We start from the raw sequence: 72,089 nt of genomic DNA, 5'->3' as shown, positions 1-72,089 counted from the left end.
TGAAATGGTTTAAAATGAGGTCTCGATTTGAATCTGAATGTTCCATATAGATATGTAAGCAGAAAGCTCGTCTGTTATTTTTAGATTGCGCAATATCGCAAATAACCAATATATTATAAAATGAAGAAACTACAGTGATATTAGAATGGCTGATGACTTAGTTTTAGGATAGTTATTTGCCGAAGTCGAGTTAACGCAATATTACTACAAAGCAAAAACGTTCAAACTAATAGGAATGTTTCACATTATATGATATGCTAATCAATGCAAGTCGTTGATATTCTAAGGAAACATAGAACACAGAAAATCCTATGACATGTTCAAAGTATTAGCAATTATAGAAAAGTCAAAAAAGACTCATAATTCAATGGTCTACTAAATCTTTCTTGACAGAGAATAGATAGGCTAATAATTTTAACTGTCGGTAGAATGAGTATTTGAGTTCTCGATATTTCTTAATAACACGTTCTGTAAATCTCCAATATAGGTTTGTGAAGATTGTTAAATTTCATCGGAATCATGAACCAATTAAGTTAGACAACCATTGAAATCCTGGAGTCTCGTACTAGGACGAAACAGCAGTCTAGAGCTTCCAGTTTTTCTGTGATAGTCTTACTTTCATTGGTTCATGACTTCACTGAAATTCAACACTGTCCACAAACGTATACCGACAACCATCATGTACTCACTAGTGACTAGCTTCGAGAGGGAATCTCCGGACTACTAGTTAGAAGTGGTGACCAGTGGAGATAAACCATGTGGGGTGTGAGGTAGTTATTCACCGAAGACAATGGAAGATGGTCGCACACTATCATGGAATGACTGAATTTAGACTTGTACACCGTTGGATAAAAGGTCAGTAGGTCAGGAGCCAAGCGTTCACACACGAGACCGAAGATCCTGGGTTTGATTCCCGCTTGTGGGGTCGTGGGTGGGCACTGCTGAGGCGTCTCACGCTGAGACAAAACGGGTGTTCAGTGCTTCCAGGTTTTCAATGGTTGTCTAACTTTGATCGATTCATGATTTCAATGATGTTCTGCAAAACTAATTACGTCAATTACAATGAGACGCCAACATCAACTCTTAATTCAGTAACCTTTGGACGTTTTTGAGCTTTAGATTATTTGGCAAAACTGCTGAATATATATTGCTGAGCATAAAGTTGGAGCGTTTTATTCCGTCGACCATTTCTGAAAGAAAATAAATTTTATAAACAATGTGATAAATTACTATTTTACTCTACTTCTGAAATACGATATCGATTCATAACCCGCTTACTTGTCAGCATGAATTTGTAGTGGCTTAGCTTCGTTAATCGATCGCCTCGATAACCGTTATTATATATATCCTAACGGTATTTGAAATCAGGAGCGGCAACTACAGTTTATTAGCGGATAGCACAGATAACATAGATACAAACATATCGAGCGAATTTGAAGCAGATAGGCGAATGTGTGTATGCGAGCGAGTAAAGAGGAAAATTTATGGTCAAATCAAGGTGCAGCTAGGCGATGCAAAGGCTAATAATAGGATTCGAGTACATATATACATGGGAAAAAGAATGACTCACCGAGTGTTATTTAAGAGATTAATATTTATGTTAGAGATATGTGCGTAGGCTGTCACATGTGATCGTGATAGTACAAAGAAATAGACAAATTGTTACTCTTCAAATAACATTGTCTGCTGAATAAATTAATAAAAGGGCTTAACAAAACAAACCATAATCGGAATTGATTGTAGGAGAGTTGCTATAATTTTGTTGCGAGCTTGCTTCACAGTGTTTAATATATGTGCAAAATTTAGCTCTTCCATTCATTTAGTGAACTATTGCTGTATATAAGAGCATAAGATTCACTGATTTCAAGCTTCAACTTTATTTGCTTTTTCCGTGCGGCAGTTTGAGGTGCGCTACAGTGCCACCCTTATAGAAGATATAGGCCGTCACATTTAGATGATTAAAATGAAGTCCTCGGTGAAAATTACGCTCCTATATCCAGTGCTGACACACTAAATGAATGTAAGAATCTTCGAGAATTCTGGATTATGGACTTCTATTTAAAATTAAAAAAGAACGGTTATCCTTACACTATAGGACTCTTCTCGTATATAATTAATTGAATTATTAATAACCACGGTAGATTGTGGGTGCACTATAAGAATGAACATCAGCACATCGAAAAGAATAAGCAGTAGGATACTGAAATAAAGATTCAGTTACAGTGTTAGCATTGTCCGAGATTTCTTTATGTGGTTATTGATTATTTTTCATGAATGAAAACATTGGTCGATGCGAATTTGACGTAGTACATAAATAAACAGGAAATATCAAATAAGTAGATACACAAATAAATCACATGAAAAGTGCGCATGACTTTATTTTGTGTAAGGATATTGGTGGTTATGATTTCGGTAGTTACGTAATTAATTGAAGTGATAACAAATGCAAAATCTAGGTCCGGAATTTCCAATTGGTCGTTCGCAACGATCAGATAAAAAAAACTGCGATACAATCATTTGTATTAGTGGCCATATTACAAAATTTGACCAATGGAACCAAATTAACATTGAAGACTAGTAGGCTACCTGATGCTAACAACTAAGACGTTTTAGTTGTTTTTCATACATGGTAGTTTGTATACCGTTAGGTTGAATAACCATAAGCTTAATTGTTGCTTAGAAATGTGATGTAAGAACATTTATAGTACTTATGATTTCGTGCACTAGAACTAAGCATGTGAAGCTAAGTGAAATGGATTCCCTTTATTTCAATAATGAATTATCTATTCTAATTAAGGTATATATCTACTTCATAGACTAAATGAGAGAATTAAGTATACAATAAATGTAACAGCTAAATGCAAGAGTTAACCCTCAGGATATAAAAAGAACTAAGCTTTCTTCAGTTTACCTCTCCAATGATGAATACACTCGTAGGAAACACGTTTCTGAATAGCCTACAACTTTCAAAGTTAACACTGATAATAATTGCTCCTCACTATTTTATTTTCAGTTCAATAGAAAAATATCCAAATACGTAAGAGATGTGGTATTTAATTTACAATTTGTTTCCTACTTCCTATCTATCTAATAATGAATAACCTTTTACACATTGATTTTTTGTAAGTTGAAAATATTTCCTAAAAGTAATGTTAAAAAACAAGGTACGCTACATCATAAAATATATTTAATATATCAAAGTGAAATGACAGTACTTAATAGGCAAAAAAACTTGTAAGGTATGTACGCTTTCGATTTGATTGTGTACTTAGCAAATAAAATGAATGTGTTTGAAAAGAGAAAATCACAATACAAACTAAGTAACACTGTGTTGGCTTCAGATTAAATGTTGTGATTATTTCGTTTTTTCTTAATAGACCTCACAATGGAAACTATGAACAGACAAATCCTTGCCGATAAAATATTTGGAAAGTTCATACGAATACGAAAAGTTTGATCACCCTGACTACTAATCGATGACTTCTTATTTGTGATTAACCAATAGTTTTCTTACCAAAAAGTTGATTATATTATTATTATATTATTGAATATGCTAACCTGATTAACTCCGCACACTGTGTACATATTATAACAAACAAACTCATTGGTTATTCATACGCGTTATTCCTATAAGCCGCCATCAGTCAAGTTTAATTGTGTTGAGTGAGGCAGTTACCCACTGCAGACAATGAAAGATAATGCTCAATATCATGGATTGGTTGAAATTAAACATTAACATCGCTGGATACCGGCTCACTGGTCTAAGGTCAGGCGTTCACACGAGACTGAAGGCCGTGGGTCCGATTCTCGCACGTGGAGTCTTGGATGAGCACTGCTGAGTCCCATAAGAGAACGAAAGGACCGTTCAGTGCTTCCAAGTGGTCTACCATGGACCGTTTTCGGACTGCAGTGAAAATATAAAGAAGTAACATTCGAGGTATCGGAAAGTCATTTCAAGATGGTCTCAGTATCACTGAACTTATTAAATATATATGTGATCGATTTATTTCAACATAAATCGTATTACTTAACCACTTTGTCTTATATCATTTTGGTCGGGATTTCAGAGCATTACTTTGTCAAAACAAATCTAGTTAACCACTAGTCTAGTAATTAAGTTTAATCAGAAAACTGAATAATGTTGACGTTTACCCACTGTTTTATAGAGTCTTGTAATTTATTTGAAATAATCATTGGAAGATGCACCAATTTAATGTATAGTATACATTGAGTACTGTATTTAGCCATTGTGTGAGAAAGTACGTTTACAAATATGACAGAAAATGTCACGAGAAAAGCTTATGCTGGTGATAGAAAACAAATATTATTTGGTTGTAAATATGTCGCGATATCCAGAAAATCCTCATATAATTAAATGAGAAACGATTGACTTTTATAAATCGATGTCTAGCGGCAGCATATGGAACAGATGCATTGCAAGTACTTGATTTCTGAAATACACAACGCATAGAATTCTACTAATCACAATTAAGTGGTAATTTCTTATTTGGACTGTGCAAAAAACATATAAGATGTTACTGATTATATTCAATCATAACTGATATTTGTCTTGTAGTGCTTTCGTTTCTGAAACCAATTGTTGTTGAGATGTTTACGATGCTTTAATAATAAGATATAAATAATGAATACGATTATCAAGTGAAATAATACATTCATTTACCTAACAACAGTACAAATAATTCATCAAGATAACTCTCATCACCGTAATATTAAATATAAATACAATACTACAGAAAAATCCTCAGAAAATACAACAGTGTTGTTCAAGAATCATCAATCCATTCAGTATCTAAATAATATCGACTTGTAACATGAACACAAACATCAATAAAATTTCAACCAGGAAGTTAACAAATTAGCAATAGTTAGTTTAAAGTTATTAAAACTTTTAGACGTTATTATATTTAGAAATAGTAGTGATAATTTTTCAGATGACCTAAGTAATATTTCAAGTGTATGCATTTGGAAATGAACCATTCTGGTGATTTATATAGGTATATAGATAAACATATGAATATAATGCAAACAACTGAGTATTATATCCGTTTGTAATGAAGAATAACGAAGAGTAATAATTACATTTCGATGCTGAAACACAAGTATGATATCATTCGACGATTCACTTTGATCTGAATAGTTCAGTACAGACAGGCATGTAAAGCTTTTATTTTAGACATTTTTGGATGGTGATTATTTTTCAGTTTCTTATTCAAAAACATCAATTTTCTCAATGGAAGGTTAGATAATAGTGAGTTATGTATTAAGAGATTTAGACAAGACAATACTTCAAGTTTTCTGATTAAAATGAAACTTTAATTTGTTCACTAGTTTGTCAAGGTTTATTTCATTTCATGGAGAAAGTTGAAATCTGTTTAGCTGAAACACTAAACAATAACAAAACTAAAGATTTACGTATTCACGTGTTGAGCAGCCGAAGCAAAATATTTATGGGAAATATACAAACAATGACAGTGTCAACTTTAGAAAGTTTAGGAAAAATTATTTAGAACTAACTAAATAGGTACAATACACCGAGAAATACCATCACGGACTGAGAACATAAGGCACAAAATAGTAGTGTTTTATTGAAAAAAAACTATGTCAAGTACGTGGTTACATCAATCTTTAGAATTTTGAAGAAATAAAGTCCAGAAACTGGTAGAAATATCATAAATGCCAAGAAATATAGCTCCACCAACAGATAGTAATGTGATTCGAGGTATTAAACCTGAGAAAAGCCTGGAGCGAAAGTAAACCAATACAATCATTGAAAATAATTAAATGGGCAATTTTATATTCAAAACAGAAAATAAGCATAATCTTATAGATTGTTCTATTTGGAAAGAGATAAAACTAAAGTGATAGTTCACTAAATGTTGTTTATTTATTAGTGTCGGTTGTTTGAATCTTCCCATTTATGTTTAGGACTGCAATTGATCGGTCTCTTTTTGCATATGTGCATCCTGTGCGGATTTCTTTGATATTACCATTAATTCACAAGCACAGGATATACATATACCAGAAGAGATTGATCGATTGCAGTCCTAAACATCAATGGGAAGATTCAAACAATCAATACAAATGAATTAAACTTAACCGTATTACATAAACTAGTAGTTATCTGAACCCATTAGCTAAGCGGATGACGTTTGAAGCGAATGGTACTGGATTCTAGGCCTGGAGTAAACTAAAACTCAAGGATGCAGGCACACTCAGCTGAAGTGTCTCAAATAATGCGAAGCGCGCGTCCTAAATTCCACTGCTAGCCACCGTCCATCTTTCCCGATGGTGCAGTTCATTTACTTTTTGAAGTTTACTTTGACAGCCAGTGATAACGTAGAAGACAAAAATGATGAGTTAAAACAATTACCTGTCGTAAAATGTAACCTATTATTAACAAATACTAGTTATAAGGTGAGATATCAGTTTGTAATGCCAGAATGGATTGGACTGTTTATTTTGTGATATCGCTTTTAAAACAATCTGGCCACTTCTTAGGACTAAATAACACTGTAGTTTATATGAATGATGACCAATTTGTTTATATTAGTTACAACTGAGTTTTATATACATCAACAGTATTAACCAAGCACTTGATATTTCTGTACATGCTGTGTAAATCATTGATAAGCAGTAGTATATTTGTACAGGTAGAGATCAACCACATTAATCACCCTTTAGTTAGATGAAGGGTGAATACAGATAAATTATACAATACTTATTCATTAGCTGAATACAGGATGTATACTCAAGGATTTGATCACACATAACAAACTATTGAAAAGACGACATAAATTAGTAGGAAGATATTTTCTCATGAATGGATAAATCGAAATGATTTAAACATTTGAACCATCACTTTCAACCAGTTGCACAGTTATCATATTTTTTGATAATGAATTCTAGTAATCAACTTGTCAGTAGCTTAGATTCAAGTTCAAACTTGGTTATAGCGAGAAATAATTTGTTTCCCAGCTTGCAATATCTTTTTATATACTTAAGTCTAAAAAAGTGTGCACCTGAATATACTGAATACATATTTCGATAGCATTTAAACTAATCGTTATTTCTTAAACGTTTATTCTCATTACCTTAAAATTTATCGTTAGGATTTAGAAAAGAAAAACCTACAATCATTTCAATGTTATCCCACATAATGAGAGAGGGGTTATCAGAGTATCCCGGTTATGAGGAGGAGGGAAGTGATAAACATTTTATAACTATTCTTGGGACGTTACCGAAAACACTTTTTATTTACTCTGAAGAAGTGGCTTGCATCAAGTCACGAAACGGCAGAAATACAATTTTTCTAATCATTGGGATATAACAAATATATATTTATTATTTTGAAAACTATTTTTTAACTCAAAAGCCTTGTTCAGCAGAGTTACGTTATTCGTGGATAGGAGTGAATTAGCGCAAATGATCAACCACTTTTAAATCAAAGGCAGTATAATTTTGATACATATTTTTGATGAAATAAGCGGAAACCGACTGCTGGATGGTTGTTATTAGTAGCGAAAATTCTAAAAAAGATTCGACAAAGTAAATAATAAAATATATTGTGTAAGAAACAGTAACGCGATTTAACTCGAATCTGGAAGTGTTTATCTTGTTTTTACATGACTACAACTATTAAATATGGCAACACTAGAAAATTAATGTGAAAACTCCAAGGTACTGAGTTGAAATTTTCGTGCTCAAAAAGCAGCGGAATAATAAATAGCTATCAGGACACCTTTTATCTAACTTAATCATCTAGAGCGTTCTCTAAGATATGTTAAATACTTTTAATTTAAAAGAAACTACATTTTCCAAAGTAATCCCGCGAAAATCACACAGGAGTTTGTTTTTGTTATGGATGCTGAGGAAAAATATACCAATAATTATCGTGTTAAGTCTATGGTGGTTTGTTTGTTTGGTATATAAATAGAATATGTCTGAAATATAATGATTCATAACTCAGAGGCTGTGACTTGTGTTCTTGACTCAACTGGCTAGGACAGACAGCGAAGCAGGGCCAATCAGGGCACTAGGTCGTCCACTTACGTGTTTTACATGTCCACTGTAATCGGTCGATAAATACGCTGCTTATCAAAAACCTGTAGTCCCACACGTTACAACAGTTTTTTTCGGAAATGATCTTAATGTGACTAGACAATGTGTAATCTTTTGACTTCGGGAAGGAGGTTAAAGATGGTGATTTGGAAGCTAACTTACTACTGATGAAGATAAATACATAATGTACATCAGCATTATCTACCCTATTTAATTATAATTATACAGTAATATTGTGAATTACATACTTTCCTAAAAGATCAATATACGCTTACTACAAAACAAGTATGTCCGAATGTCAGATACATGGGCAGCGGTTAGCTAGGTAGTTAGCCAAAACATACATATACACACAGCTTGTGAATTACAGGGCACATAAAAGAAATACAGTCACGAAACACTTTTTTAAAGGAAATTTAATTATTGTGTTGTCATTTGCTTTTTGGAGACGTCATGAAAACAGATCTCTACAAATCTGGAGTATATATATGGCATGGAATTTCATATAAAGAACACGAAGAAATTAGAAGACAGGTTCAAATGAAAAGAAAATAGACAACCTACCCATGAATTCCACTCTCTTGAAATATTGTTCGCATGGCGTAAATTATATGACCAGATGCAAAATTAGAATTGGGCTAAAATTAATAATAAAAAGGAGAGTAAAACTATGGTAGTAGTTGAATTGTCACATTATTTGCATTATGCTTAAAAATAATCCAATTCAACTATAAAATACTAAGTATCTTGATAACGCCAATTAAAAGTTCAAACCTAACCTACTAAAGAGTAATCCATTGAAGAGTGAAATAGATGCAATGGTTACAGTTCATAACAATCATTACATAGCTATTTTGTTGGTAAATGCGTTTAACTCCAAAAATACTGATCGTGTAAGGGATAGCTGGCCTTTGAGTAATATATGTTAGTAATAATCCAATCTATGATTATTAAATGATTAGATGTTTCATATTAAATTTCTGTGGCATAAAACTAGCACTAAACATTGAGATCAAGAGATGAGTGCTATGTTTGAAGAGATTAGGATATCACGAAAAACCGGAGAACGGAACGAAAGTCAGCAACACAATAACAAGAGAAGTTAAGCTATTTCACTGTACTCGCACCCTGCTAACCAGAGAGGAAAGACCAGATTAAGCAGACGGAAATACATATTCCACAAGCAGTCGGAAGCACGAAAGAATAAGCACACAACTCATGAATGTATATGCGGCACAAAAATGTTCTTAGGAAACGTCACAAAATAGCGTACTAAAAGAGAAAACAAACCAATGATATTTAAGGTTTTTCCAAGTGGGAAATACAAACTTGGGGTAAAAATGGGCGCTTTTGACGCAAAAATGAGAAATTTTAATTTCCAAAATGAAATCACAAGAACGAAACGTTAACCAAGTGATTTCTGGGGATTTAGCGTTCCCAACAATGACTAGAATATATTCTGCACACTGAAAGAAGCTTATTCCAATGAAGTTGTCCACCTATAGATTATCAAGTTGTATAAAGTACTAAAAATCAGATAATTCATCTATTAATTCGCGTTATTTTATTTTAAATGTTGTTCATTAGAGAGAACTAAAATGAATACACATGAAAACATACACAATTAAAACGCATTTGTATAAACATAGAACATAAAAAGATGATAAAGGATAATACAACTGACCTCAGCCAACATTATTCGAGTTTTGGCCACATCTAAAGGTGTGGTTACAGCGCCAGCTATTGAGCCAGCTAAGCATCCACACATAGCTGACTGCCAAGCCTTTAACTGGAACGCTGTTGGGTCTGTAATGTCATCGGTTCCAACTGCATTTCTGTTCCATTCCATAGTCATATACTAAAAACAATGAGTTAGGAAGAATAATTTGAGTAATTAATAAGGAATATATATATCGGAAGCTAAGCCACTTTGACCGAACACGAATAAAAGTCAAGAGAAAAAAGCGTCAAAAAAGAGAACCACATTGTTGTAAGCAAAAGCATACAATATCTGGGCGTTTAAAATTTACATAAAATTACATTCAGTTCGCTTATTCTACAATAGGTTTTCTTCATAATGTATGTCTCCAAACGAGTTTCTGAGTAGTTGCAAAACCAGAAAATCGACAACTCATACACACTAGAACATTAGTAATAAACCTTATAGATCTAGTTATTTGCCGTCATTTGCTCTACTGGTAATTCACTTGATATGAGAAGTCCGCAAGGATACAAATTCGCATTTATACGTCCAGCCTAAAAATTATTTCTTTAAAGAGGTTAATAATTTATTAGTTATAAATTTTCATGCATTTAACTATTAACAGCAATCCCAGTTATATGGTAAAATAGTGTACAATCCTGTCGTACAAGCACTTCTTCATAGAAATCGGGATATACCAGCTGTGATGAGAAGTTTAGTAAACTATTATTTCAAGACCTATTTTGCTTGTTTATGATTCAAACATTGGATGTAACTACAAGCAGATTGTTGATGCGCGAAGGAAAATCACTTCTCTTGTGCTCAATAATTACTTAATAAAGACTTTATGTGGAATCAAGTTTCCCATACACTAGCTCCAACTCACTTATTCTATTTTAATAAACAATCCACAGACGAATACAGTTTAGCATAAAGAAGAAAAGTAATCAGATAAATGTATATTCAATACAAAGACCACATATATAAGGTTGATTACTAGCTCGATTTTTGTTGTAACTTCGGAACGTAAAGATTTATAACTACTAACATGAAGATGAAAGAAATTTCAATACTTTAGCGAGTAGTCTATTGTGGGAGACATTTAGATACAAAGGGTGTGCTAAATTAACATATCAGGAAACCGTTTGACCGCTAACCTCCTCAAAACGCATGTAAACAAAGTAGTTAATGAATTCAAGTTCAATTCCTATTGTTCAATTACATATGATCCTAGATTGGTGCGGGAACGTCAAGTACTACGAGACCGTAATGTGGACATAAAAAACCCTCAGTGCCATAATTAACTGTTTATATACATGGCTATCGGTTTATGAATCGTGGTATTGTGGTGTACGCTACTTATGTCAGCAAACATAAGTAGTATGTAACACCAATCAGAAGTGAAATGCATGGTGGTAGAAAGCTAAGAAGATCGAATTGAAGAAAACAGAAAGCGAAATAAGGAATTGTGAATTGGAAAGATCATACAGAATGTAAAGAACAATTGATGGGATATTTGCAAATGAAGTATTTTGTGTATGCTACTTATATTTTACCAAGATACTCCGTAATTTTGTATCAATATACATTCGTTGTCTCCACCTATGTTCTCGTCCACACCTATTACGTAAGAGATAACGATACCAGTAACCTTCCAGAACTACGGTGAACAAACAACTGTTTAAATTCACGAATCGATTGCTGGTAGTGGAGTTAATAAAGTCATAACAATGTATTCGATGAGACTGTTATGAAAAACACTTATAATTACTAGGATGAACAAAGTGGTCCTCTGTAAAGACATACTTACCCTTAATTTTTCCCATATGGGATATTGAATGAGTGAAAATGGGATTTCTCGTGATAATGTGCTGACATATCCTCTGTAAAATCCACGAATGCCCTGGGAAATATTAAAAATGTTATATAAAATCACTTCAATATTTAGTTGAAATCCAATGAAAAACGATTAACTCGTTTGCAATGGAGGCTAAACATGAAAAAAACAATGTTAAGTCTAAATGTAGTCCTTTAAAGAGACGTCCAAAATTTATACGCAAACACTGCCTCAGTTTCGCGAAAAATTCATTTTTCTTTACAAACTACCGTAAAAGCACACATAGATTCAGTGTTTGAACGCTGATATGTGTAATAATGGTACCTTAAATATTTTGCGATAAGAGATAAGATAATGTAGTGTTTAATGCCACTGGATGACTAGGTCAAGTGCTCACTTGATTAGCTCAAAGTAATGGTCCATTAATAAACGATCTTACAAAAAAATATAAAAATCTATAACTCAGGATCTAAAAAAGCTTGTATTCTCTGTTGAGTATTATTGAAACATACGTTCGAGAACCAACATTTTATGGAGCTATAAATCAAATGAGGAACTACAACAGAATCAGCTGAGATCAGTTTTGGTGAGAACTGTAAACATACAAACGAACAATTGAAAGGTTCAAGAACATAGAAGTAGGTGTACGAAGACCACTACTTGACAATTTTCATCTACCAAATAAAGGTCAAGGAATTTACTTAAATCCAAACAAGAAAATTTACCAACTGGCCTAACTCATGTTGGTCTATGAAACACGGATGTCAACGCAGTCTATTATTTCTATATTTGTTAAGTAATGATTGTTATCTATTTTATAGCAGATTGGTTTCCATAATCTTCGGTGGAATAACCAATTCATCCACAGTGTACAGCTTTAAATATACCGGCTCGGCTGTCTGTAAGTTAAGCGTTCTCAAAATTGTAGATGAGGACTTCTGAAGAGTCTCACAATAAGAGGAAACGGTCGTCTAGTGCTTCCAGGTTTCCAATGGTGGTCTAACTTATATCGGTTCATGATTTCAATAGAACCTTAAATATAATCTAGCAAATACAGTGTTTCTTGTACAAGCTGAATTTGTTTTAAGTTTATGAAGTGATTTTAGATGATAAGTCAATAAAAAGCAGAATGAACAAAAACAACTTAGTCCATGGTCAGAAAGTTGAGTACAACAAATACCGGATACAATTGGGTAGAAAAACATAGGTAATAAGCATGTAACTAATTTTAATAATACGAACTACGAGTAGGTTGAAGTAACCAAAATATCCAATAACTAACCTCATTACGCAAAGTCTGTAGAAACACAGTTGAAACACCATGAGCAGGCTGATTTTGCGTTCTCTGTTTTACCACTTCACAGGGTACTCTTATAATACAAGCAACCTAGATACTGAAAATTAAAATCAAAATCTTACAATTTCTGCAATACAAGCAGATAGAACTGAATGACTTATCGGATGCATACCGAGATCCCTACATACATCTTTAACTGCCTCATAAGTTAAGAAAAATACTGCAGCTACATAAAGTTTATATAAAGTTATTCAAAGTCCAAGCTACCTGCAGGAGCAGAACCTATAGCAACTGCTGGGAAACCGGCAAAAAGACGGAGGGAACCAGGAGTCCTTTGAACATTGTTATGATAACTTTGCAAACGAGTTTTGATTGTATCGATTGGAAAAAGTGCAAGATCAACAGAAAGTCCAGCAGTTGAGCCTGCCTAAATAAGATAAGACGAAATACAAAAGCTCACCAACAAGGAAATAAGATGTGCATGATTATTGTTTGTACTCATGCTCAATTAAGGATGATAAGTTACAATCCGTTTTCATACAAGATAACTCTAAAAAGTAAATAAAAAGGTCGACATCATCATAAAATGTGAATAATTATGGGATTTAATTACACTCTTGTTAGATGACGGATGTCCTTTGGTTTCGAATCATGATTAATTTGTCGAAACTCGAGTCTGAACCGAAACGTTAAGATATTACTAGTTTAAATATGACTAACAATGATTAGGAAGTCCTGTTTATTTTACGCAAAGCGATTCCAAATTGATCCTTCTTGTTCATTGTCTCATTACAGTTATGAATTCGACCATGTTTACTGAGATGGACACATTATTTTGCATATAATGGTCACAAAACATGAGAACATGTTTGATTTTTCTAAATAAAACCCTCCAGATACTTAACATCATAAAAGACCTACAAATGTCCTGATACGGAAGAGGATGAAGAGAGTATGCTCTCTCTAGGTTCGTAAAGTTTGTTGTACATGCATTTACTCGAGGGCCCTATGGGATTTTTGTTTTTGCTGGCGTCGGGATCGCATTAGGCGCCAGAGCACAGGCAACATTAATCGAATGGACAAGACTGACCTCTAGGGTTAGCTGTTGAAGAAAGATGTGCTGAAGAAGTTTATTAACATCTCTAAGGACCTATGTACAAACACATCAGAGTGACGGCAAACAGACACTTCTTTCCAGTACCCCCAAATGCCCTGGTACGGCCGAGAGTAAGGAAAGTTCGCTCTTCCTCTTGAAATGCTCTCACATGGCCACGCGTATATAGCCTCTGCCAGAGAAGTTCTATTCACTGACTTCTCGTGGCGAGGGTGTTGTTTACGAAATTGAGAGGACGAAAAGCGAATGTCCGGCGCTTTAACCGGGTTGGTGGACACGGAGAGTCCACCTAAGGGAGTTGGAAAACCCTGATTTCAAACCAATGGTGCACATGGGCTCTAGTACCCTGAGGGAACAAATGGAGTAAGAACCAACCGTTGGTCACTGGCTACCATAAGACTACATCTCCTTACGATGCTCCACTGCCTTGTGGGTTAGACCTTTAGGTCGAAGGCTCCAGGTGTGGCCTCTTAAAAATACCACCTGCTTGGGTCTGGGCACCCGAGCAGTATCACATCCCTCACACATATCAAATGAGATTTTCGTGGCGCATATGTATCTGGTGCCCCATTATACCAGTACTTATGTGTCCAAACAAATAATAAATAAATAAGGGAAAAAAGGAAGTCCTAAGAACATGGCGTATCGGGACTTGGAAGTAGGCATCAAAAGAATGAATAACAATTGTGAACTGGAAAGGAGAGAAAGAGTTGGGTGGAGAGTGCTGTTCGACGGTCTATGCTCCTCTGAGAGGGATAGTAGGTGTAAGTAAGCCGTGATAAGAAAGAGAACTGTACAGGACTGGTATCTGTTGGTCATTCACAAATCTCTGATCAGGGCCCTAAAGATCGTGAAACATTGGCATAATAAGTTGTCAGACATGGCTTAGAAAAAAGCCAGCGATGCTTCTACTGCAATCACGTTTACCTTATTTATATAAGTGGGGGGAACTACTTCAACTGATAGAACCCTTTGGGGTTCTTTTTTTTGTCGAATGAGCCGATTCTCTCACTTCCTTTAATCCCATTCACTTATTATTATTAGTATTATTATCCACGTATTTATTTCAATTTATTGTACTCAAATTTCACTTTCTTATTGTGTGACACATATGTTTCAGTGCCCTTTTGTATCAATATTTGTCTTTAAATAAATAAAAGAAATTATAAGGGACGAAACGCAAATAAGTCCCGCGAATTCGTATCTTACAACTGGGTTAGATGGTTTTCATATACCTCTGCTATCAAATCCGCCTCGACCATTTATATTCTTTGAAGACAGATTTTTTCCTCACCTTATTACAGTCTAATATTCTACTGAAAAAAAGTTTATTTAGCTACGACTAAGTGACTTAGTAACCTCATAATGAATAATCTATTTTTGAGGTTTTTTTGTTCTGATCGCATTTTGTGATTAATTCCTTAATTCGTGCGACTGCATACTCATAAGTTTGTTTAAGGACATCAGATATTTTTAGATTATTCGAAATGACATCACAAAGGAGTTAGTTCGGTTGCTTAACGTATCGCCCACTAGCAAAGTTTGCGGGCACTTGAAGGTCAAACTCTAGTAAGATGATTGGTGCGTCACACCGACAGTTCGTGAAGTTTTGCAGAAACGGTCAAATCAGAACACTTTTAGATTTGAATTCAGTTCAGCCACACTACGTCTGATAACGTCCGTCCTTCAAGTAACGAAGACGATGCCGTCGCGATGATGAACGAATCTTCAATGATATTATGCTATCACGAGGATTTACAAGTTGGGACAATTTTGAGACCTGTTTGCAAGAAGTACATAAGTTAGTATGAATTCTGTGGTTGGTAATTATTTTTGTACTATACACATACTAAGTACGTTATGTCAGAATGTAAAAAGAACAATGATGACTTAACTCTAAGGTATTTTTTCGTGAGATATGTCTGTACATATGGACGTAAACGCATTTCATCAGAATCGGGTGCTTGTGTTCATGATGTAGATGATGAAAGTGATCTTCATTGTTTCGAAGAGCATACAACTTCTTACTCACCATCACAACCTAAACAAAGAAGATGACGTCGGTATCTACGTATTTCTTATTCCGAATGAATTTATCCTTCAGGTCGAAATATTGCCACTGTCAATCCGGATTTTGGGTCCGTGCAGTAAATGGTGAGCTGAAAGTAACACCTGTTAAGGCCGTGCACAACCATCCTTGCACAGAAGTATATATTCCAGTAGATCCTTCAAGACGACGGCTGACGTCAGGTGAACGCTTATATTTAAGAACGTTCCTATTGAGTAATACGCCAACTCGTAGCTTACGGCATCTGGTTTCTTGGAAGTTCCATAAACAGCTTACCAAGCAAACACTGATGTTAAAGTATTCAGTGAACATGGGAACATATCTATGATGTACTTCAGCAGCAGGGAGCAAATAGCTATTTACCACGCATTCCCAGAGGTAGTATGTATGACTCGACTCACCAAACCAAGAAAGTTGGGTAAGTAACGAATAGTAATAAATTTACCTTAAAGGTTTCCACTGTTTCAGCCAGTGGCTACTGATAGTCTTGGACAAGAGCACACTGTTTTGTATGCTCTTTGCAGGCAAGAGCAACGCGATGTCGTAAGACTATTCAAATGCTGTAAAGACAATATGCAGTACTTGTGATACACGCACTTTCGTTACGGATTCGGCAGCGAACGAAATTTCAGCGATACAGTCTATGCACAGTCATGTCAACATAGTACTTTGTTCATCTCATGTCTTGGGAGCATTTTTCAGGGGTGTATGTGTTAGCTGTAGAAATTGTTTTCTGTAGTTCCGTAACCCTGATGTACGCAAATGCTTGGAACACATTATTAAGACTAGACGGTCTGACATGTGAGCTTTGCTTTTCATAACGCATTATATTCAGTTTTTCTCAGAAGAACGAACATCTAAGAACCCATTTTCCACGGGCGTATGATTATATAAGAGATTACTAGATTGCCCGGAAGTCAATGTGGATTTGCTGTTACAAGCGGCATGTTTTAAGCCTGGGCAATCACACAAACAACCGCGTCGAAAATGCCCATAAACACCTAGAAGAACCTAAGAAATATAGTTGAATGTATCACTCATTCCAGGTTCCAATACCCTTTCGAACTCATAAATGAGTTCACATCTTTTGCAGCTGAAATTGTAGTCATAAATTATAAACATGTTAGGACGAGACACGAATTTATAGAAGGAGAATACATCTGGTGCCACGACGAGGGTATGATGTATGTTGTTGATACTTCACGTGCATGAATTGCTTGTGAGAGTTGCAATGACTACATGTTGCCCTGTGGTCACATTTTGTATGCATATTCTAAAGATCTAATTCGTGGAGGTAAACGTGTGTTCCTTTGTCTCTATAAGCACGGTAGACATATTTCGACATAGCAGTCAGTGGACAAGGAAATAAATAATAGGCATAGTTCTTCGTGCGTTGGACAGCATGTCAATCTCTATATGAAGTGATGATCTGCTAGATAAGTTCACTATCAACTACCACTCAATCCATGCTCTCAGTGGACCTTTGGTCAGTAAACTCATCCATTCATGCCTCGAAGCATCGAAAGACATATGCACACAAGTGATTAGTTCAGTCGGTGCTAATGATGAACCTACATCGTCAGAATCTATCGTTCTCACTGATCATAGCTATGTCTCTTGATAACAAGAAGTTCTAACATTGTAATCTTTTTATTTTGACATAAATTCATTTATATGGCCACTAACTTGTTCTTATAGCGTTACGGCAGAGAGAGTGTACTGTGCAGTCTTAAGTGGTTGTGAGACATAGGGATGTTGGTTCGCGTTCTTTTGTGACAATTACCAGGTTGCTGCACACGCGATTAGTCATACAGACCGTTTACCAAATACTGCAAACTTGAACATGGTGTACTATATTACCAGGTGGAATTCCGGTCTGTCACGATAGATAAGCATTGTCGTAATTAAGTGATGCGTCATAAATGAAAACGTTTATTAATTTTTAAAACTAACACAAGTGATCCATTAGTAAATAACTTTCAATTCTTAAGTATTGCTCGTGCGTTTTGGTTAAGTACATCAGATTGGTGTTGAACTTTCACTCAGAGTTTTACGAAAAAAGTCTGTATTACAAATGCAGTATCAGAACAGCCAAACAGCTCATAGTAGACAAACGAATGTCCCATGTCATGGCCATTATCCAAACTAAGCGTACCAACTGTATAACAATGTTTACTGAATTGAAAAGTTCCATCTAGGTCTGTGAACACTAGCGAAGCCAGCTGGAAATAAGATAGACAGGAAATAATTATTTCAGTATAAATGTTTAACAGAAACTAATATAAAAACAGAAACTAGTATTCAATTACACACAGAAAGTGCATTTAGCACACCTTCTTTGGATCGCCACCCACGCTTACTTACTTTATTTCTTGCTTTGCTTAGAAAAACCTGACTCGCAACATATATGGCTTGTGTTATTTGGTTCTCTGGATAGGTTGCACTCCGAAAACTTAGACAACCAACACATATATAGACTGCTATGTGAACTTACGTTGAATCGTCCTGTGCAATTTGTAATTACTGGTGCCTATTTTATTTTAGTCCGGTATCAGCACGTAAGCTAGACACGCCTTGGTTGGTTTTCGAAGACTATCACATAAGATCTCAGACAATATTTTCACCTGAGACCAAGATATTTTCATTAATTAATCGTACATTTCAATACCTTCTCGTAACCTCTTTATAATAGTACTTAGTCCTGCTATCAGCTACCTTTACAAGAATAGCGGAAGCCTAAACATTGGAATTCTGTACAGAAGGTAGTAAATATATGTTAGCTTAGTCTCTGGTAGTCTTCACACAATTGTACCTCTTCCACACGATCTTGGTTTACTTCCTGCAATACAATGATTTGATGGCTTAAATATCTAACTGTAGAGGGTGATACTAACATCTTGGTATATGCTATAATCATCTATGGCATATACATAGCCTTTACGACCCTCAGGACAGCTAATATTTTCACTATTACCTACGTCCATCATAAAAGTAGAACGAAACAGTGGAAATGAGCCAAAATTGCAATGGAGAAGAGAAAAACGATAAATCTTATCATGGTATCGTTACTTGTTGCTCAGTTTTGGTAGCCTTGACAATACAATTTTTATGACGATATATGCTTAGATCATGTTGTTTCATACGAAAAATAAATTATTTATCTACTTTCAGTGTATAGTTAAGTGGAAATAATTGCTAGTCTGCGATGCAAATACGGAAAAACTATTATAACATCAGCTGATTAATCAATTTTCAAGGACTTCACGATATCATGTATCGCAAAATGGACTAACTCCTTTTCACTTAATTTTAAAAACGGAAAACAAAATTTCAAATCTATTCATAATTAATTTCGATTTTTGTCTGTGCACAAAGCAGAAGTGAAAAAAGTGTCGCGATACCCCTGAAGCGTTGCCCAAGGTTTCAAATAGCGCCTTTCAAGTTCATGCGAGTAATTTATTTATCTATTTTGCTACGTATGAGTTTTGCATTGTAGATGATGTTAGCTTATGGTGGAAATGCTGAGCGTAATATCTTGTACTGATCCCCAACCCTAAGTCTTAATCTAAAATTGTGCTACTTGTTCCTAATCCGGTTGGCGGCGAAGCCTTGGAAGTCGGTTTGGCAGAAATAGAGGATCGTCTGAACAGTTTGTTTCCAGGGTTTATAATACTTAATAACATTATTTCTGAACACTAGCTCAATACAGGAAATGAAACGATACGTGTCCAAAAATTAATAGCACATCTAAATGTTCAGTTTATGTGAGATGTTTTGCGTTTTTCGTTCATCTAATGTGTGAGACCTGAAAATAAAAACATAATTTCCACTGCACATTTTGTTTAATGTCCCAACTTCGTCGTGTTGTTTTGTTTTTCATCTGCAACTTGATAGTCGATGACGAATGGTAAAAAAATCAAACACGAGAGCGAGTGTTTTTGGGTACATATTTAAGTAACTGAATTAATTGCAATGTATAGGAGTAATGGAGAAGGATTAGGTGTAATACGAATGAATGGATACAACCACACTTAAGTAAAATAATTATTGAAATGATGCCAGAATGCGACTTTGTAATAGAATTTCATTTATGTCAACACAGGCACTAGAATTTACAGTAATTGTTATGGAGAACTTGCTACAGAATAACAAACAATCTCAGTACATTGAAGTTTCAGTTCCACATTGTGTCGGAATGATATCAAACTGCCTAGACAGTGTGTCAAGGTGTGTATCAGAAAAATAAATCCCCAAAAACAAGTGTTGCTATGAGCCTTCGACATTAAAGTTGTCCTCGTTGGTTTTACTGGAAGAATTCTACCTGAGGGCACTCGGTCACACATCAGTATAAGTGTTACGCATCCACGGCAACAACTAGCCCGCTTATTCCTGACTTCTGGTTTGACTGCGTTTGGGATCCTTTTACATAAAATATTTATGGAAGAGGGCGTTTTGAAGAACTGTCAAACACCAACAATTAGCATATCTAGGCGTTAGTGCTATCATGTCTTTATGACCATGTATCCTCGATCACATGTGACATCCTACACACGTATATTATTTGCTTAAATTGCGCGATGAATCATTCATTTTCAAAAATATATATATACTTCAGTCCTGTTGATTCATTCGACTCTGAATTCGTCTCTGTGTTCTCCCTTTTGCATTAGTATTTCTGCTCGAATCCGTTTGGCGTGCTTGCGGCTACATGATCTTTGTGTTGCCTTCTGAAATTCGCATTTAAACATTCTGTTACATATCGTGATATCGTTCTCGCGTTTCCAGATTTTTTCGCATATTGATAAATTTTATGTTTATTTTTAGATCAAAACTCGTGTTCAAACTGTGTGAGATTAGTACTATAACACCTCCATAATTCGAGTCACCTCATTTAGGCCTGATCTTGTTATGCAGAGTGACACACAGGTGCCCGATTCCTCAAAGTAGTGAAGGAATTAATGCGCATTTTTGCTTGATAAATTACTTTCAGTATACTAATTAGTGATGTTTTCGAACCCTACCACATCAAAAAGGTCATTTTAAAATGTGGATCAAAACAATTTGGACCAACTATTCCACGATATCGAATTGCAAAGTGACTCGGTGAAAGGAATTCGGTTACGTATGCAGGAGGCCATTGATCAGCGAACTATAGACAAGGGCCACTTTGGACAACTTAGTTTGCCTAAGTTGCCCCAATAAATGAAGGCGGTTCCCGTTTGATTTCAAATAAACTCCCAAGACTAGCGGGCTGGATCTGAAGACCGGATTCTGGAGATAACCAGAACCCTTAGAGTAAATTGCATGTAAGCCTCCAGGGTAATTAGTCATCAAAATAATGTTAACTTGGGCATTATGAATGTAGCTGATTTATCTCTACAGCTGTAGTACTCACTGTTAGCTTGTCACATATTGCACCACATAAACCCATCGTAAGCATCTGTACTTATAAGCAATACCAATCTACTTCACCGTACTGATGAGAATATGAAAAAAAGTAATCGGAGATTATTGAATACTTTTTTTGAAAAAATGGTAACTTTAAAAGTACATTCGATTGCACGCTATCACGAAGTATGTTCATATAAATGGGCTTCTATAACTGTCGTCTGAGTATCTGTATAATTAAGGTAGATAAACACTTTACTGGTAACACCAACTATCCGTACAAGTATGTTTTCCTGGAGTCGGTAGATTCTCAGCGTTGTTACTAGGATAGACCACAAGAAGGCGTAGTGCCTACTTTGTGTGCGGACACCATGAGTACATATAATCTACAATTGCTGGAATCATGTTTTGCTCGAACGTTGGAAAAAATGTTCAGGAATTTTCGAATTCATTCCATACTCAGGGCCATCGAGATAAGATTGTCTGCCAAGAATTATCGATTAGGTCGGTTGAAACACTCTTAGAAGTACTTAACTCAGCGTTACTACCGAAAAGTATGGCGTTCCACATTTTCTTATGTATATAGGTTACCTAAAGGCACACATGCAATTAGATTAAACTTGTCTAAAAACATGTCACAAACCCGAGGTGCCTCAAGTATGGAATGACTGCGTTGCGGCAAACCACTTAATGTCTCTCAAAAGAAAATGAAGTTACTACCATTCCGAGCTAGCTTTTTTCCTGTGTCTCCTGGACAGGCCCTAGAGATGGAAGAAACAAAAAACACTGTTCTGCTGAAATAAAGCCTGAGTTAAAAACAAAGCAATTCATCCACTTATTTTCTTACATTTCATTATGGCTGAAGACGGTCTGAGACTCCCTAGGAAGTCCCGTCACGAAAACGCGTTTACCTTGAAGCCATGAGAAATGGAAAACCTTGATTTATGTTCGTACAGAAACACCCACAGTAAATCTTGCAAACCGTCCGTGATACCATTACCTGCTCATCGACTCAAGAAAACGGAGGTTGGTGGGTGGAGACGCTAAGTAATTGGTCTGCGTAGTTTTATTTTCTGCTTGTAGGTTGTGCTCGGTTATAATTAAACATGTGAGAGACCCAATTATCTAGCTGATGCTCCACAGGTGTTTCTAACTGTAAAAACCCCAACTACTGTGCGTAGACAGTAATTCTATACATAACCCACGACCGTAAGGCCATATATATTTTCGGAAATGCCATCAGATGACCCCTTAGACGTCCTCTAAATGGTAGTGCAGTGATTAGGGTCCTATTGGTTACTGTCGAGCATATAACACTAGAACTAATCCAAGTCTCTATGCATTGCTGAGTGTCCATGACTTAACAGATACCTTGGAAGACAATTGCGTCTTTTCAAGAATCGAATTGGTTTAAACAAATCGAATTCTTACGGCTACGGACGATACCCGTGAAACGGCCACTAACACTACCAAACTCCACGAATTTTAGTGTATACTTTTCGGTTCATGTGCTGCTTACACGTCTCAAATATCCATCACCAACTCATTCAGAGGTCCTGACTGTGCACGAACGTGTTGATCACTGTATGATCTCAAATCCGAACAGAGAACCATATCTTCATCATTTAAACCTATTTTCCAAAAACTTCAAAGACTTGAATTTACGGCGAATGAAAAGAAATGTCGAATCCGGATCTACTCACTCAACTGTTGTCAGCATACCGTTAACACTCAAAACATTTGCCTCCATGAAAATAAAGTAGATAGCACTCTGGATTACTTGGAGCCGTTTATAATTCGACAATCGGATTTGTCTTTACCGATCGGCTTATACGGAATCGTGTACCTCTAATTAGATCATTAACACACCTACTTCGTGCAAATGCAAGAGACATACAGTTGATCTAAGCTACGTACATTACAGTTTTCACAGTGGAGTAAACCATCGTCGAGTCAACTGCGTTTGCATACCTAGATAGCAAAGAACTTTTTAATATATGCGTCTAAATGATCTTACTCATAGGAGTCTTTTATGAAATGACAGGAGAAATTGATTTTGAGACATTCACAAGACACTTAATTGCCCTATTGTAATGTGTTGTGTTGCACGGCACTTTCAACATTTAGTGACGGACTGAAAACCGAACTTACCTCCCAATTTGCCTTTGGACAAGCACTTTCCTGAGAGTCTTGATGAATATAATGCATCTTGCACTTCACTTTAGAGGTGCAACATATTTCTAGGGCAAACCATGTACTCGCAGGCTTATCATCTTATGTAACATCCTAGAATATCTTTTGGGAAACTAACCTTCCTGAAAATCTTCCAGGTTCTAAAGGAGAAATACACCTGTTTTGAGCACGAGCTATCATTCACGAAAATGAAATTACGAATCAAAAAGATGACAAGGTGGTAAAAAGAATAATTTGTATAGCATATCTACAGTGAGGGATCGTCCAGTCGTACAGGAACAATAAAAACTGAATTCCTTCAATATGATACACAAAATTTGGGATCCAGGTTTTCGAGTAACCATAAAGCTCATAGACGAACGACTTTGCTATTCTGTTTTAAAAAAGACGCGATGGTGTTGGCACGCTCCTATGTAGGTGCTTCATAGGATGTTTCACATACCCTGACCAGTGTTTCAACCTTGTTCACTTTGACTTGGTACGATTCTTAACAACGTATACTCATATCTCATTACCTGTATGGACCACCTCACACAACCACCTGGAATAACTCATATCGAGGACATTAGCATTATGGCGGACTGATACAAACATGAAGGTACTTTAACTCAGTTAATTATTCAAAAGGTATAAAAATAATTAGTTAATAGAATACAGGAGTGAGTGTTTACATGTCAAAATATATTTCCACAACTATGACATTGTAGGCACAATAATTCTAAGGAATATCGGACGTAGATTCAGAGTGTTCATGTGTAATTGACAAGAAATATTTTGTATGGCGTGAGCTAAAGTGTGTCAAACTAGATTGTTAGTTATCATTATTTTGGATATTTAGATATTTGTTCGTGGCGTATGTTCGCGCGTGTTGGTTGTATTAGACAGGCGATAAGAAAGGTTTCTTATTAGTTGGTGAAATTTTTCGATGAGGCTGTTAGCTGACGGATCGTAAGCAATTGTTGTCATGGTTCACTTACCATCGTAGACCGCATTTCCAATCAGCTTATTTCTGAGAATCCATTGGACTTTTATGAACATACTACATAGCGTTAGCATGCAATGGCTGGAAGTTGCTTACTTGGAAGACAACCTGTTACCTGTCGACCTTTCTACTACACTATTGAACGACATACTTTTCATAAATACTATCCAATCTTCGATGGTTAACAAATACGACAACACTACGCTAAAGTCTGCAAACTTGAAATGATGCGCACGGAAAGAAGGGCAGTTACTTTTTCTCTAAAATTATGACAAAACCATAAAATGACGTAAAGAGAACAAAAAACAAAATGATTTCCGGAAATTCGGTCATTACGTTTACATTGCGGTGCTTTCTGTGAGCTTGATATAGCTGGAACCATAAGTTCTTCAAAATCTAATTGACTCAAGAAGCTGTTATATTACAAAATGACCCAACGAATTAAATGTTCAAACTAGGACATTGCTGTCTGTAATCTTATCTCTTTCCGAGTTTTATTGCTTTCTTGTTTTTTAATAGGCAAATTTTGATCTGTTTTACTCCTACATGATATTTGTTTGTACCTTCTACGCTGCTAGCTGTCAAGGTTAAATAACCACCGTCTATTTGAACACTTCAACTGTTACTGTTAGTCACCACGAAAGTACAGTCTACTGAACTTCTTTCCATCGAGTGTTTCTCGTTATTTGTGTCAAAATGAGTCATTAGACTCATAAACGATTTTGATCGTTCGGCAAACGTACGTTTAAAATTTATTTGAGTGTCTTTTTATTTATCAGTTTATGTAGTAGGTTTGCGATAATCCTTGAGATATATTTTTGTTCAAGGTTCAGGCTATTTCCAAGTGTGGCCACTGTTGAGGTTGATAACAAGTCTTCGGGTAGAGTGTTTTATTCGTATGTCACTCGGTCTAAAAAGTGCGTCTCTTGGTGATCTTGATCAACTTAGAAGGACTAAAAATAACTTAAAGTTGTTGAATCTTGATCGTCCTATAAAATACAGGATAAGAACCTTATTATTGGATAATTTGAGGGAAATAGGTTCAGTTTCCTCAGTATTTCTTTTTACCGGTTATTTTGTTAATAAGTTAGTATCGGACAACCAGAAATGCTTAAAAGCATTGTAATGTTTTATTTACTATTGATTAGCCATTAGATAAATATAGTATATATGAGTTATTCTGTAGGTGTATTATAAAATTGACTGCCTTTCTTCATCAAGTCATCCAAAGACTCTTAGATGTTACCAAAGCAAACGAAATGCTGTAAAAGTTATGCGTTGCCCTGTGTAGTTGTTCTCAAGTAATGGATTACAGTAACATCTAAAATATTATTCTCCATAACTTGCAATAATGGTGCACTACCGATGGTGTACTACTGACCACTGTTGTGTCCTGTTGGCATTTCTGATTTAGTTTATTTGTCAGGTTTTAGACTATCTTACCAGTTTACTCAAATTAATTTAAGGTCCTAAGTTATCAGTATTGATAAGCTTTTTGTTATAAAGGTAATATTTTTAACCGCATTATGCAGAATTACTGGTTTTATTTTGATTGTATATTTATTAAACACTTGGATTGTTGTAAACTTCTATAATTTTGTTTGATTGATTTTGTTTACGGATCAATCACTGTTGTATTTCTTGTCTTCTCCATGTTTTCACTTAATGAGTGACCTGAGTTTTCCTTCATCTATCAAGTAGTTATGCGAACACTGCAATTTTCTACATTTGTTGATGTGTAGTAACGAAACTGCTCTATTGTACCATGTGGGCTTGAGACACAAGAAACCGTCATACAACAGGACAAACATATTTTAACTGACGTCATCTTTTTATTAAGCACTGCGTTGGAAGGAGCTCAATGCCTGTTAGGCCTTACGATCTCGATTGTTGTTTGTTGGTCTCTGTGTCGGTCCTACATTCATAGAGGGAACTAGGAAATTATAACGATGCACAACACAGATGCTTCATTAATAACGTCCAGAGTCAGTTAAAAAACTGTTCTTTTTGAAGATATGACAACACTAACCTCAAAACCATTGGTTTGTCTGTAAAAATGGGTGGTGACGCCTTAAACAGTTTTGCGAATTCTTTTGCGTAGTATGTATTCTTCTTTTTTGTTGTCGTTAATGGTATGATTTAAAATGAGTTAGCATAAGCAGCAGTGACATGGGCCTGAATTACATGTTAAATGTGACGCTACCATTTCAATAAACACAGGGCCATGCATCACTTTGACCTCACATTGTTTGACTTTAGGTGTTTTGTTTCTGAATCAATCCAGAAATACTAACCACTACAATAAAACACATTGCTTACAGAAATCAATATAAATGTGGAGTTAACCTCGTATACAGCTTACAGATTGATCTGCATAAACCTTGCATAGACACGCCTAACCTTGCGTAAGTGTTAACCAAAAAGAAAGAAAACCTTGATATTATACTTCAAAAGATCATTCTTCATTATAACCACTTACTTTCAGATGATCCTTTCCGCTATATACTGGAACAGTCAATTGTTAACAACTTTCTGATTTCAAGGAGCATCCACATTTTTCTCCAACTAATAAAGAAAATCATTTCAAACAATCTCCAGAGTTTCTGAAAGCGAAATGATTATCCGGAGACCAAGAATGGTAATTTTTGTTTACTTTCTCAGCTGTTAATTTATTACCCGTATTTTCGCACTTGTGTTCAGGCTTGAGTTTTTCCTTTCTCTACTAGTGCTGTTCACTTGAAGTGTGTCGGGTTAATCTATTATTAGGTTATATCAACTGTGATTACTAAAATTATAGGTGGAAGACTTGAATTATAACTATTTTATTCAAATTATTTGCTTTATATTTTAAAAAATAGATGATAGTTTTTGATCAGAGAAAGTTACATCTTTTAGTCGTCAAATTAGTTCTTATATATGATTTGGTCACTACAAAGTTGTGACGTGGGTTTACTTCGAGGAATAAATTGAGTTTTCAATATAAGTGAACCAGGACTATATAATGATGTACTGATAAGCTATAAGTACATTTCTAACCAGCGCGATGTTTATTATAGGTTTTCTATTGTCATTTCATCGAAGAGTCAAAGGCACTATTAAGACCTGTTAAAAATGTCCGTCAGTCTCTATTGTTAATCAAATGTTCCAAACATAATGTCACTATCTCTTAACTTGCTAAAAAGTGTTTCACTTATTTCACAAAGCTGTCTACTCATCAATTTACTCTAGGTCTTCGAAAAGCAATCTCTTATCATATGAAATGAAAGTATTTATTTTGTTAGATTCCTATTGCTGAAAATATTATAATTATCTTTGTTTCGAATTCGATTTTACATCTGTATGTCAAATTTCAAGAGTATAGCTTTCCTGCTGAATATTTTCTGAAATAAGCATAAATAGGTGGCATCTAACAGACTTAAAGCAAAACAGTTAATAATAGAACATTGATGAAATAAAGCTGTAAGTCATCAGGTAAAGCTTTCCTGCCATTCAAAGGTATGAAAAATGAAACGAAAATCTAGGAAAGGTATGTTAGACTTTTATTATAAGGTATTTGTTTGGTTCATCACGTAGACATGTAGATGACGATTTCCAAATATCCTATAATCTTTTAGCCTATAAGTGTGAATCAGTGACTGGTATTTCAACGGTTTTCAACTGAGGGAAAAACAACAATGCTTGTAGGTCACAGGTAAACGATTTTCAGGAAATGTTTCAGTGTGAACAATTAAGAGGCTTCATTTTAGAATAAGATAACTGTAAGGTGTTCTTATGATTGTCTAGTCTCAGTTAATGCATAGTGTAAACTATGAAATTTCTAGTAGTCTGACTAATAATTATGTGATCTTACTAAGAGTGAAGTTAACGTTGTTTCGTTTTTAAACATATTAGTTTAAGAGAAGAAATGGAATTATTCTTACCTATAAATGTTGCGAGTATTGAAATGTATGAATAAATTCCCTGTTTGTTGGCAGACATTAACCTTTAAAAAAACTTAGAATATATTTGTACTAACCAACAGTTGGCTGCTGATCTCTACACATTACAGTTAGTGACGAATGTTTCCGTTACTAAAAAATATGATCTATCACTAGACAAGACGCGAAGGGAATTCAGTTCTTATTCTTAGACTATCTAATGTGGTATGGCTACAGCCAGGGATAAAAAATTCTTCAAAGTATATACATAACAGCTTCAGAGAGATCGTGATCATTAATGGGCATATAACCTGATTTTTTAAATTTATGATGATTGTGTCTAGTAGCAGAAGACTAAGCAAAGAATACCTTGACTAGCGGTAAATAATTGACAACAGGGTGTTAGTAACCATGAATCAATTTATTTGGGTAGAACAACTTTGTTTAGTGACTACATCACACAAATATTTGGGATATTGGCATAGTAATGATAATATGACTCATATTTTCTATATTTTAGTGAATCATAGCTTATTTATCAATTCGGAAATTGGTTTTAAATTTGTTCAATGAACTTAGACTTTGTTATTTGACTAAAGCAAACTTAGTGTGAATACTACATTATTTTAAACGTGACCGTATCAGGACTGTATAAAACTGTATGGACAAAGTGAGTGTCTGGTTAGTTAATCCTACGTTATATAAGTCATCGGTACACAATCGTCAGAAGTGAATGAGTGTTTCTTATCTAAACGATTCAACGAAACGCTAATCAGTGACTGAGTTTCCATGGAGGTATATTCCATGTATTTATTTTGTTATGTTATTAGTGTGCAGAAAACATAAACCTCTAGAAATAGTTGTTTAAAATCTTTCAGTGATTTAGATTTGCACTCTATTTTATTTGTCGATCACAAATTATTGACAAATAAATTTTCATTTATCAACCAAAATGATATTAGAAATCTTGGGTGAAGAAACCACCTCATTATCCAGTAAGCATTTTTATTCAAAATGATCTTTTATTCAACCAATTTCTTCATGTTTTGAATTTTTCCTTACTTCAGATTAAATTTCAAAGATCTATACCTTTGTATATAGTACTCCTTTTATTTGCAATTGCTTTATCTTACTATATTTTAATTGGAGTTTACACTGTAATTGAACCTGATATGAATGGTACTAAGAAAACATCACAACAAATTGTATTTATTGGAGGTTATCCAAGAAGTGGTAAGTATACAACTTGGTTTTCCTTTTTCATAAACGCTAATAATAAAACTAATAGTAAAGCTATCAGTTATCGTTGTGAGGTACTTTGTATCGAGAAATTTACTTCAGTATGTGCAACAAATGGTAATATGATACTTGATATGTGAAAACTGGGCGTTGATTATGATAGACGCATGTATAAGAGGTTTTGCTAAACACATTTAATGCCCTGAAACACAGAAACTCATTTGCTGAAATTTTATATTTAAGGAATTATAATACAATGCATAGATTTAGTCCCATTTTTTATGAGATGGTACTTAGTATTTCAGAGAAAATATTCTTTTGGTTTCATAAATATCTCCGTGTTGCTTGGAAATTTCTAATCGTTTATTGACATGCCAATGTTATGTGAGATAACAGTGATCTTCCATTTTGAATTTCACTGCATAGATTAGTTGTTGAATAACGTTTTCTTAGTGTACAAGAATAAAAAGTAACGATAATTTACTTAGTATATTTCCTTCAGAATGTTAGATTCATGTATTTGACGAGAAGCTGTTATTTGCAATAAAGAAGAACATCTATAAGCTTACACTTATTTAGATCCATCTATAACTTTTTCCACCTGGAACGAATTTAATAACTGTTCGAATTCGGAAACTTTTATCTTAGTTGATATTTTGATACATTACTGGGAAATCAGAAAGTTTCCTTTATAAATTTCACCTTATTAACAATATGTTTAAAAGTAAAGTTAAATGAAGTCCTCGTCAGAAACACAAGTGATAGGTTCTTCTCTCATAATATATATAAATTATTTTAATACCAGTGGGACTGACTTTATGAAGTAGAAGACAAAACAATCATTATTGTTATTCACAAATATACGGGAATTCAATTATAATGGAAAGTGTAATCGACTAACGGTGAGTGGAGTTACAGGTAATCTGTTAGGCACTATATTGGCTGATATTTGTATAGGACATCTACAAAATGCCAAACTCAAAGATGCAATAAAGTAACGTCAATATAAGTTGATGGAACTATCACTGTTTACAATAACAAAGACCTTTCTAATCAGTTACTTAAGTGTTTTAATTTGCTTCACCTGAATTCAAAATCCACATCCGATCACTAAATTAAAAGTCAGATGAGTTTTTTAGACAAAATGAGCAAAAAACGAAGATGTCTGAGGTTCATCCTTCATATATGTAAGGCTTCCTGGAAGGGATGATACTCATATTTCTATAGACTTTTTACCTTAATATAAAACAAATCTCTTCAGAATGTTGTATGTGGGGGTAGACAGGTTTTTTATTTAAAAAGTTCACTAGATGGTGAAGTGTAGATTATTTAAAGAATGTCAGTCATGAATAGCTATTATATGGATTTTAAATGTAAACATTTCAAGTCAACAAATGGGATAACAAAACAAGACATGGACCCTAAAAATAAAACGTTTGACAAACTTCCCTTCAACATTGCTCTGATTTTTCCCGCTGTCAATTTTATGGTTACATATGAAACAAAAAGCCTACTCATGAATAAACTTGGATAATATACAACCTCTAGTTACTTTCAGATGTACTTAATTATTTACATTATTCGCAAATTGTTTAAAATTTAGTTTCATTTATTTCACATATGACGTCTACAAACATCCATCACCTTTCTCACGAACTTGTATTTATTCACAATAATGACTTTACTGTACCCTGAAATTCTGTTTTTATTGATAATTTATGGTTGTCATAACTAGTGTTGACATTTCAACGTTATTCAAATGTTCAATCTCCACAGCAATATAATCATTCAAGTAATTAGGTTCACCTATACTATGTTCAAATAGTATTATTATCACTACTATTATGATTGCCTCATTATTTCTTTGGCAATTACTATCAATTTTATTATTTTATCCAGTATGTACGTGTCTTCTGTACTCAATGACTTCATATTCTCTCTATTACTGTTAGTCTGTTCATCTACGAATATAGACAATAATTGTACCTTTCTTCCCTTGCGAACTAAATGACTTTATAATTGTTATGAACGAAATGAGGTCTGTAAAAGAATTTCATTTATTTATAAAAGTCATTGCTTATGTTGATCATTTCATTTCATCTCTGAATAGTTGTTGTTTGAGATTAACAGAAATCATTTATTCGTTGACTTAGGTCAAGTAATTTTTGATTGCATAATAGTGTCTCCGGAGACCGTATCATGGGAACAAATTAGCAGACAATTCGTATAATCTGACAGTTGTTAATTTTTATGTAAAGAATGCGTACGTTGCCTACAAGTCTTTTTTCATGCCCATAAGCTTTTCTATTTCCTTCATTTAACATTTAATTATGGAAGGTGACATTCAGCAACTATATTTTATGAATTGTTGATTCATTCCCACTTAATTAATTTTATATTTATGTATATGTGGTCATATATATGGTGGGAAGAGTGATTATGACTTAAAATTATTAGAATTAGAGATGTACCGAAAATATTACAAAATTAAATATATTCCAGTTACCCAACAAGAACAAATGAGAAACACTTATTCTTCTCCACTTTGAACAACCAAACACTTAAAGTGCGAATACTTCAGTTTATTGAAGGCATAGCTGTACAAATGTTTGAATCTTTATTGTGTGTTCATAAACAATCGGTACATACATGACACCCACTGGAGATTAGTATGATATATACTGTTATTTTCATGTTTCACTTATATCTACTTTAACCTTCATTTTTTATGAGGATACATTAAAAAATATTAATATGTGATCAGGTTCATTAAAATATGTTGTACCAATATATCACATAGTTCTGATAAACTCCTACTTCTCAATCCACTATCTGCATTCATATTCATTATCAAAGTTTGTATAAAATGAGTAATATGATTACTCAGTAGTTATATTATTTAAAAGTATTTTATTCTCTTCATACAGGCACTACTCTTATGCGTGTCTTGCTAGATGTACATCCAATGATTCGATGCGGTCCTGAAACTAGAGTAATACCCAAAATCCTCAACTTACGAGGTCAATGGGGTAGAGGAAAAGAAAGTGAACGACTTACAGCTGCTGGTCTATATCCCGTTGCAGTCGATTCTGCTGTACGATCATTTATATTATCTTTAATCCAAAATGCTGGAGAAAATGCACTTGTTCTGTGTAATAAAGATCCACTATCATTTATTTACCTTGAATATTTGGCGGAAATATTTCCTGAGGCAAAATTCATCCACATGGTACGTGATGGGCGTGCTGTGATTAATTCACTAGTAAAGTAAGATATCAGTATTCATACCAGTCACTTTCAAAATAACTACATATATCTTACGTCGTTTAACTCACCTGAAATAGTGAGCTCACTTTAGTCAAAATATCATTTTAATTTAGATCGGTCGTATAAAATATTTGAATTTTATTAACAAGTTAGTATAGATTAGATGGAATGTGACTAGCAGTGGAATTTGAGACTTGCTTTCCGTGTTAGTTGGGGCTCGTCATCTGGAAATACCTACCACTTTAATTTTAAATAAGCATGTCGATTGTAAATATTATACATATTGATCATGGCTCTGTGATTTTACTTCCTGATAATAGATATTTTAGAACTGATATGTGGGAAAAAAGTAAATCATAGTGATAACATTGTATTGAAAGGGAACACAGGCGAAGACAACCAAATTATATTCATTGCAACATTGTAGAGTTACTTGGTAAAATAGAAAAACCATACTATAATTCCCAATTTGCAAAATGTTCAATAGTTGTCTCAGACTTTATTGTTCTTGCATTTCCATACCAAATGCTTTCTATTCCTATCCTTTCTTTCTTGATCTTCCCAATCTTCCGCTGTCAGACATTACATTCCTGACTCGCGTTATATACTACTTATGTCAATATAAGTAGCACGCACCACAACATCGGAATTGGAATTTTCAAAAAGCTCTACATGGAAGAAACAAACTGCATACAGTTGTTTGGGTTACATTGTGTACAGATTAAATTATAGTCAATTCCCCAGAAATGATCTGTGGTGACTACCAGTTCAATAATAAGTGAAAATAAAAATGTAAGTGCATTTAGCACTTTATTTGTCTGGAAAGTTTCTTAGTAGAAAATATTGATCTATGATAAAATTAATGTGGATATAAAACAGTTTTATAAGGCATTTATCAATCTCTTCTCCTCTAACACTGGCCAGATTTATAATATTTATCATAATGCAATTACACTAAAAAAAGTGTTTCCACTGCTCTTCCTTGACTGTGAGACACATATATTGTTTTCATATGCAATTCAACTTACAATTTAACCAATAAATTCTTTAAAACCATTGAATTCTTCGTAAAACAACCAAAATACTACAGTTTCATGTCTTTATCAGACGATCAAAGACCATAGCATACTGTAAAAATGATTACTGAACTTTGTATTAAATATAAATACATCAGTTTTATCGATATTTCTTTCTTTCATTCATTCAAGATTGACAATAAAATAAAATGTAGAATGGATTAGTTGATAAGTGACTTTTCTAGTTAAACATGTTTCGTTTCGCTAATAATATATGGTTGTTTTCTTTTCCATTATTAGTTGAAACACAATATTGTCATACAATCAAACAGTAGCTATTATAACAAGCTTTGTATATTGAAAACTGACTGAGCAGTCATGTAAAAAGAGATTTATAATTCATAAAATACATTATTTTAATTCAAAATATGTTTTGACTTTATAAATCTTGAATTTAGACTGTCCAATTTTTTTTATAAAAAAAAGATTATTTTGATTAGACTTATTATTAGCGTGAATCAACATGTATAAATAATGAAATACTTTACATAGTAGTTATTAGTTTAACTGTTATAATGATAAAATAGATTGACAGAACAATTGGAATCACAATTAATTGATCACTGGGTGGCGATCAATGTCATGTGTGTCTAGTCCTTATTAGTGCAGATCGAATGCTATCGACCATGTTGCAGTGTGGCCACAAGCCTAGATGACTTGACACTGCGTGCACTATTGTGAGATTAGATGGTGGTTGGAGGTAGTCGACACGAAACCCTGGACCTGGACTTCTTGCTACTTGGCACTCGTCAGCAAGGTGTACCTGTAATCTTACAGGAGGTCGGTCGCGGCTTGGATAGCTCAGTGGCAACGTTTCTGACTGTGAAGCTGGGTGACACGAGACCGAATCCGCCAGGGAGCACCAGTTCCCTCAAGATTACAGGTACACCTTGCTGACGAGTGCCAAGTAACACGAAACCTGGGTCCAGCGTTTCCTGTCGACTACCTTCAACCACCATCTAAAGAATAATTGGAATATTCTGAGGCTGTTCCATTCATTTCAATAGTTAAAACAGTTACACATCAAAATAGTAAATGACTAAACAAGAGACAAATTATTCAGGTCACAAAATCAACCAATGACCTTTTGTTATCTCAATAACTGTATAGTTCTAGATAAATCTAATTTGAAAATAACATTATCAACTACTCATATTAATTCTAATTATGTTAGAATTGATATTAATAATCTTGAGAACATACCCAGTCACTGGTAGTTTATTGAACTATTGTTCATATTAAGTAGTCTACTGTAGTTAAAGAATGTTTCAAGAGACCATTCATTTAACAATCATTTAAGATAATGTTTAGTAGAAGAAAAGTAACACTTTGATTATTCTGGATGACAATAATACCAAATGCTACTGTTCTACTTACATTCTATTTTCTTTTTTATGTTGGAAATTTGGTAGAATTATATTATTCATCTTAAAATTTTATTTGCATGTTACTATGCCATTTTGTTTCTCTATAAATAAGATTATAATAACCAATCATAAATTCTACAATCGTCTGACGTCATTGTTATGAATAATAAATAATTATGCAATAATCATTATACATAATTCATTATCAGGTAATGACTACTGTAATAAACAATAAACGGAGGTTTTTTCAAACTACGTGAATATTATTTAATATAAGTTTACTTTATTTATACATTAGTTTTGATAAAAATCAAATTATGAATCAAATGTAAATGAATAGACTGAATTTTAAATGAAGTCAATCGTCCAATTGAAATCTACTTATTGTACAAGATATTCATATGTTTTAATGAAGATAAAACTCTAAGGAATAAGTTTTGTATTCAACTTGAAAACTGAACAATAAATACTGTCATAAAGATTGAGATAAAATAAGAAATATGATATTGTTGTGTAAAAACTGCTGGGGAGTCTCACAATAGAAAGAAACAACCGTCCAGTGCTTCACGGTTTTCCATGGTGGTCTAGCTTCAAATGACTCATGATCTCAACTATTGAGATTAAAAATGGTTTGTCTAATATATACTAATGCATAAATCAATTATACATATAGTTCATTTATAGTGTTAAATGAATTATATACTTTGTATATTTAATCATGGGATGAACTTCAAACAGGTACGTTAACAAAAAGTTATTTTTCTAGTAATTACCTGAGTATTTTGAAATTAAATTTACAAAAAAAACATTACTAGAATGGGAGTTTGTGGAAATTGCAATAATTTTTAATAGATGGATTCTATGCTATACAACCATTACAACCATTGAAAACCTGGAAGAAATGGACGACTATTTCGTCCTAGTATAGAAATACTCAGTAGTGCACATCCACAATCTCTCTTCAAAAGGACTTTAATGCACGACGTTAGGTCTCACGCGTAAACGCTTAACCTCTAGAACACTGAACTGACCGGCATTCAACGGTGTTAATGTCTAACTTCATCCAATTTACGAAATTGAGTGACTATCTTCTATTATCTGAGGTAGATACTTGTCTCTTCCCGACACGCATTGGACTTCTCTGGTCAAGTTTTTAATAGTGTTCTAGCTTAATTCGACCTATGAATTCATCTACTAAAAAACATTGTTTAAAATGAGTTACAAATGAATGTTTACAGCAACATTCATAGAGCATAGTTGTGAAACTGTACAAGCAGCATTATTTATGTTCAATTATATAAGATCTCTTAAATAAAGAACAATTCGTTTATCATTTTTTCCCCTCATATTATTTCAAACAGTATTCGTAAGTTCATTGAAAATTTTATGATAAACCAACGTATCTAAACGTTACATTATTGATTATCATTTAAATGTATTTTCTCTGGTCAAAGAAACAAACTGTTATTCAGTTGTTACCCATTTATTTTAAATATATACATATATGGGTAAATATATATATTGAGTCACCACCGTTTTTCCCTTTAAATTTAATAATATTCTAAACTCATTTGTCTACAGTTATTGTTTATATCGATCAACAAGTTGATTTATGATTTTCTTTCATAAAATAAACAAAATTTTTGTCATAATTTTACATAGAAATTACACTTAGTTTCATGACGTTGTTGTTGACAAGAAACCCTTCCTCCAAATAAAACACAACCAAATCATATAACTGTCTTTATATGGATCAAAGTCAGTAATAACATTGAGTGTCAAATTTTAACATAACGTCAATAATGCTATTTCCAACGTTTAACTATTGATAAGATGATCTAATTGAAAACAATTGTTCGCTTATATATGTCGTTCTAATTTTCACAATCGGAATCCTTAATACTGTTATCTACTTAAATATTAGTTTTAATGACTGTTAAAAGTTCTTCACAGCGTAACGTGATAAAAAAAGACAATCTCATGTAATGTATTTCCGAAAAGTTCTTGATGATAAGCTATAACATGTTATATTAATGATATCAGAAGTAAAATAGTAAATAAACGATACCATTCAATAAATGTCATAATATATCGAAATTTTAACTACAAAGGTTTTGACTTAAAGGTTTATGTTTATCATGTTCAACTAAAAGTCCTAAAATGATATAACTATAATGATGCAGTTATTCTTCATGTTTTACCAATATCTTGATTTAATAATTCTATAATTTTTGGTTGAAATCATGAATCGATCGATGTTAGGCCACCATTGAAAAGCTAGAAGTGGTAGACGGTCGTTTCGTGCTAGTATGGAACTAATCAGCAATGAGCATCCACGATTCCGAAGCAAAGGAACTCGTATCCATGAATTTAGGTGTCACACACGAATGCTTAACCTCTAGACCACTGGACTGACCGGCATTCAACGGTATTGATGTCTAACTTCAACCAATCTACGAAATTGCATGGCCATCTTCCACTGTCTGAGGTAGATACCTGTCTCTGCCTGACAAGGATTAACTCCTAACATCGGTCGATTTATGATCTCAATCAAAAACTTAACAATCTACACAACCCCATATTGATAGTTCTATAATGATTTTTTTTCGTCCAGCTAATGTTCATGCTTAACTTCAGTCTTATTTATTTATTTCGAATGGGTTGTTACTTCTTAACTACTTAACAGTCTGGCAAGTGGAAATGGTACCTATGAGTGTTGGGCTTTATATATATTTATATTTTTAGAAAGCCATAAATAAATCTTCAATTAGCAATTCAATATTTCACATTGCCTAATTTCAGTCAATTCGCATCATTATTCAATATCATTGATAATAATTATCACACACTTCAAAACGTATTAAGCAAAAAACACTTTAATTTTATATACTTGATATGTTATAAATTCTATGAAAGCCTTTTTATATAAACATTACTGCAAATAAACACTATTTCCTTTTCTAATTACAATAAAATTAGATGGGAATTTTTCATCAATTAAAATTAGATGTCTCTTACATTATGGATTTGTTTGAGTTAATATATTTGTTTATAGATTATTTTGCTTATGGACCGACCAAGTTAAAAAAAAACATTATCACATATCTACATAACAATACACAATTATGTTTGGATTAACAGCAATTACTATGCTAGTTTTACAATAAGATTGACAAATTCTATTTAAGAAGATAGATATTGTTTACATTTTATTAAATATCTATCTATAACTGAATAATGCTTTTCTTTTATTATTATCTTGTAATGTATAATCATCACATAGAAATAAATGACTATCATTGTTGTTTTACTTAACATGATTAATACTTCATGAACAATGTAATTAAAACTTTGAAAACCGGATTAATATTCTATCTTGAATGAAGTATGTGTGTAACTTAGTAATTCAGTTATATTTATTAGTTAAAGTATTTGATCTATTCATATTGTAAACTTTGTACATTCATTAAATTATTGATTGATTAATATTAAATTCTACTGAATTCAATGCATTTAAATCTGACTATAGATCCGGTAAGTAAATGTGATACAATTCAATGTACTTTTAATATAGTGATTATTCAATGATCGGATCTGTAACAGATATTTTATTGATTCATAATAAGATCATTCTTCTTTAAGTCTGATCGTATCAGTCTTTGTTCGATGATAAAGTAACAAGTAACTAATTGTTTTCATAGCTAACAAAGGTATCCGGACTGATGGTTTGTACACTTACAACACTGCCCTTGACCATTTATTGTCTTGTGTTTATGATAGTTTTATTTATACTTCTCTATCCTTGTGTACTATTTAACATAAAGTAGTTAATTAACTAATTTGGAAGCACTAGACAAGTGTTTCGTCCTAGTGCGGGTTTCCTCAGTATTGCTCATCCCGATCCCACAACAAAGGGACTTAAACCAAGGACCTCTCGTTCTCGCATGCGAACGTTTAACCCTTAGACCACTGAGGTGGCCGTCAACCAACGGTGTTAATGTCTGACTTCAATCGATCCACGATTCAGGAGTCTGTAAGTAACTAATCAACAATAACAGATTGAATTAGGAGAGTATGCGCCATAAAATTCATTTTTATTGTAGCACGTGGAGTTTTGATTTTAATTCCTTGTGGTATTTTGTGGGTGTGCATTGTTGAAAAATCTTAAATATAAAACAAATAGTAATTCACTGCTTAATGGTCTTCAAATGTTTATCAGCCAATATTAATCGGTACTGGTTGATATATCATTTAATGAAAATCGTAAAATTTTAGAACACTTCATAATCAGTTACGTGTTTTACTTCTCTTTTTTAATTTCCACATAGCTTTTTGTTCTAAGATTTGTCTTTTTTTTCTGTGTGGAGACTATTGTCTGATCTCAAATCAGACTTGTAATCAGTTGATAACCACAAAAAAGAATTATTAACTTTTGTCTAAGTAACAATTATATTATCTAGTTGCATAATTTTTGAAGCCTCTACATGTTTTTATAAGTATACGGTACATAAATCGGTAAATCAGAAAACGTTCACCATACACCACTTGCAAACATCCTTGTGAGTAGCGTCCACTACAGTGCGACAAAGTTATCAATTTTGTGTGATGTTTCGTTCTTTGAGTTGGATGGTTTGATTAAGAAGCTTTAATTGTTATTACCAGCTTTGTTTTACTTTAACTGTAATGCTGATGTAACTCTGTAAATAAACACTTGTTCGTAAACTTGACTTTGAGGTACGGTATATGCGAATAACACCTAGTTATACTAATCAACTATTAATATGATGAGATGCTTGTAATAAGAGGAGTAATAAAGGAGTTCAAAACAATGATGTAACAATGATAATGAGATAGACTAGTCATTAAGAATATAGTTTGAAGAGATAAAATGCAAAAGAATGTGTAAATAACATTATATTATATAATAAATAGACTTCATTTGATCTGTCATGTGAAACTCTGTATTGGAATACTTTACTATATTGTTCAGTTATTATTTTTAGTTAATAGATTCAATTCATTTACTAAAATGTCACAATTTTAATGGCTATCTGACAAAAACACACACAGAATATAATTGATAAGAAATAGGGAAGGATATTTTGTTGTCAATAAAAATATTTTGAAAAGCATGTCCACACTTCATAAGGAGTTTTTTAAAGATTAATCTATGTAGCCTGGTAACTATTCCGACTGTTTTTGATCAAACGTTTGAAATTCTGTATCTCCGTCTGATTATTTCGAATTTCAGGGAATCGAATTCTGGAGAAAGCTAGAACCCTACTAGGATTCCTATTAGTTGTTTTTTTTAAATAAAGACCAAATATCGTAACAGTATAACATGGATTTATTTACTTCGTCGATTCTCCTCAGCTGCTTAAACCAAAGCACTAATCATTCGAACGAAAAAAAGTGTATGTACTTTATATCGGAAACATTTTGAATACATTGAGTTAATATGTATAGAGACAGAATGATATAAAGAGACAGTATTTCAGAAGAATTAATAGTGTTCAAAAATACGTTTAATTCTACGTCAAATATAGAAATATTCTGAAAACAGAAGTTTTCGAAACTGAAGATAGATTACGTAATATAAACTAGTCGAGTAAAGCTCATAAATAAGAATTAAGATATTAGAATTTTAATCAAAGTTTATGTGAAAGTCTTACGTAATGATCTCACAACAATGAGGTCACCAGGGTAAAACAATATTAGTAACTGTTCCTTTTTGGATACATAAACTGGGTTTGAATCTTTTTGTTGCAATGACTTCGGGAAAGAGTAGCAATTTTAAGTTCCTTTATTTGCTGATCATCTAGAAAGATTTCGAAATTTTAACCTCATTGTCAGGCAAAGTTTGAGCAAGTGATTTGTTAAAAACCTGCCCGTTAAATCTCAACTTTATGGAATATAATCGGAGATGAGGACACGAACCCTCCTCTCTGTTCTTACGCCATATGTGCTTTGGAGCATACATGCAAAGTGTTAAACACAATTAGCGGTAACATAAAGCAAGTGTCTATCCAAATTTGTCTGTCTCAATGACAATTTATTTCAGTATAAAACACTAAATTAGCCGCTAGATACGTCCATTTTAGCATTACCTTTAGTCTAAAATCAATAGTCCCAGTTATTTCATCGCCTTTGAAACCGAGTTCTAAGAAGACTGGATTTTTCTGAACCATATGATATTCTAATTATTATTGTTTTGTATTTGTCTTCTAATTAGAATCATGGTAGTTTTTAAAAATGTCATTTTAACTATAAATCAGTTACTTGTTTCCACATTTTGTACAATCAGTTCCCTTTACGAAATTAAGCGAATCCAGAACAATGAAAAGTGTACAAGAGTATGAATTTACTTAAATTTGCGGTTTCACCTCAGTCGCTAACAAATGTATCCCTCAAAAAGCGAAATACAGATCAAATTTAAGTAAATTCAGATCAGTACTTGAGACAAAATAATATAAATTATTCTAATTTCGTGGTTTCTACTCAGTTGTTTATAATCGTTGTTATATTGATAAATGCCATAATGTTAAATAATATACATTGGTGATTTGAAAAATTGGAATGATAATTCTTTAAATCTCTTCCGAGTATTATGCAAGTCATCTTATCAAAGTTCAAGTTCCAAATCAAATACTACCTCATTTGTTTACATTACCTATATCGTTTTCGAATAACTATATTTACGATGCAATCTTTTCTATCCTTCTATGGACATATACTTCCCATTTAACTATAAATACGAATGTACAGCTTAAGTAAATGAGTTCATCGTAAAGGAAATTTTCTTTACCGAGTTCTCCTTATTTTTATTCAGTGACACAATGGGTTATTGTAATTATCTGAAGGAGAAATGTGAAATTTAGCATTTACGGTGGGATTTTTCAATAAAATAAAAAATGTGTTATTCGACAAGCCTAATTTTCCTATGGTTATATTAAAGTTTTCAGTGATAAACTTGAATATGTCAACCGACTTTGTAAATATGTTGCTATATGTAAAATTCTTATCATCAGAAATTATCAACTGTTTTCTAATAATCATCCAATGGTACAGATTAAGAAAAGTCAAACTTGGGTTTTGTTTTTGTTAAGGTTTATTCTTATGGCATAGTTACAATAAGCCCTAATTCTGGTAATTACATTACTCAACACTGTAGTCGACAACTTCAAGTTCATGGTACTCTGATCAAGATTACTTTATTTTAGCATCTAGCTGAGCATATTTACAATCTATTGACCAGTGAATAATGAACTATTTCATATTTGTCTAGTCCTTTTGGTGTTGACCGAATTCTATCGATTAAATTGTAGTATGGTTACCAGTCTAAATGAGTTAATATTGCGTACGCCATAACGAGATATTAGTTGGTTGAACATAGCCATCGGAAAAATCTTTTTAGAACTCATCAGTAAGATGTGCATGTAATCTTCAAAAGACTGATGCTACCTGGTGGTTTACGATCCCATGCTACTCGATTTCATAGTCTGAGACGTAACTAGTGAATCGTCGGGGCTGCAACAAATCTCTTGAGGGATTAATTTATTTGTAGGTGATTGATAACTAAGCAGTGACCCATTTAATATTTGCCTAGTCCATCAGGAATTACCAGTTCCATTAAGATTACAGGCACATCCTACAAACTAGGGACATAGAACACAATACCTAAGTTTAGAGTTTCCTGTCGACTACTCTTAACTACCTTAGAAATGAGTATATTAGGTTAAGTTTTCTGTTACTTGACAATATATATTTTATGCCAAATAAAATGCTCCGGAGTGTTCACTTACTAGGAATAAATGTAACGTGGTAGATTAATTCAATGAAGTCCTCTGTGATCCGGGAAGAGTAAACAAAATAACATCGTTCATTTATTGATGGTTATAGTAACACAAGCTTATCGTGTCAATAAGACAGATATTGATTTTCAGTTTAACACATATTATAGTGAAATAATTTATCAACGAAAGTTACGTTCTCATAGATTCGTTATTTAATTACTCCCGTTTGTCTGTTATAATCTGTGAATAAAATGTAGATGGTGAAGTAGTTTTCATCAGGTAAACATTCTTTTATCATCATTATTAGCTATAATAAAGCATATTTTCCATTTGTTTACATTCAAGACAAAAAATAATATATTTCCATTGGAAATATTTATCATTTCAATGGATGCTTCCATTATTTAGAATACAAGGAAACAATGGAGGCAGTGTGAAAGAATTCATTCACTTCGGATTAATATTTATTTGCATATTTTGGTAGAATATAAAAGTTCCGTGTAAAACTACTCAAAGTAATTTAACAGATGAATGAGTTTCCGATTAATCATATCATAACAAGTGTTATTCATTTTTAACAAATAATTTAATAGATTGATTTCTTTTACTTTCTCTTGAAATTTCAGACGACATGTCACCATCAAAGGAGCACCTGAACTTATAGATGAAAAATTTTTTGCATGGGAAAATCGAGTAAATCAGATTTTAAAATCATGTGCAGTTATCGGGCCCAAACGATGCACAACAATCAAATATGAATCATTGGTACTCAGACCGAGAGAAGTTCTGGGTGAACTGTTTGGTAAGAGATACACATATATATATTGTCGTATACAAATCATCAGGATAATTATCATTTTCACTTTTCGCTAGAATGTTTCTAAAAGACAGTGATGCTTAACTTAAGGCCAAAGCTATTTCAAGTACCATCCACGGAAGTAGACCATTATCATTTGAGATGCCTTGCTAACGAGAAGAAAGGGAGAAATCAACAACTTCACAACTTTGGGATGCATAACATTTAATAGAGCAACGTCAGTCGAACAATATTTCACTGGCTCATCGACTGTCCTCATTTACATCGAGTAGATTTTTAGGCCTTGATATATCGTTGAATCTGTGGCCCACCGTGATTATTGTGAAAAAGCGTTTTTAGATATACTGATTCTACTTAGTTGAATTACATGCAAATTTTACCACTGATAAATAGCACTAAAGTTTGATCAATTAACTTAGCAAAATAACAGTAAGTCATTGAGTTTCATAGCTTCACATCAGCTGCTTACAGCCTAAGCATGATAGTATTATTCATTGGAAATCTGCTTACATACTTCATAACATGACATCGTAAAAATGCTCGTTATTGAGCAAAATTCCTAAAAGAGCAAAAAGTATAGATAATTTGTAAGTGATATTTAGTTGCTAAGTAATGATCTTGAAGATAATTAATAAACAAATAGTTTCAAATTTACTACGTTCTGATGAAGTGATTGCCATATTAAGATACAGACCAAATCTTTGCACACAAAATATTCAGTCGCCAAACTTGCTTTGTTATGATGACCTTATTCATATATGTTTGTTATTGGATTCTTCTCTTGACAATAATTATTACCTCACTTCTTATCTGATCTGTACTCAGTTAATCGATTTTGTTTTAAGGGTTGAATAAATATAACACATATATCTCATACTTTAATAATTCTGTTTATGTGTTCTTCGTTGTTCGTTATAGAATATTCTTACATTCAACCTATAAATATTCACATCATGTAACGTCGTCATCTCTTACAGTTCTTCCATAGTTGTCGTCCTTTTCAATAAACCTTATTATTCAGAACATTTCTGACAAAGTACGTACATTGATTTCTGATGATTAATACAACTGTGTTTAGTTCATATGCAAATGATAAGAATGCGCGAAGTCAACCTGCCGTTTCATATGAGTTGTCTGTTCTTCGCCTTACGGTTTCATCGACTTCTTTAAACTTATTGATAAATGGAAATATTTAACTAAAGAATGTCATATTTCTATTCCATCATACAACCTATAACAAGGCCAAATTAATAACATATATTAGAAATTCAATTGTTAAAATCAGTTTTACTTTATGCAGTGCAGAACTCAGACATCTTTTATTTAGGGACCAATCCGCATATATATGTGGACATAACTAATCATATTTTTTCATCCAATAAATCTATTTCGAAATGCAAGAGAATGATTTAAAATCCATAATGACGTAGCAAGTTAGAATGTGATTGTCACTGGGTTCAGTTCATTTACGAAATATAAGGAATATTCAGCAATAAAAATATGCTCAGTGTTGCGATTTCCGTAAATCGTACATCTGTACTTAGAGGTGATTTCTTACACATGGTAATGTTCAGTAAAATAGAGGGATGTGTCATCATTTAATAACTTAGTGTAAACTAACCGACCTTGGATTCGTAAATGTGTCAAGGACAAGCATGACATTTGACGAAATCAATATGCATCTACAATTTACTCTCTTTTGTGGGGGAGGCTACACTGGTAGCATAAACAGGACTTTTTATGAACACATCTCCTAGTGTTATCCTAATCGTCTATCAAACTAGTGAGACGGTCGACAGATGAGCTCCAGAGGTTCTTGTAAATTCTGACAAAGTTGCTCTACCAATATCATCCTTCACGGTCATCCATGTGCTCAAATGAATTGGTTTAAGGATGAGTCGATTTAAGAATCTATGCAACACAGAGGTTTTAGAAATTTGTCGGTTTCGTATCAAGTATTATGTACAGATGAAAGACGTTTGATTTTCCATTGTTCTATGAACTCAACATATCTTCCTTTCTCCCATATTCGACAACTAGCTGTTATCACATTTCTTCTAACTTCTCAGTTTTCTTCTTGATTTAATCAGTTGTCTTATGTCATTGAACTATTCTTCATATACACACGTAGACAGTTAACGTCTACGTTTCTCCCATAAATTATGATTTCACATTATCTTTAAGAATTCTATACTAATTTCCAACCAAAACATGCGAACATCTGATAAATTTTGGTGATTTGTTAAGTAATGCGACACCTCTCCATTTTATCAATGATACTATGCATGTAAAAATCACCTGTGGATGTGATTGTTCAACTTGAATATAAAGGATTGTCGAAAGAGGTATTTTCTTTGACGAATACGTTCTCTCGAGTAAATCCATGAATTACTTTGTTGTTCCATTTTCGGCAATTACGTATGCATTTGAGAAACGAAGCTCTCATGTGATCAAAGCACATTGAGAACTGTCCCACCAACTGATACTGACATTGACATAAAGTATCAAGTTGACTGCAGTCATGAATTCTATCTTCGATTATTACTCTTTAAATCTATCGAAAACGATCAACTTTCATTTCTAATTTGTTATTCAATCATATTTACAGTGGTGTGTTGTCCCAGAGTAATAACATGAAAACATCCAACTCACATATTGTCAACTGAAGTGAAATAATATAGATTCACTTCATTTCATAGATTTTCATCAGCTGTTTACAACTTCACATTTCTACGTTCCCCGGGTATAACTTTGAGTGATAAATACAAATGAACAAAATAAACGGTGTGAAATATCAACCAACTTGTGTTGAAAAATCGATAACTGAGAATAGTTTCGTAAAAAGTGAGATAAAATATTTTGTACGCTAATTAACATCAGTAAATTTATTCACAATATCAATACTTCCAGGTATATTGAACACCTCCATAATGAACAGAACACATTCAGTTTATGATAACCGTAAACCACATTTAAATTATAACTGTGTTATTCTGTCATTTGTATATGTTTGTTTCAGTAGAATTTCTCGAATTACCATGGGATCCAATCGTTCTTCACCATCAAACTATTATTAGTCAAAACTCTCTAAGCAAGTAAGTCGCGAGGATAATGAATTCATTTGCATGTGATTATCAATTGACACTTCCTAATAAACTGAACCCCCAGGTTCCGATCAGCTTTTAAAGAAATTCACAAACACCACATTATTCACAACATAGTGGTCAGTTAATTGTGAATATCTCGATCTCACATTATGTCAATAGCTATTAAAATTACTCAGTGACAATGTCTAAGATGGTGTAACTTGATGACGATCATTTGAATTTTATAGGAAGCATCGATCTCCTCATGATAATAGCTAAGTTTGAGTACTGGTGTCGACTAGTACGAAATCTAGATCGAGAGTTTCCTGTCGAGAATTTCCAACTACCTGACAAATGCACTAAACCCATACATCTCGTTTACAGGTACATCACTGCTAGTTGCAACATCATAAGAGTGGAAATTTTAAATCTCTGAAAAAACGTGATCTACAGAGTTTTGATGGGGACACTGTTGTCCATTAGTTTGTCAGTTAAATTCATCCGACATGACGAAATTCACACCTTCTCAATTAACCACTTTTCTTGTTATACATACACACAGACTCGAACCGAGTACTTCACAGGTTGTTCATCCAATACACTTGGCTTCACTAACTTCATGGGCTTCAAGTGGTTCAGTGTTGCCCGAATCTTTCATCTCATCAATACACCGGGAAAGTGATATACTGAAAACACTTGGTTACGCTGATTTGGGTGTACCACCACATTACGGTACTCCAGAAAACCAGGTGGTCAATATAACTAGTTACCTTATCAATGATTCACAATTTAGACAGATATTCTAACTTCATATTTTCCATGTGATAATTTACTTTTGTTGTCAACATTGTTTTGTGTAAATTGTGTGATACTTGTAAGTTATCTGTGCGTATGGTTCTCAAGTCGTTTGTTGTTAGGAAAGTTGAGAAGTGTATTTCTAGTTATTGTGAAATGTTAAAATTTCCATTTTCTTGTTAATGAGGTATAGATTTCAAGTGTTAATTATTTTTAACTGTTATGGTTGTTAGTGATGGTGATGGTAGTGGTGACATTTTGTATTGTAATAGTTTTCTACTTTGTATTTTTTTAAACTTCATATTCGTGTAACTTCATATTTCTAACTTCGTTACCATAATAATAAAAATGACGATGATGATGATGATGGTGATTGTGAGATTTGTGAAACTTCTCCCTTTCTCTCTCTCTCTCTCTCTCCTTTGATGAATATTCAACCAACATATCTTCATTTGTGATTATGGTTTTTACTGTTTTTATGTTGACTTTGTTTTATCTTTATATACATACTATCTGGGATAACAAGAGATTGTTTGTTTTCTTTTTTTGAATAATAATTTTTGATTCTATTTTATTGTTATAAAGAAATACATTTTGATTTATGAGTGATATAATGTATGAGTACAATTTCAATGTATTAGCCAATTCATATTTTGTAATTTTGAAAGATCATTTATAATTGAATAAATATTTTTAATTATTTAGTGTTTTATTTTTAACTGTTTTGAATGAAGAGGAGTGTTTTGAAATGTTCAGAATTTAAATATTCGAACTATTGAATTCTTTGTTGTTGTTCAAATTAAATTAACAGTTACTTTCCTCAACGATCGATAATATTAATGAAACTTCTAAGTAATTATTTAGTGTTTTCAATGGTTAAGATCACGAGTTAGTTGAAGCTAAACCACCATGGAAAACGTGGAAGCACTGGATGGCCGTTTCGTTTTATTGTTTTTGGTTTCGCACGCGTCGTCCAGTGCTTCCAGGTTTTTCATGGTGGTCTAGCTTCAACTGACTCATGATCTTAACCATTGAACTTACTATAATATCCACTAAACCCGTCTGATATTAATTATTTAGTACATGAAATTTCACACTTTCTAGTTTTCAATAGTTATTGGATTATATGTAATGATTATAATCATTTTACATCTGGATCGAAATATGTTAATAATCATTAGTAGTAAGGTATTTGTTTAAGTACACTTAGAAAATGTATCATAATAGCTATCCTTACATTCAAGTGTTTGAATGTACAAATAGTATTGTTTTTTTTAGAAAGAACTTATTTCTTATTGAGGAAAGCATACAAATGTTACTCTACTGAAATTCATTTAATCCCTTGTTTTTTCTACTACTTCGTTTATACTTAAAAGTCATCATAAGTAATGTTGTTTTGTTTACATAACGTAAACTACCTTTATATCATAGAGGAGTATCCAACAAGTGATTTTCAACTTTTACGTAAGGATGGTACACTACATATAGACCAGTAGTTTTCAATAATAAAGTCATTGAAAATGCGCAACTTTATCTGTAATGTTCATATAATTTTTTATGAAGTCAAATTGATCAATCTGAAGATGAACTGTAATAAATGTTATTTGGTTTATGCATCAACCGAGTAGCAGTTTATTACAAAGTTTATGAATGAAATTTGGATAATTTCACTATGGGTGTTTGAGGGAAGACTTGTTCAACATCAAAGCTTAACTGTTTTAGAAGTAAAACTTAGTAACTTGTTTATTTTATATAATTTGGTAAAATATTTTATTTCATCGATCTTATGAAATTTTAAACAAATCGGCGTTTGCGCGCAAGACTGAAGGCTCTGGGTTCGAACCCCGTGGGCGAGATCGTGAATGCGCACTGCCGAGGAGTCCCACAATAGGACGAAACGGCCGTCCAGTGCTTTCAGGTTTTCAGTGGTGGTCTTACATCAATCGGTTCGTGATCTCAACAAAAAAAATCAGTTAGTATTTTGATAACCCAGTGACCTTCGATATAACTGAACACAACATTCTACTGCTTAATGGCTAGCTGAAATTCTACATTTAATCAAAAATCAGCTCAATAGATACATCAACGTTGAAAAATATTGGTTTATTGATTAAATACCTAATGTTAATAAAACTGAAAAAATGATTTTGCTAGGAAGGGCCAGGACAGAGTGGGTTGGAGAATGCTGGTCAGCGGCCTATGCTCCACTAGGAGTAACAGGCGTAAGTAAGGTACTAACTCTTCGTTTTACAAATTTTTCTGGCGGAAACAGTCTGTTTTTTCATATCACTATGGTGAAAACACTATCTTCCATATTTGTACTTTGAGATATCTGAAAAAATTACTTCTTTGGTTTCTTCCTAACATCCACTATAAATTTAGTCTTGAGTTTTGCAGAAAAACGGATAATATTGACAGGGTCTGTATTCGATTCACTGCTAATCGACTGTTCCATGGAATATCTTGGAAACTTAATATGTCACCCTACGATCGAAGTGTTTATGCGATACGTTAGTCATTTGTGACAAAAATATCGAAGTCATTAATATATTGAAGGGAGTCGGTAACATCCACGCAGTAATAAATCATACAAAAAAGTTGGAGTTGGATTCTAAAATCAACTTTTTGGGTGCTTTGTTTTGATGATCTGTAGATCCCTACATAAATCAATATATAGAAACCTAACTTGGATCGGAGTAGTACAAGAATTTTCAAAGCTGTGTCTATTTTAGTCAGAAAAGAAACTTGCTTTACTCTCTATTAATAATCGCCAGATATGTTTGTACGAATTACACAATTGACATTGAAGTAGGTAAATTCTTGGAGATCATTATTAGGTACGGCCATCCACTTTGGTTTACTGAGAGAGGTCTGAAGTCAAAGAGGATCGATGAAACCATTCTAGCAGTGATTTATCATTTTAACTCAATTCCAATTTTTTTCATAATAATTTATTCACTTTTATTACGACACCCAATTATTCTGTTTTTCATCTAAATCAGTTGGAAAGTTAACACTCGTCTATAAATTGTCCTTGCTTTAAGACGTTTTCATAAGCTGTCAGATAATTACACAATATCTTTAAGAAATTTCATTTATCCGAACAACTTATGGTTTAATATCAATTTAATACTGAAAACCTCGATTTGAATACAAACTATTGTCTTCCACGTACAGAAGGTCTGATTATTGCTTATTACTCATTTGAACGACACAACATACCTTTGTTGTTACAGATTACTGTTTTTTTTAAAAATTAACTATAAATACAATTATACAGCATTAGAGAATGATTTTGTCGAAAACAAAGTTTTCTTGGCTGAATTATTTTTAATTTTTCTTTAATATGTAATTGATTATTCTGAACTAAACATATGGAAAGTAAACTTATTAATTAAATACTAAACAAAATCTTTATTAAATTCACTTGGTATTGTTTATTTGAATTTGCTCATTGATGTTTAGGACTGTAATCGACCAGTCTCTTGTTGGTATATGTGCATACTGTGCGTATTGCCTCGATATTGCCTTAATTCACAAGCATTATAAGCAAAGATGGTTAGTAGCTAGCAGTGGAATCCAGGACGCGCGTTTCGTCCCATTCGACTATCACGATTCAGTAGCTAAGTGGATAATGCGATGGCGTTTTAAGCGAACGGTACTGTGTCCGAGTCCCAGAGTGAACATCAAATCTATGATGCAGGTATGTGAAGCTGACGAGCCCCAAAGAGGACAAAACGCGCGTCCTGGATTCCACTGCTAGCCACAATCCATCTTTGCTCAAAATCTTTATTGTTTTTACATACAATGAATTAATTTTTCAAAACTTTCAAATGCATTGAAAATCCAAATCATTAAGAACAGAAGTGAACCCTTGAGTTAAGTGGGGAAAAAGCTGAATGTGTTTCAAATATTCTATGTGAGTTAAACTTGGTACTTATGAACTAAAGAGTTTAAACAAAGGAAATTTAAAACATACATTTTTAAAATGTCTATATAATTAACAACAACAAAAAAATATTTATGATAAGGGGATCTAGAAAACTCATTGAAAAAAAGTCAAAAGAGCCTCTGAAAACGCTGAAAGGCATCTTGTCCAATCAGTATTCAAAAGGAGTTTTGCCAGAAATATCTCGAAAGTGAAAAGTCACATGTCGGGTTTCTGATTGGATGATTACCTATAGTTCCATTATGTTTAGTAGCGTTCCAGAAATTTCTGGAAACCCAAGGCAATCCAAAACATAAAATTTGTAAATTTTCTGTACATAAACGAACCTTTGGAGTAAAGCGTTTCTTTCATATTTCGCGCCTTTTCTTACGTGTTCAAGTCGCTGTGTAGATTTAGCCTGGGGGTTAGTGGAAGAGCTTAGCAACCAAATCAAACATTCAATTAGAAAACTTTTCAATTTATATAATTTGAATAATTAAATGCCAATTCTTACCAAATTCATTGTACTGATATAAATAAAATTATTTAGTATAACTTACATTTTTAAATGACATCACATAAAACTAGTTTAACAATTAAGAACCATAAACATACAACTGGTTATTTAGTGACATTCTCCGCCTAACTAAATTCTAATAGATGAAATTGTTTCAGACAAGTTAATAATTTCAGTTCTTCATTATTATTTTTTATTATTCTTAGCTTTATTCAATATTATATTTTTGGTACAGTATAGAAACCTCAGCACAAAATATTCTAACAAGTTTCCTTTCCTTATTTTTTCATCTATCCTGACGATAAATACTGAGTGATCGTCATTTACATGTGAGCAGTTCACGAATCAACATCTGAATGATGTAATTTCTTTTTGATGCATACTGCCAGCAACCACGATTTCTCTGATTCGGCTTTTTTATAACTTGTACAACGAAATGTCGTATAGGTTTTATAAACGCAACTGAATAGGTTATGCGAATAAAAGACATTATGATGTGTTAAAACAAACAGAAAAAACAGATAACTTCTTGAAATATCTAGATGGAAAGGAACAGGTAACTTAGATACTCAAGCAGGCCGCCAAATGGAGCTATAATCTAAAGAACTATGTTTTCAAAAATGTATTATAGTTGTGTATAGGTGTTCTGGATTATATATGTATTTTTAGTTTCTTTGTCAATTACGATTCTAACATTCTGCTTAAACATCATAAAATAATAGTTCAGTAGCAGTGATAATGAAAAAGACTAAGCACTGAAGACACGGTTCAAATAGCAGGAAGGAAAAGTATGTATCTATGAGTACTGAAGCTATTGGTGTAAAACAAGACAGAGTGGATGCGTCTGAGGAGTTGTGGTTGGGTCTGAGATACAGATAAAGCCTACTACAATTATTGACTATGTATTTATTATTATTATTATTATTAATGGCTTTATTCAATATTATGTTTTGGTACAATATAGAATTCTCAGCACAAGGTATTTCAACAGGTTTCCTTTACGAAATAAACAAAAACAAAGACAAAAAAGAAAGGAAGAAAGGCTAAAAAAATCTGAAAACCTGTACAACCTCCCAAATTCAAGACTTGTTAAGAATGCAGGTTATTGACTAGGTTAACTCTAACAACTTGTTCGTCACAGAGTATATCTGCTAGGTAAGATATTATGGAACTTTTATACTTTTACTTGTAAACTGTAGAACAATAAACCTTTGATCTATAAAGCGTTTAAATTACAATTTTATATAAACTAATATAAATGGATAACTATATGAATATTGTGGTAAGATCAGTTGTTATACCAAATAACATAATAGATGGATTGATGATATCAGTGGAATCCAGAGTGCATATTTTATCCAATGTGTGACTCGTTAATTGATTGTACCTGTACTGATACCTTTGATAAGTAGGAACAATTTAAATTTTGCATATTATTCATCTAAATTTATCTTGTTTAAATCATTCATTTAAGACGTGATATTTCGTCGATCGAATTTTCTTTTTTTATCAGCAACTTTATTGTTTAAGTGGTAGTGAAACATTGTAGTATTATTAAATTGTATCCGATTAGTTAGCATGTCACTCACCCAGATAATTATTTCATGTGACTAGTTTAAAATATAGAATAATAAAGTTTATTATAACTGGGGATTTAAATTACTGAAATCAATAGCAGTTATTGATAGATCGACACAGAGTTCTTCTAACCGTATTCATAATTTCCACTGAAAATCCTCTAATAACACAATAACATAAGAATCAAAGGTGATGAAGTCGATGAAGAGAAAACAATTGATGGAATGGACCACTCAAAAAAAACTTTTTTAAACTTTATTAAATAATGTGGGTTAAATATAAAGTGTTATGTTTGACAGTTGTGCAGATATTCTGTGAAAGACTACCAAATTCACTAATGTTCACTTATATATGAGACGTCAGAAATCAAAATTTCGAGGTAGTGTTAAATAAAGCTATCGCCCTTGTCCTAAACTTCTCTATATCCAGTTACAAGCTACGAAGACAAAAGAACAGATGTATATTTGTCACGTACAATGTTGGTTATTTGAAAGTTTTAAATATCTTTCTTCATTCATGATAGAAAAAATGTTTCCTTTATTGTTCAATATGGTGTAATGTCTTATTTTCACTCTTGTTTATTAAATGCACGTAACCACAGACATTATTTGACTTTTTATATCAAAGTTCCTATCACAAAATATGATGCAATAACCACTTAGTTTATCCAAATATCGAACGCCTTATTTATAATTTCTTGTCAAGTGATGATATATTTGTAGGTCTAATAACCGATATACATATCATGTTTACAGACTGCACGTGTAAAAGTACATTTCATGCAGTTCATTTCACAATTATACTGCAACATCAAGAACGATCCGAAATACTGAAGTTTGGGAAAATAATTATGTCTAAAAGATTGTTTAGCTATGGATCTTCTTCTAGGATAGTCCAACCAAGTATTACTCATAACTCGATTCGGAAATGTTTAATAATTAATTATAATGCGTGTACAAGTGTACCTAGTTTAAAAATATGAATTTACTTCATATATGCCTAACGAGACGTGACTTGTCAGCAAATTTGGGTGCGTCTTGTTTACTACCGAGTTGCATATTTGATAGACACTTAGTCTGATATATTTTATAGATATCAAATATTGAAAAGTTGTTTAGTTTGTAGGTTATTTATAGTTTAGTACGTAAACGACAGTGAATGAGAAATTTGGGTGTAAGACACGACATGAAACATTGATATCTAATAGCCTTTTTCTGATAAGAGGTAACTTTAGCTTTGAAGTATTTGGTCAATATTGGAATCATTTATATATCTTGACAATACAAGTTTATTCAATCAAGCAAATTGGTTAGTGTCTAAGCTCTACATTTTTGCCTAATACAATACATGGTATAAGAATAACTATGTTCATTTAAATGTTATGTGAGTGGAGGCAGTTGCCCGGTAATTTTCGACTTATGTTTCATGCTTCATCAATAAGTTATTTCACTTCTAAGTATGATACAAACGACGTCGAGCTACTTAGACCAAGAGGACATATCGCGACTTGATCAATAAATTTGACCGGGAACAAGAAATAGGTAAACATGACATTGATCAACATTCACTAATTAGTTAAATTTATATACATTATGTTAGAACCATTAAATCTAGGTAAATTCTGAAATATCATCCTGTTTAGTAAACACGTAACGATTGATTCGATTGTTTCTGTAACAAACTCTTTTGGAATAAAAAACTATTGTAATTAGGATTCTTAACACAATTGTCTTCTTCGAAATCACCAGTTACTAAATACAACAAGTTATCTTGTAGAGAAACTCTTTGTATTTTTATAAAACTTACCTATCCACCAAAAGAATAATTTAGCTGAATATGTGAAATGTTGGGGAATGTTTTAAAACATAACATAAATGTAGTAAGCATTTAGACATTTTGACTATAATATCAAACAGAAACCAATAGCTCACTAGATCAGTGTACTATCGATAAATTCTACAGGAAATAATATTCAAACTTTTGAAGAACTTTTATCGTCAGGTTATTCACTATACAAATTTAAGTAAATGAAAGGGATTTCATAGTTATTTGGTAAAATATTTTTATTAAATGTATTATAGATTTTTCTAATTTCATTCAATGTTAGCATACTCAGAAAATGATGTACTTTGACAGATTATTTATAAAAACGATCAGTAATTTGATACATTAAGTACTAAAAAATTGTAGTGGCTTTGCTTCGTTATTCAATCACCTTATCAACCGTTATAATACAAATCTTAATGGTGTTTCAAATCAAAAGGCAATGAGAAGAGGCAACTACATTTTATTAACAGATAGCATGGAACACAAAGCTACAAACACATCGAGCGAATTTGAAGCAGATAGGCGAATATGTGTATGTCAGCAAATACATAATCAAATTTATAGTCAAATCGCATAAGGGTACAGCAAGGTAAAGCAAAGGTTAACAACAGGATTCGAGTATATAATATTACATGGGCAAGAGAATGGAATCATCGAGTGATATTTAATCAATCAACTTTTTAGCTAAAGTCCGTCATGTGAGCAAGCGTATACGTTTATACAGATATGATAGTGATTATAATAGTACTGTAGCGGGGGAGTGATCTGTAGCGGTAAATAAATCCCTAAAATAAATAGCTCTGTAAGTTTTCGACATTGGATGCTGACCATATGTTTTAGTGGACTCACCTAGCTGAAGGCGCTCGGTCAGGCATCCGCACCAGATCACGTGTGGTAACGCCGTGCTCAACATCAACCGTAATCGCTAGCCAGATTAGATCAGAGAATTCCGATATATTGGTCATCGCCAAATATACTCTTCCGGTCTCCTCGACTCTGTCTTTTGATTTCTCTTGGTGGGAACGAAATATATTAGAAGGTGTTACTGGTAGAAGCGTTGTCAAACACTGAATACCTGTGACATCATCATTGGTGAACCCGACGTGATCTGGTACACCTAATTGCAACTGTGAGTCTGTTCCTTTTTGGGATTTTTATATATCATTGCCTTATTTTTTATTTTTTTTTAAACATTGTGATTTTTTTTCGTGTTTTTTCTTGGATATATATATATTTTCCCCTCGTTCATTATCGTACTTCATACTTCATCATGACTGAACAGACACCTAAAGTACTCAAGCTTAAGACTTTGTCCCCACCTTCGTTTCAACTGATGCCTTTCTGGCCCGACAACATCGAAGCCTGGTTTTGCTACGCAGAAGCCGACTTCTCCGAGCACGGCGTGATCGACACACGTGCACAATTCCTCGCAGTAGTCAAGGCACTACCGCGCGAATTCAACAGGTACGTAACACCTAGTATATTTACTAGTGATGTTTCCGATCCTTACGAAATCTTAAAACGCTCGATTCTTAAACGAGGAGACCTAACCGATCGACAAAGGTTAGATCAACTCTTCAATAACATCGACCTGCAACACGGTTCTGCGACGGACATGTTGCAACGGATGAGAGAGGTAATAGGCCCAAGAACTTTCGACGAAGGTCTATTCAAACAACTCTTCTTGTCAAAACTTCCCCAACAGGTGCAAGCAGTTCTGGTCTCGTTCCAGAACAACGCCTTAGACGAGCTAGCTGCATCTGCCGACCGCATTCTAGAAATTACGAAACCTTCTACTACCGAGGTATTTTCAGTCAAAGAAAAGCCTCACACGACTCAGAATGATATAACCGACTTATGTCACACACTCATGCGTTATCTTAGTCTTCGTACCGACCGTAAGAGATCGCGCACACCACGTAGAAGCATTTCTCGTAAGCGATCTGTCTCTAGACCACGAGAGACAGATAACCCCGACTGGTGCTGGTATCATAACCAGTATGGAAAGTTTTCCAGAAATTGCAGAAAACCCTGCAATTTTCCCAACACGAAACCGACTGATTCGAAAAACAATTCGGGAAACTTCCAGGCCGGCACGCGTTAACGGCAACCGTAGCCGGCGAAAAAAGCCGTCTGTTATTCGTCACAGATGTGACAACGAGAGTTCGCTACCTCGTCGACACTGGCGCAGAAGTTAGCGTTCTCCCAGCAAATCCTAACGACCGGCTTCACGAATCGACCCTAAACTTACAGGCGGCAAACGGAAAACCGATCGCTACGTATGGCAAAATGTACGTTTACCTTAACGTGGGTTTACGCAAACCCATACACTGGATTTTCGTTGTTGCAGATGTTTCTATACCAATCATTGGTATGGACCTTCTACAACACCACAATCTGATCATCGATACGCGCAAACGGAGGCTAGTAGACGGAAACACTAATTTGTCCGTTTGCGTAACTTCTTTTACTGGTTGTAGAGTATCCCCAGTCACAGTTAAACATATGATAGACCCACTCTATCAACCACTACTCGATAAGTACCCTAGGATACAACAAACTCAACCGAAACTACCGTGTGTAACCAGCAATGTTACACATCACATCACGACTACAGGACCACCTGTATTCTCTAAAGCACGACGACTAGCTCCTGAAAAGCTAAGGTTAGCGAAAAACGAATTCGATCACATGATGGACTTAGGAATCATACGACCGTCAAGTAGCCCATATGCATCTCCGTTGCACATGGTCCCTAAAAAGGACAGCAACGATTGGCGTCCAACTGGTGACTATCGGCGATTGAACGCGAAAACCATTCCCGATCGTTACCCGTTGCCTCACATTCACGATTTGACAGCTACCTTGAAAGGTACAACTGTCTTTTCGAAAATCGACTTGGTTAAAGCGTATAACCAAATCCCTATGGCTACTGACGACATACCGAAAACAGCTATCATAACTCCTTTCGGACTCTATGAATTTTTGCGAATGCCTTTCGGTCTAAGGAATGCTGCTCAAACATTCCAAAGATTCATAGACGACGTTTTCGAGGTCTCAACTTCGTACACGCGTATGTTGATGACTGTCTAATCGCAAGTCCGGACAGAGAAACACATCTCAAGCATCTGGATCTTGTTTTCGAACGACTTCAAAAACATGGCATTACTGTAAACGTTCAGAAATGCCAATTCGGAACCGACTCGTTAGACTTTCTGGGACACACTATCGATGCTCAAGGCATTCGACCTCTTAGGACCAAAGTGGCGGCCATTCTGGATTACCCAGAACCGACCACCGTCAAGCAATTACGCACGTTCAACGGCCTCGTAAGTTTCTATAGACGTTTCATACCCAAATGCGCATTACTTATGAAACCTCTGACCGACCAACTTCGTGGAAATGCGAAATCCATTAATTTGGACGACACCGCACGAAAAGCATTCTCCACAGTTAAGGAACTGATTGCTAAAGCAACAATGCTCGCACATCAGGACACCCGAGCACCCATTAACATCGCAGTAGACGCATCCGACTCAGCAATCGGAGGAGTCTTACAACAATGGGTTAACAACTCCTGGCAACCCTTGGCATTTTTCTCTAGAAGGTTGCTAGACACCGAATCGAGGTACAGCACATTCGGTAGGGAACTCCTAGCTATGTATTGTGCTGTACGGCATTTCCAACACTACATCGAAGGTCGTGAATTCACTCTTTTCACGGACCATAAACCGCTCACTTTCTCGTTAAGCTCTCCTTCTGACAAGTACTCTCCCCGTGAGTCTCGACAACTGGACTACATTTCGCAGTTTACTTCAGATATTCAACACATCTCTGGAGCAAACGATGTAGTTGCAGACGCTTTATCTCGTATAACTTCCTTGAACAGTTTCCAAGGAATCGACCTTCTTAAACTCGCCGAGCTTCAAAAAGAAGACAGTGATCTTCAGCACGAGTTATCGTCCACAACCCTTAAACTACGCATCAAACAGATGGGAACAGGTAAAGAAACCTTACTTTGTGACACATCTACAGGTAGGGATCGCCCAATCGTGCCGAAACATTATCGACGCAATGTCTTCAACACATTGCACAAACTTTCGCATCCAGGTGTTCGTGCAACCATCAAGCTTATAGCAGAAAGGTTTTGCTGGCCTGGAATGAATAAAGACGTGAGGGAGTGGGCACGATCCTGTGTAAGCTGCCAAAAATCTAAGGTTATCAGACACAATAAATGTCCCTTAGGCTCGTTTAAAACTCCCGATGCTCGTTTCGACCATGTTCATTTGGATTTGGTAGGACCTTTACCAGATTCAAATGGATACTCTTATCTCTTAACCTGCGTTGACCGTTTCACTCGATGGCCAGAAGCAGTACCTATCAAGGACATCACTGCTGAAACAGTGGCTCGCACCTTCGTCGAACGATGGGTAGCAAACTTCGGTTGCCCTTCAACCATCACTACAGACCGCGGACGTCAGTTTGAGTCTGATCTTTTCCGTCGTCTGACCACACTTTTAGGAATCACTCGCTTCCGAACGACCGCCTACCATCCACAAGCAAACGGGTTGGTAGAACGTCTTCACCGACAACTGAAAGCTTCGCTATCAGCTGCAAACGTTTCACAATGGACCGACGCTCTTCCACTCGTCTTACTAGGTATCCGCAATGCAGTGAAAGCTGACATTGGATACACTGCGTCTCAACTCGTTTATGGAACGACACTTCGACTTCCAGGAGAATTCGTGGATTCTTCATCCTCTTCAATGAACATGGATCTAACCTCCTACACGAACAGTCTTACAAACGCAATGCGTTCAGTTAAACCTGCTTCCACTCGACCACAATCAACCGATGTTTTCGTTCAACCTGACTTACGATATAGTACACACGTTTTCGTTCGTCGAGACTCGCATCGACGAACATTCGAATCAGCATACGAAGGACCCTTCAAAGTTCTTCAACGTGAATCTAAGTACTATATAGTCGATAAGAACGGAACCAACGATAGCATCAGCATCGATCGCTTAAAAGCAGCGTATTTAGAAGGAAATCCTATCTACGTGGATTTTCCTTCGGTACAATCGAACGACACGACTCCGACACTTACAATACCTCATCCGACAACCAACACACACGATGATACTTCGACAGTATCCGAAAATAAACTTAAAACGACGCGTTCTGGAAGAAGGGTGAGATTTCCAGAACATTTAAACGACTATTGCACGTAAGGCACTTCTCGACATTTTATATTATTTTTAAAAAAAAAACAATTTTAATATGCTTATATATTTTTATTTCTATTTAAAAAAAACAAAACAAAAAAACAATTTTTTTAATGCTATTACGTGTTCATGAGTTTATTTTCCATTTTTTTTTCCGCCGACATTGTGTTTTTACGCACATACGAGTGTATTTCGACATGCACTTACATTTTATTTTTTCTTTTCCAGGACGGCTGGAAAAGAACGATGACGTTTATGAGGATCCGAAATTTTCATTGTACATTTTCTTTTTTTACTATGTTGTACCTCCGTCCCATATAGTAAGGAAAGACGACCAGACGCTGCTAAATTTAGTAAGCTATCAGAAGAGTGTTTACCAATGACAAACTCGTTGGGTTTAAACTTCTGGCTGGCCACGTCTTAGGGTCGTCACTGCCCCACTAGGGGGGGAGTGATCTGTAGCGGTAAATAAATCCCTAAAATAAATAGCTCTGTAAGTTTTCGACATTGGATGCTGACCATATGTTTTAGTGGACTCACCTAGCTGAAGGCGCTCGGTCAGGCATCCGCACCAGATCACGTGTGGTAACGCCGTGCTCAACATCAACCGTAATCGCTAGCCAGATTAGATCAGAGAATTCCGATATATTGGTCATCGCCAAATATACTCTTCCGGTCTCCTCGACTCTGTCTTTTGATTTCTCTTGGTGGGAACGAAATATATTAGAAGGTGTTACTGGTAGAAGCGTTGTCAAACACTGAATACCTGTGACATCATCAGTACAAACAAATATGCGAATTGTTACTGTTCGAATAACATTGTCTATTAAGTAAGTTGATAAAAAGGCTTAACCAAAGTTAACCATAATCGGAATTGGTTGTAAGATAGTTGCTATAAGCGAACATAGCGATATTTTTATTCTTCATATATCAGCTAACACCTTCATATCTTATATGTTAACTAATACTAGATTCCTTGATAAAATGAGTTTACAGATTGAAATCATGGGTCAGTTGAAGCTAGACCACCATTGAAAACCTGGAAGCGCTGGACGGCCGTTTCGTCCTAGTATGGGACTCCTCAGCAGTGCGCATCCACGATCCCGCACCACGCGGGGCTCGAACCCAGGACCTACTGGCTTCGCGCGCGAGCACTTAACCATTAGACCACTGAGCCGGCATCCAACGGTGTTAATGTCTAACTTCAACCAATCCACGAAGTTGCGCCACCAAAATGAGTTTACTTGCTAAGTTCATATCAAAAAAATGTTAATATTAGAAAGCAAACTTGAATAATTCAATTTAAATATTTAAATTATATACTTAACGTATACTCTTAAAATCATAATAATTTTCTTTTAAATCCACTCTTTATTTTACATTTTAACAACGTTCATCAAGATGAATTCTTTCATCTTGAAATGATCAAATCATTTAAAAAGGACTCTTTTTTTAAATTATGGATTCGCAAACATGTAAATTGTTGATTTTGGCAAAACCTAAATAAATAAGAAATAAAAGCAAACAAAAAAAGTTTTTAGAAAGATCATTTTAATCGTTTGGTGAAATGTTAAATAACTTGGAATTGTTTTTTTTAAATATAGAACTATTAAATGTTAAGAGATTATAAGGCGAGACTCCAATTTATGGACGTGCTAATCAGAAGCATTTGAAGGATTTCAAGGTTACGGCGCCAACTTCAGTGCTTAATGCTAACGTACGATCGGTTCACAGGGAATTTTGTACAAAACATGATAATTGAGCGGCTATAACAAATAAAACGGCGAGACTATAATTTGTGGACGAATAAATCAGGCATAAGATTATAGATCTCGGATTTTAACGTGAAAGCCTTTCATCCATTTGGCTAAATAAATTTCTGGCATTATAGCTGATGCCAGTTCGTGATGAAAACCCCATGTATAATTCCTAACTGAGGCAAATTACGACAATTATTGTGAACTGGATAATAAAAGCACTAGTAACACTGGCAGCAGCCAGGTACTACAATATATACGGATGATTGGAGAGCGTACAGACTCCTACATGGGCTTGGTTATGTGCATCGTGTCGTTATTCACAAGTAGCATTCTGTATACTCAACAACCAGAGTGCACATAAACAATATTGAAGCTATGTGGTCGTGGCTGAAAGAGTTTTTGAGACTTTATCATGGCTCCAGAGGCCGACAATTGTGTAGCCGTATGAATGATTTCCTCTACTGCATGCATTACGATTTTAGAACCTCTGAACCTCTTTCTAACCTTGAAAAGTTTTTGAATCACGTATAAAAAGTGTATCCACTTTATTTCCTTGGTTTTGTATAATATATTTTTACTCCATACTTACTGTTCGCTGATTGGGTAATATTCTCAAGGTCACTTAAGATTCGTTCAAAGGTCGTCATTAAATAAGAGTCTCGCCGATTATAAAATAACAAGCATAAATATGAAAATCTTAATGGATTATTTAGAGGGGAGATTTTCATAAAACATAACGATCCCCACTGGTGATTTAAATGAAATAATACAAATTAAATTTATTTGAAATCATTCGACATTCAACATCAAAATTATTTTGATATTGAATGTTATATTTGAAGCGATTATGAGTTCACCTATTCTGCGAACAGAACATGACTCTGTGACGAAAGACCAATAAGCTAGCTATTCTGATGCGTCCCAGCCCCGTTAACTAGAAAGAGAAGTTCAAGTTTGAACGGGGGAATATATTCCGCAACCAGCCAGCACCATGAGCAATCATGGCAAGTCTAGTCGGAAATACACTCATTTATATATTGGTTCGTACACCCATTTTTGAATAATAATCAGAATTAAATCACATATATGAAAAATACTTAGTTATTACAAATCATATGCTGAGTACAGTTCATGCTAACTTATTACAAGGATATTGTATGTTATACAGAATAAAATGTTATAGGGGAAAACAAAACAAATACTATACTGAGTGATCACCAAATTGAATTAAACGGAATTAATATTGAATAAAAATCACAATGAGTAAATCAATCTAATTTTGACTTTTCATCCCGTCATAACATCTCCTTTTTTTTGAAGACTCGAAGTTTAGACCCTGAATTTAAATTTTCTGACTTCCTCTTCCCCACCAAATAATGTTAGGTCAGGCTTCCTGGTATTTCTGGAGCTATTTGGCTTCTTTTTTTGACAAAATCCATCCATTTTTGTGAAGTGTTTGACTTTTATCTAAATCTTTTCGATTAATAAATTATCAATAAAGATCTACCATTTTCAAAATATCCATAGAATATATGATATGTATCTTTTAAAAAATTTAACTCTTTGGATTGTATTATGGAAAATAAGGAATATGCTTCTTACTAATTGTTAGTCATCATCAAAGTATATGCTCATTTTTAATAGAACTGATGACTTCAGTAGTGTTTAAATTGATGTTATGCAGTACCATTGTCATATAGGCTACCATCAAGCCATCTGTGATACAACCGATTTAGTTTGCGGCTGAGATGTTTATTGTGGCTGATAACTCCTCTTTTAATGTATCACTCAGAGTGACAATTAAAACATGGTGAACCAAAAACAAACCATGTAATTCAATACATTTATCATTCTATGAAAACGAACTATTGTTAATAAATAACTGGAACTGTATTTAATTGTCAATGTCTTCTATCATTTGGAAATGATATCAATTAGCTGGACTGTGTACATATAATGATGGTGATCAAGGTTGTTGAGTTAAAAAAATTCAGAATGCTAATAAATTACAGAATTCATATGCTACCTAATATTGCTAGCTAAGTTTGACTGAAAACATACTGTTGTTTAGCGATATGTTACTGATACCATATCTAATCAGTCACATGATTCATAACAAATATGAGTATATGTTGATGAAGTGATGTGGTTCAGAATAGTCAATTGCAGATAACTAATAAATAAAAAGTTGTTTTGTTTCATTTAATTAGAATAACAGGAATGTAGTAAAAGTGTTTTCATATTAACTACATATTCCGAAACACTAGAAATTACATTTTTAGGTGTACATTTTAGTGTAAAGAACAGTAGATTTCATCTATTTATAAAAATCACAGTTTTGTGCGGGTTCAGTGGTTTAGAGGTTAAGTGTTCGTGCGTGACACCGAAAGTCGTGGAAGCACACTATTGGGAAGTCTCATAATAGGACGAAACAGCCGTCCAGTGCTTCCAGGCGGTCTAGCTTAGATCGACTCGTCAATTCAACCAAAAACCACTGTTTATTGATAAAATAGTTTTTTTTTTTTAAATTTCACGTTTAAATTAATTTAAGTGCTTGAGGGTAGTCGATAAGAAATCGTGGATCTTCCTTTCTTGTTTGTTGGCACTTATCAATAAGAAACACTTATATCCTTGAAAGGACTGTTACTTCCTATATGATTTGAACACACGTTACTTAGCTCATACATATCAACTAGCACGAAACGTAGATCCAGCTTTCCTATTAACTAACCCTAATAGCTTAACATCTCAGCATAGTACACAAAATGTTGGGTCACTTATACTGGTGATGCCATTGTGAATTGATAGACGGGTTTTAAGTAGCACTCACTGAACTAGACAGCCATGAAATTGGTCACCAGTCAGTAATAAATCATTTACAAAGTCTTTGATTTTTAATAACATTCAACCTTATCAGAGACTTTAATTCAACCGATAAGATGAATGCCTTTACTCTGTTGTGATTTGGACTCACTGTTTCGTTGGCCATAGACACACTTAGAAGTGATTCATTAAAAAAAAAGACTGAAACGTAACAGTGCTTATTAAATTTCAGCTCAAACTGTTGACAACATATGAAACACTGAGGCGCTATAATTTATGTATCCAAACTTTAAATATTAAATCTTCATATATATTTAAGTTTATTCGGTTACTTTTAAGACTGATGATACATTTCTAGACGTTTTTTGTAAATTCATTAAATATTCCCCATGAGACACTAGAAAACAAGTTGAGGAAATAAATATTCCTTCTCGATTGACTCTTCATCAGGGCTCCACACTAATATATGTTTTACAAATGAGTAGAAAGTCGATACCAATTAGATTGTGGTGGGTTAATTTAATAGTATAATAATCAGTTAGTTACACATTTGGAAAATTAAAATAAAAATTTGGGACCCGTATATAAATATGGAGACATAAGAATTAGGCAATTTATCCTTATTTTATGAACTTACTATTGGTCGACTCAGAGCCTAATATAAACATTTAATATAGACCACCACGTTCAATTTCATAATGGAAGCAGAAAAGTGCGACACCATCTCCTTTCTAGACATCGTATTGATGAGAACTGACGGATTAATAAGAAGCGTTTACCGTAAACCGACTACACAAAGCCAATATGCACACTTTTCGAGTTTGTCCAGTTACCATATAGAGGAAACTTAGTCTAATGTTTGGGCCACAGAGCCAAAATCATTTGTACTGATGATAATGTTGGAGAGCAACTAAAACCTGTTGATGATTTACTACGTAAGCACCGATACGAACCAGAATTGTTAATAGGATATACGCCTCCAACTACACCTAAAGTAAAATCATAGACGGCATCAAAAATACCTGTATTCCTGAAATCACAGTTCTAAAGTAATATAGTCATTGAAATAGAAACTAGACGTATATCAAAAGCCTTAGAACGTATATTCAGTGCTGCAAGATTATAATTCGCTTTCCTGAGCTGGCCAATAATGAATTCACATTATAAGGATAAATTGCCTAATTCCTCTGTCTCTCTGTATCCTTACTATATCAACTGTTGTTGCAGAGCTTATTATGTTAGACCTACAACTAGACAAATGCATTATCGTATTTTTAAACACCACGCCTCATGGTTAACTATAGGACAAAATAAAGTAATAAAAATCTCTATCTTGGCATATCTAGTAGACACTACAAACAATCATTCAGATAACACAATGCTTGTTATCTACAACAACTGATTCGATCCAACACTTCAGATTGTATGCTGTTTTTTAAACTGTCTTCTACCTGTTTTAATGTCTTATAAAAATACGAACTTCACATTAAAAAAGTATATTTGTTGGTGCTAAGTGAATATATCGCTAACTTGTAGTTAAGTAGTTACACTTACTTTGGTGAAATTTAGAAAGAGTAGTGATTAACTAACCGTATTTGTAAACAAATATTAGAATAGTAAAACGTTTCATAAACATCTGTAGATTGATAAATATTGAATAGGACAATTTTCATTACGCCTGTGTGATATTTTTCGTAAGCTGATTGTTGTGATACAAATTAGCATAACTTAAACAACGTTTTCCCACGGTTTATATATAATATTGATGGTGTATGCCTCATCCGACTCTAACGTTTATTGATGCTTAATAACTTCTTAAATTATCTTAAATTTATGCAATTGTGTAACACGTTTATGTGATAATATGATAGTAGAAGTCGTATACAAAAGGGTCTAGGAAATGAATATATGTCGTTCATATGTATTCAGAAGGTAAACCAACAGTGAAAAAGGTGAATGAACGTATAGTGTGGTATGCGGATTTGACAAATCACTCGAATTATAAGGCATTTGTATAGAGAAATCAGTCAGCGTTTTAATTAATAACTCGGTTTATATATCCAAGTAAAGGATGCATGAAATGCATAAACACATAAATAAGCGAACAGAGACAGAAAATGTTTATGTATAAAGTTAGTAATTAATCTTAATAATAAGTACAAAACTAATAGAATTAAGATAATTCGTTTGCCATATACGTGTCCGGTTCTCAATTTGTTCATACAAGGAAAGATTAGCGTAGGGATGTTGAATATGGAATTACTTTAATAATCTGCCAGCAAGACTAAATGTTTGAAGAAAGCAAAAATAAACATCTTAGAAGAATTCTATAAATTCATACATTTTGTGGATGATGGTTTACCCAAACATTGAAATCACCTATCTACCAAATATGAAAATAGTGCAGTAAAATTCTGTTTTCAATTCACTTGAAGCGAGTTATTATGAATTACAAATTTGTATATCTCATGCGGGATTACGAAAGACTTATAACTCATAGCAATGCTTAAAACTGGAAATCTCAATCCAATTCGACTAAGCTAGTGAAGATTTGAAGTATTGTGTAAACTATGACATCACTCTTCCGATTGTAAAAATATTATGTTTATATGCGCTTTTAGTTATTCTTTTAGAATGCCCATATATTTAATTGTTTTGCTGGACGGTCTTCCTAGTTTGACACTGATATATACATTCCCTTATCGTTGGGCCAACTCAGTACGTGAGTGAGAAAACCAAAAGTGATTATGAAGCTTTTACTGATTAACTGGATAGAAGTATATCCATAACCTCATCCGTTATAATGGATCTATCGCTCGGATAATTTGGCAAAATGGTGATCAATCGCGTATACCTGTGAGCACAATTTACTAATCGCCTGGCCTAAAACTGAAATGCTTGATTCGTTCAACCTACCATCAAACTAGGAATAGAAAACCATTTGGACAGCTTTTTAATCCACCTTTCACTACATGCCAGGATTACGTTTGTTTAATACTTTTCCAATGTAACGTTTGGATACTTGATTTATTTCTGGATCAAAAGAAGCTGAAGCAAATCCAGAAAATAGGTGAATTTCTTCTTGCTATGACCACTATTCTCGTTTCACCATAGGTTTATGGATTGAAAAAAAAACTATAGAACCCGAAGGTATTCAAGAAATTTGTGTGTATTGAAAATTCGAAGACCATCGATAACGTATATATATAAAGCTTATGGAGCAAGAATATTTCGTACTTTTAGAAATTTTAGCATGCCTTCCATGCTGATCATATTTCAGTGCCTTAAAAAAACCATACTCAATTTTGTACTTTCTAATGACATTTGAAACTGTGATAATATCGGTAGTTGACGGTAAAGAAAATAAAAGCTTGAAAAAAATTACATTGTGAAAGATTAGTATCGTTTATCATTATTCAGTGTCATAATGGATCACAGAGACTTGTGAAGCTTTGGATTATTAACAGTCAATAAATTGCATCGAATGATCGATGATAGAAAAAACTTATAAATCACATGGTTCTCTGACAGTAATTGAACTTGTTATGGAACCATTTAAATTAATGACCATGAAGTGCTAATTGGGGACTATCTTTGAGGTGAACATCATGGAGATGAATCATTTGCTCACCTAAAATATTGAGTGAAGATTACGTTTGAATAAATGATATCATTCTTAATGAAAATTTTATTTAAATTAGAGTTTTACAGTTATAATTAGCTATTATGACAATATATGTGAAGAACTTAGAAATATGAATTTCGTGCTCATTAATCCTTTATTTTGCACTTCATAGGTAGAATAAGTTCAACATTTTCATAAGCAACTGTGATAAAATAGTACTGCTAGTTGTATTGGATATATTCAGGACATATTAACACAAAAATGTTGTATATATTACCAAGTTAAGCACGCCTTATTCGTCATCTGAATGTATAAATATTTAATTATTTTAACTACTTCTTCGTTTCTTTGAACGTATAGTACTGACTGTACTAAAATTTACTTTATTCAATTAAACTAGTTAATTGTAACGAATATCATATATGTCGATAACACAGTTTATAAATTGTTTAGTAATAATAATAATAGTCGGCTTCTTATTCTTGGTTGGTTGAAGAACAAGCTCTCGCTTTGAATCGAATCAGTCCATCGTTCAGTCCACTTGTTCGTGTGAAGCAGTTTATATGGGCCGCGCAAAACAAGCCTTCTCGATGCCCATCTCCGAACATTACTCTCCCTGGCTATTTAAAGGACTATAAAAGTTAGTCAAAAGCTCAATCTTGGAGAATCTAGTTAATTCCGGTCAGTGTGTTCTATTAAAATCCTAAAAAAATCATTCGTATGGCCAAAAGAATCAACCTAAAAGGAATACTTATTGAAAATCTACATACATCAGAGGCCATACCTATGCACCGATTCAAGCATAAGCTTGTTTACTATCCCTCATTCTACCATGGTTTTAACCTTCCTTTCTATCTTCTATAATCTACCGTTTTTTATTCCTGCTTCTTTCCAATTATTTTTGACAGTTATTAACTAGCCATTATTTCAACTTTAAATCATTCCATTCCTAAAATCTAACAAATGGACAATTATCTTCACCTTAGCACTCTTCATTAGACGTTACATTGTTACATAATTTTCTCCAATATCTTATTTTATAATATAGTTTATAACACAGTACTGCTCCAATGTTCTAATTATTCGACATCACTGTATTTTCTTATAGACTACTATTTTCAAGAAATAAATAACTATAAAGACGATTTTACGTCATAAGTAATCTAAATCGTTCATATGAAGATTCTCATCACTAGATTGTCTTAATGCTTCTTCAGTGACACAATTGGTCTCTCCCTTTATTTACTAATAAATAATTAAAGCTGATGAATTAAGAAACTAAATTAATAAATTAAGTTATTGTTTATTTGTTAAAAGAATAATACTTGTATTTAATCGATCAAATTGTGGTGCGAAATTATCGGACATGAGTTAAAAAGATATTGAAAACAAAAATACTGAGGAAAAATAAGTTAAAATGCTTATATAGTTAAAATAAACTTTACTTAAAATCTCAATAATAGAGTTTCCATGGAGTTTGTTGTCTTTTTAATTGAGTGTACATGTGTTTGGTATAATGCATTGTATTCACTCGCAAATATATAAAAACATCTGTTTCTTAATGGGTCATCAGTGAAATTAGTTCTTAGTCAGTACTTATAGCAGAACAATACTGTAGTGTTTTTTTCTGAAATAACCACTATTCCACTTTTATTCGCTGGTAAAGTTTGTTACAATGAAACAAACAAATGCATTTTGGTACATCATTCATTCAAAAAATTGCCTCTATTTTTACTCTAATTTACAAGTAATTCTTAGGTAAAAGTAATAGGTGCCAGTGTTTTCATTTAAAATGAAAGAAAGAATACAAAGTCAACTTGAATTAACATAAATCTCCATAAATCTTACTAGCATATTTAAAGCCTTGTTAATTATTCACACTTGACTCTGCTACTGTTGTGATTTTTCACAGTTGAAAGACGTAAACTGTTGAACATAAAGTATTAGAGAGTATGCTATGGAATATCTAACTGAAAACTTATAATCAATTAAACAGAACTTTTGTCTGATTACCTCTGCAAAGTAATTCGCTGTACAATGATATTTCGTTACTACGTGAAGAGGAATTAAGGGCGCCAAACTCAAAAGATGTTAACAGGTTCTTACAGCGGCCTGCTCACACGTTTGAACCACCTAAGTTCCAACATTATATGTGATAGATCGATTAAAAGATCGAGCATTTGAACTGGTGGACAAATTTAACAACTGAATATGCGTGTAAAACAGTTTGTATATAAAAACAAAACAAAGTCAACATAAAAACAATAATCACAAATAAAGATTGATTAAATATTCATCAAAGGGAAGAGAGAAAGAAAGAAGTAATATAAATATGCAGACAGAAAATACAATATAGAAAGTTACTACCATCACCATCACCAACAACCATAACAGTTCAAAATAATTAACGCTTGAAATCTATACCCCATTAACAAGAAAATGGAAATGTTGACGCTTCATAATATTTAGAAATACACTGGACCTTCCTAACAGCAAACGATCTGATCTGAATATCGTCGTCAGTTTATTAGGATGTGTCAATTAATAATCACATGTAAATGAATTCATTATCCTCGCGACTTACTTGCTTAGAGAGCTTTGACTCATAGCCGTTTGATGGTGAAAAACGATTGGATCCCATGGTAATTCGAGAAATTCTACTGAAACAAACATATACAAATGACAGAATAACACAGTTATAATTTAAATGTGGTTTACGGTTATCATAAACTGAATGTGTTCTGTTCATTTTGGAGGTGTTCAATATACCTGGAAGTATTGATATT

General features: G+C 33.7%; 2 protein-coding genes across 4 annotated transcripts; one reads left to right on the top strand and one right to left on the bottom strand.

Annotated features, from left to right (window-relative positions):
- Window positions 1–5,639: 5,639 nt before the first annotated feature.
- On the bottom strand, window positions 5,640–13,417 carry MS3_00010598 (uncharacterized protein; the record flags this gene model as incomplete). The annotated part of the gene is made up of 8 exons (XM_051218984.1): window positions 5,640–5,760; window positions 8,644–8,717; window positions 9,764–9,937; window positions 11,592–11,684; window positions 12,901–13,005; window positions 13,038–13,141; window positions 13,183–13,342; window positions 13,376–13,417. 8 exons carry the CDS (start codon window positions 13,415–13,417, stop codon window positions 5,640–5,642), a joined length of 873 nt encoding a protein of 290 aa, XP_051069186.1.
- An 11,832-nt stretch (window positions 13,418–25,249) lies between these two features.
- TPST1_2 (Protein-tyrosine sulfotransferase 1) lies at window positions 25,250–48,687 on the top strand. 3 transcript variants are annotated; one of them, XM_051213227.1, is made up of 7 exons: window positions 25,250–25,399; window positions 27,146–27,298; window positions 29,645–29,810; window positions 32,744–33,083; window positions 43,946–44,121; window positions 47,159–47,231; window positions 47,785–48,687. In XM_051213227.1, the coding sequence occupies exons 2-7, from the start codon at window positions 27,275–27,277 to the stop codon at window positions 48,026–48,028; spliced, it is 1,023 nt and encodes a 340-aa protein (XP_051069184.1). In that variant the 5' UTR covers window positions 25,250–25,399; window positions 27,146–27,274; the 3' UTR covers window positions 48,029–48,687. The 3 variants fall into 3 exon arrangements, with proteins under 3 accessions (XP_051069184.1, XP_035585750.1, XP_051069185.1); XM_035731635.2 differs by having other exon boundaries at window positions 47,156–47,231; XM_051213228.1 differs by adding an exon at window positions 33,663–33,875 and having other exon boundaries at window positions 45,055–48,687.
- The last annotated feature ends 23,402 nt before the right edge of the window (window positions 48,688–72,089 follow it).

Source organism: Schistosoma haematobium, chromosome 3, assembly GCF_000699445.3.
Source record: "Schistosoma haematobium chromosome 3, whole genome shotgun sequence".
Classification (NCBI taxonomy): domain Eukaryota; kingdom Metazoa; phylum Platyhelminthes; class Trematoda; order Strigeidida; family Schistosomatidae; genus Schistosoma; species Schistosoma haematobium.
Note: the sequence above shows the minus strand (reverse complement) of the source record. Positions and strands in the feature narration are given on the sequence as shown.

Coding starts and splice junctions, on each gene's coding strand:
- TPST1_2 (XM_035731635.2), top strand. CDS start 27,275: ATGATTATCCGGAGACCAAGAATG. Junction 27,299..29,644: donor TTATCCGGAGACCAAGAATG/GTAATTTTTGTT, acceptor TCCTTACTTCAG/ATTAAATTTCAAAGATCTAT. Junction 29,811..32,743: donor TGGAGGTTATCCAAGAAGTG/GTAAGTATACAA, acceptor CTCTTCATACAG/GCACTACTCTTATGCGTGTC.